Raw genomic sequence first — 72,089 nt, forward strand, 5'->3', positions numbered from 1 at the left:
CAGGTTTTTCCGGCGATCCAAAAATCAACGGCTATGAATGCATCATTTTTCCCTGACTCATAAAAACATGTTTTTCTTAGAAAAAACATGATCCAAGAGTCGATTCCTACTAAATTGAGCATGTTGAACACATCTATAAGGTTAGATTGTGTCAAAACAACTCGCATCATGAGATTTAAACTAGATTGTAGGTACAATCGATTGCACCAAATATAAATCCATATATATATATATATATATATATATATATATATATATATATATATATATATATGAGAGGTTCAAAATTTAAATTGGCCAAAGCCCCTCTTCTCAAGAATCTCAACCTATCAACACCTCATACACGACACTTTGATTTTTCCCATGCACTATTCTTCTTTCCATCTCACAACAACGATAGTACCAGAGTTTTTTAGATAAACCGAGATGTTTCAAATCCAACTTTATCATCGCATAAAGAATGGTGACCTTTGAAGATGGGTGCCATCCAGCCATCACATTCCACACACGCACACACTAGTACAGAACCCGTGCAAATGTATGTGGATGAAGGAGAGTATAAGATGGTGATTTTAGATTTTTTTTTTTCAATTCAAATAAGAATTTTCACATGTAAATAGCTTGAGGGGAGTGATGTTTTTAGGCATGAAAACATTTTGAAACTGACCTTATTACTGTAAACCAAAACAAATAAAAAGAAAGAGAAAAGTTACATGGAATGATAAACATATCAACTTGCTACTTGAAAACATGCTTAAGGCAAAAGTGACAAAAAAAGAAAAACCTGCTTGAGAGAGGCAGATGTTACCATGTATCACACTAAGAGCTACAAAAGGCCAATCCAGCAACAATGTGCAACCTTGCAGTTAAGTGAGACACTCACGCACCTCAATGGCTACTGGAGCTACTGCTCCTACTTTCGCATGGCTACAATTTTTGACAATTATGCATGCAAAGCCATGCCCTGCCCATTAATCAACAAGAATTTTCTAGAATGTAAGAATACCTAAGAAACTAAAAGTCTCTAGATTTTTTAAGCCATGAAACCTAAAAAAATCCATTTTATATAAGTTTCATGTAGTGAGAGTCAGAGGATGACGCTTGGAGAAACTAAAAAGAGTGGGAAGACCTTAAATAACATTTATGGTGGTTCCTGTGAAAAGGTAAGTAGAGATCTATGCAATGTTTAATGTGGTATATGAAAAGTTGTTTAGAAAGAGGGGAGAGATGGAAAAAAGGAGTACTTAAATGGTATTTATGGTAGTTGATCTAAAAAAAAGAAATAAATTTAAAAAGAGACAATGGAGGGAGGTGTATGCACGGTTTCAATGGTAACATAAAAGAACTAAGATAGAAAGAGAGAGAAGGGGGGTAAGGAGAGAAAGAGTATGCACAATTTGTATTGTGTAAGATGCATGAGAGAGAGAGAGAGTTGGGAATTGTGTATGGTGAGTGGATGAGAGAGAAGACATTGGGAAGAGGAAATGGTGAGAGAAAGGGTCATGTATGTGTATAGAGAAAACGAAGAAAACAATGAAAGAGAGAAAAAGAGAGGTTAAGGAGAGAGGGGGAAGCCATTGCTTGTGTGGAATAAAATAAATAAGAGAGAGAATAGTAGTGCATGGGAAAAATCAAAGTGTTGCATGTGAGGTGTTGATAGGTTGAGATGAGGGGCTTTAGTCACCTTAAATTTTGAGCCTGGATTATAACAAGACATACAAAAGTTGACACTCTTGAGTGCTCGTTAGGTCTGCCACAATAATAACAAGCATGGTCTGCTCTTTTTTTAAAAAGGCGTACTTGAGAGAAGCTGGTAAAGTCTTCAACTCAAGCTTAGGCGAATTCTCAATCGAAGGTTTGTCAGGTTGCTCTGCCAAATCCGGGAGAGGCTCGAAGTGCTTGGTCTAATTCAGCTCACCTGAACACGAGCTATCTTCTTTGAGTGATTCATCATCATCATCCTGAGGTGGATCACTCAACGTCTAAAGAGGCTCTGCTTCTACCAGGTTTTGAACCAAATCGACCTGGAAACAAGCATCATCGCCAATAGGGCCCATGGTAGCATTGAAAATGTTCAGCCTCATCTTCATGTTGTCAAAGGACACGTCCATGGCTCCAGTGCGGCAATTAATGCACACATTGGTTGTAGCTAAGAAGAACCGGCCTAAGATGATGGGTGTCTGCCTAACATGGTCAACTCCCTTTATGTCTTGAATAATAAAGTCGACAAGGAAATAAAAATCCTCCACTTTGACCAACACATCTTCAAGAATCCCTCGTGGGCTATGTCACATGGGTGCGGGGGTGCGGCACTTTCAAAAAACTTGGGTGCGGGGGTGTGGCAATATATATATATATATATATATATATATATATATATATATATATATATATATATATATATATATATATATATATATATATATATATATTGCAGGGGAGGGGTCGAGCCCCCTCCCTGCACCCTCTTTGTGCAGAAAGGGGGGTCCAGGGGCTCCCCTCGGCGCGGGTCCTGCTGCGTGGTCAGCGGGGTCTCTTGGGGGTAGCGCCCCCCAAAAGAATTTTTTTTAATAAAAAAATTGGTCACAAATGACTCTGGGTGCAGTCAACGCACCCAGGGTCGGGTTGACCACAACGGGTGCCGCACGTGCACCCGTACCCGCACGCACACCCGTGTCATGTCGACGCGGGTGCGACACTCGGTTTGCTGAGTCCCTGTAACATAGCTCGCAGGACTTGATTGATCTCTGCTAACTGCAGGGTCATAGGTGTATGTTTCATATCCTTTAACCCGAATGCATCATAAAAGAAACCCATCAAGATGTTCACGCTTGCCTCAAGGTTGAGTAAAGCGCATTCAACAGTAATGTCTTCGACGATGCATGAGATAATAGGAGCCCCTCGGTCCTTGAGCTTGGGTGGAGTTTGGTATTGCAACACCACACTTACTTGCTCAATGTACATTGGACATCAACTTCTTATTCATTGTATAAAGTTCTTTCAAGAACTTTGCGTATGCAGGGACTTGCTGAATAACATTTAACAAGGGGAGGTTTATTTAGACATGCTTGAATATCTTAAGCATCTCTTGCATTGTCACCCCTTGCTTGCCAAAAGATTTTGGCTTCTCTAGTGCTTTAAGAAAGGGGGCTTTGGGTATATACGATCTGGAAGGCTTATGTTGTGAAGCCCTCCCACTTTCCTGTGGTAAATTTAAGGAGACCGACTGGTCACTCTTTTGTCTCTAAGACCCTTCAGTTGTCTCCTTGGTTTCATGAAATTTCTTCCCACTCTTAAGGGTAGTGATAGCCTTAGCTTTCTCTTGGTGTGAGTCAGTCATATATAGGCCATGGATAGGTTCTTTTCTCCTAGGATTGACCATAGGTTGACTAGGTAGCATCTCCTCGCTATGTCTGCTTAATGCCTCGACAAACTGTCCCATTTGAGTCTCTAGTTTTGCTATCGACTCTGTATGAGAGTTCAGATTTGCCTTTATATCTGCAAAGACCTGAAGCATTTTCTCTTCAAAGGTTTGGCTTCATGTAGGCTCTTGAGAAGAAGGCCGGCTAATCAATAACATGGTGTGCTGGGCTACTACATAGTCCGCACACCTGCATAGCTGGGGTGGGATTTGACAACAACTAATTCAATTTTTGGGTCAGAAGGTCGACCTTGTTTTGCAACTCAAGGTTTGTCCTCACTTCGTACATACCAGCTTTCTTAGCTCCCCTAGCGGCAGGTGCTGCCCTTTTCGCTCTTGAGGCCAAAGCATGATGTATATAATTCTCACTCAGTCTCTCGAACAAGGCTCATGTTTCGTTCTCACTCTTGAGCATAAATGTGCATCCACAAGTTACATCAACCATTTGCCTATTTTTCTTGGTCAGCCCGTCATAGAAGTATTCCACCAGTTGTCATTTGGCTCCTTGGTGGTGGAGACACTTATGGAGAAAGATCTTTTATCCTCTCCCACATCTCATGGAATTGTTCTCCCTTTATCTACGTGAAACTAGTGATAGCCTTGCAGAATTGGTTCGTCTTATCAATTGAGAAATATTTTTTTAAGAATTCTTTTTGCGTCCTATCCCAAGTAATAATTTGAACCGTATCAAATGACTTCATCCAGTGCTTGGCTTTGTCTTTGAGGGAGAACGAGCGCAAGGTTAACTTAAGTGCATCATCTTTAAAATTGTTGGTCGTAACAGTAGAACAGATCTCTAGAAACTCATCGAGATGACGGTAAGGGTCCTCGTTACTAAGGCTATAAAAGGGTGGTAACATTTGGATGGCACTAACCTTAATTTCATATTTGGGGTGCTCATACATTTGGTCTCACTATTCAGGAAACGGGATCCTACTCCGTAAGAACGAAGTACTTCCTCAAAGGACGGACTTGGCCGGATCTTCCACCATGGGTCTGGTTCTACGAGATCTCCTGAGGATTAATTCAAGATTCTTGATAGGATCTACAAGTTTAGGGCATGAAGAATGTCGCCCTTGCATACACCATTAAGTCGAGACCCCGGTGTACCCCTTCTCATAGGGGCTTTATACTTAAACTAGCGTGCAATCGTAATCAAGCCACACCACGAAGCAAGCAAAAGAAAAGTATATAAATAAACAACCACTCAAATGCAAATATAGAGCTTGAAAACAAACTAGATGCTCGGTCACCTAAGATGGTATCTTAGTAGGTAGGCCATGCAAAAAAATTAAGCTGGCTCTATGGCATGCACTCAACGTGATTCTAACAATCCTAATTAATAAACCAAAGTAAACTAAACAATCCTAGATATCAACAGAAAATAAATTAGACAATCCTAAAAAAAATGCGAAAGAAAAGTATCAATTTTAAATATACGTGAAACAAGGGCAATAAAGTGAGTACTTAGTCTTTAATCGCCGTTCTCCGACAACGAAGCCAAAAATTTGATGCAACTTTTATTCAAAATATTTTTCAAAAAGGGATTTTCAATAAAAATAATCTGTGTAAACCGTGCATCAAATTCTAAATAACTGATTCACACTAGTGGTGAAATCCGGGTCGAACTCAGGGAACAGGTTTAACACTTCATACTCCAAACAAAACAATCTTTATTGCCTTAAAAAGTAAACAAAGCGCACTAATCCTATTACAAAGGGTCTCCGAGCATAAATAAAATTATTACAACCCAAATTAAATAAATGGCAGAAGGCCCTAAAAATAAAAAAATAAAGAAAATTAAAAATTACAGGGCTTCGTTTGCTCGCGATCTAGCTCCTGTTGTTCGCGCGTGTACGACCCTAGTATGCTCGTTGCTGTCGTGTTCTAATAAAAATCAAAAAGTTCGTGCCCACCTGCAAAACTCAAAACCAAGACAAGAACGAAAACAAGTAGACTATCTAATCTAGTTAAGGTTAGTTGCAATAAAATAACGATTAAAGTAAATTTAAAACTAAAATATGTATGTATCTAAATCTAAGGAAAAGAAAAATCTAAACTAAAGAATTTGTTTAGCTCACGGTTTGCCAAAGCATGATTCCCAAGAACAAATTCTTTTATTTATAACTCAATATATAGCAAACCATAAGACTACTATCTAATACCAAAAAAATGAATTCAATGAACTAATACCTATCACTAAACTAATGAAAATGAATAATAACAAAAACTGAAGCACACAATCCAACTCGGTCGTTGCCCTGCTAAAACATTGATCTGAAGATCATGATAGGCTCAATCGGCTGACTGATCTGGGTCAGCAGACCAGGGTCGGCCTGATTTGATTAATCATGTCTGGTCGGTTGGACTGGTCTGGTTGATCAGGATGCAGATTGGGTCTGCAGATGCTGGCAGTTTTGATCAGCAGGTCTGCTGATCGTGCGTGAATCAGAGCTTAACAAAAACAAGTAAAAATATGAATCACGCACTCAGGATCAGCCCTCACCCTTGCTAAAAGCTGGTCTGATTAAATCTGATCGGCTGGACTGGCAGGTCTGATCGGTTACTAGAGCTGGTAGGCCTGATCTGGTGATCAAATCTGACCACAAGTTGCAGATCAGCCAACTGATCTGGGTCGGCAAACCAAGGTCTACCTGAGTTGGTTAGATAGGACGCTTGGCTGGCAGCAGGCTGATCACAGACTGATCAGATCTAGGCTGGCCGACGACTGGCCTGGTCTGATCCAGATCTGGTCTGCGCTGGCAAGTTGTCCTGATTGGCTGTGCTGGGCTGGCTGGATCGCAGATCTGCTCGGTCTGCAGATGATGGCAGATCAGGTCTACGATCTGGGCTGGTCGGATCTGCCCAATAGATCAGATCGACAGGTCGGCCTCTTATTTTTTTCCTTTTTAACAAAATAAAAAAACTACACTACAATGCTGAAATGACTAATAAAAAGAAATTAATGTATATGCACCAAGGTTGCCAAACTAGAAAGCGGAAGCGGGAAACGATACGGGAAGCAGAAGCGAGAAGCAAAGCATTATAAAATTTATAGGAAGCGGGAAGCGAAGTTCCAATTTAAAAGCAAAACATTAAAAAAGTGAAACAATATGGTAATTGAATAGGAATCGAACAAGAAACAAATAAAAACTAAAATAAAATTGATCATTCTTATATTTCATGATTTTTCAGTAAAAGAATTTTTTGTTAAAATCTAACAATGATGGTTACTAATTTAAAGAAAGTACATGGAAAGTGAGTGAAAGCGTAAGAGAAAATACATGAAAAACATGAAACGAAACGTGAGAAAAGCATATAGAAAGCATAGACCATGTGTGTGGGAAGCGTAGGGGAATCGAGATTCCCATAAAGTTTCGGAAGCGAGAAGTATCGCGCTTCCGAAGCGAGTTTCCAGGAAGCGAGCTTCCCACCTACCTAAGAAGCTTCCGGTAACTCTGATATGCACAACTACGAAAATAAAAACTAAACTAATGCATGCAGAAATTAATGCAAACTTATTTATATGCAACAAACTACGATAAATAAAAATATAAAGAAAAAGGGGGAGAAGAGACTCACCTTGGGTTCGCCTCCGACGGACTGGGGAGAGTAAAAGCAATCTTCCCTCTTCTCTAAACGTGTCATGCCACTCCGATCCAAGAGAGGAGAAAGAAGAAAAAAAAGGAGAAGAAGAAAGGAAGAAGGGAAGAGGAAAAAAGAGGAAGAGAACAAGAGAGAGAGAGAGAGCGAGGCAAGAGAGATCAAGGGGGGTGGGGGGGCATGAATTCCAATGAGGGAAGACACCCTCCTCTCTCTAAAAAATACTATTTATAATAAAGGGTTAGGGTTGAGAGGGCGGTTTTAGAAATTTTCTAAAAAAATATTTTAGTTTCAAAGAATTTCAAAAAGCCTCCCTTAAAAAAATTAATTTCTAAAAGCATGTTAAAAAACTAAAATATTCTAAAATACAAGTGGGTTCAAATTGCTTATTTTTCACTCTAATTGCGATGAAACGCGACACACATCTTTCCTGCAAGACAATGCATCAGAATCGACTAAACACAGTCTTTTAACACTGAATATGCGTCATATCATGCATAAAAATATATAAAAATTATGAATAAAATATGCATGATGAGTATCCCTTTCTCTCTCTCTCTTCTTCCTCCTCCTCCTCCTCCCCTCCTGCATCTTTCTCCCCCCTTTCGCATCTGGGTTTCAAGGAACCCAGGTGGCCTGGGATGGGGCTCTGTCGAATTCATCCATGCTGGGTGGGTCTCTCTCTCTCTCTCATTTTGTTGCTAAAGCTTGGCCCTGCAGGGCCAGGTGTCTCTTTGGTTTGACTTAACACAAACACCTGGCTGTGCAGGTAAAGGTGTCAATTTAGTTTGACATGAATCAGATCTGGTCTGATTCATGTCTCTGGCTGAAAGAAAGACCTGGGTTTGAACCCAGGTCTCATTCAATGATCTGGGTTTGGGTTCAGTCTGAATCAATTAAATCAGATCTGAATCTGGGTACAGATCTAATTTCTATTCCAAGTCCTAAACTGTTAATATATATACCCTTCCGCACCCCCGCACCCAAGTTTTTTTAAAGTACCGCATCGTTGTACCTGCACCTGCATCCGCACCCACACCTATGTGACATAGCATGCAAGCCTCATGGCATTAGTGGAAAAAAATGATTATGATAAATAGGTATTTTATCCAAAACAGATCATATTTGTTGCATTGTCATTAGACTCTATGGCCAAGTCAAGGTAGGGAGGGGCGGGGGGTTAGGGTACAAAACCATCTCCCTGACCCCTCTCCTCTTCTTCTTCCGATGGATTCTCCTCCTCTTCCGATGGTGGCGGCCCTCCTCAACCCCTCCTCTCCTCCTCTTTCGACAGCGGCGACAACCACAAGCCACAAAGGTCTCTCTCTCTCTCTCTCTCTCTCTCTCTCTCTCCCCCCTTCCACATCTTCTTTCTCCCCCCTTCCGCATCTGGGTTTCAAGGAACCCCGGTGGCCTGGGCTGGGGCTCTGTCGAACTCACCCAGACTGGGTGGGTCTCTCTCTCTCTCTCATTTTGTTACTAAAGCCTGGCCCTGCATGGCCAGGTGTCTCTTTGGTTTGACTTAACACAAACACCTGGCTTTGCAGGGATAGGTGTCAATTTTGTTTGACATGAATTAGATCTGGTCTGATTCATGTCTCTAGCTGAATGAAACGAGACCTGGGTTTGAACCCAGGTCTCATTCAATGATCTGGGTTTGGGTTCAATTCGATTAAATCAGATATGAATTTGGGTCCAGATCTAATTTCAACTAATTCAGATCTAGATCTGGGCTCAGATCTTATTCTAAGTCCTAAACTGTTATATATATAATATACCCTTCCGCACCCCTACACCCAATTTTTTTTAAAGTACCGCATTGCTGTACTTGCACCCGCATCCGCACCCACACCTATATAACATAGCATGCAAGCCTCATGGCATTAGTGGAAAAAGAATTGATTATGATAAATAGGTATTTTATCCAAAATAGATCATATTTGTTGCATTGTCATTTGACTCTATGTCCAAGTGGGGGTTGTTGGCCTACTAGTGGGTCATGTGTCAGTTGAAGATTAGGTCAACTCTGACCGAGTCAATTTTGGACCTAAAAAAGAATTAAGAAAGGGAGGGGGGGTAGGGCACAAAACCATCTCCCTCCTCCCCCTCCCTGACCCCTCTCCTCTTCTTCTTGCAATGGCTTCTCCTCCTCTTCCAACGGCGGCAGCCCTCCTCAACCCCTCCTCTTCCGACGATGGCTACGGCTACAACCCATAAAGGTCTCTCTCTCTCTCTCTCTCTCTCTCTCTCTCTCTCTCTCTCTCTCTCTCTCTCTCTCTCTCTCTCTCTCTCTCTTCTTCTTCCTCCTGCCCTCCTGCTTCTTCTTTCTCTCCCCTTCTGCATCTGGGTTTCAAGGAACCCAGGTGGCCTGGGTTGGGGCTCTGTCGAACTCACCCAGGCTGGGTGGGTCTCTCTCTCTCTCTCATTTTGTTACTAAATCCTGGCCCTGCAGGGCCAGGTGTCTCTTTGGTTTGACTTAACAGAAACACCTGGCTCTGCAGGGACAGGTGTCAATTTCGCTTGACATGAATCAGATCTGGTCTGATTCATGTCTCTGGCTGAATGAAATGAGACCTGGGTTTGAGTTCAGTCTGATTCGATTAAATCAGATCTGAATCTGGGTCCAGATCTAATTTCAACTAATTCAGATCTAGAACTGGGCTCAGAACTGATTCCAAGTCCTAAACTGTTATATATATACCCTTCCGCACCCCTGCACTCAAGTTTTTTTAAAATACCACATCGTTGTACCCACATCCGCACCCACACCTATGTGACATAGCATGCAAGCCTCATGGCATTAGTGGAAAAAGAATTGATTATGATAAATAGGTATTTTATCCAAAATAGATCATATTTGTTGCATTGTCATTGGACTCTATGGCCAAGTGGAGGATGTTGGCCTACTAGTGGGTCATGTGTCAGTTGAAGATTAGGTAAACAAATTTGATTATGATAAGGCACTAAGGATAGAAATTTGTGGAATACATTTCAATGAGAGTTTTGACCTGGTCAGTTCAACCGTTGAACCAAGCTTACAAAAGAATGTACATGGGGCATGGCCTGTCTCGATGTCTATGCCACGTTTTTGATATACAAGGCTTATACCTCTTAAATATCTCCAAAAGTTCCCCTCTTTCTTTTCCTAACAATAATCAACATCTCTAATGTTGAAACAATCTGTCTTGCGGCTTAAACCTTATGGGAGGGTGAATGAAATAAAAACGTGTTCTTTTTAATCTTGCAAAAGTTTTTGGGGCAAAATTATTCGGGAGATAAGGCTTCAGGTAATTTTCATCTGGAGGTTGTTTTCCATTCACTTCAAAGAACAATAAATCAAAACGAAACTATAACATCTTGTTTTAGTTCATCCTCTGAGGGTATACAATTCCTTTATTTTTTGTTTTTCCTTTACTGATTTTGATAGTTCTGACAATCTTTTTTAGTTTAATTTTATTTGCAAGTTATGATTGCATTTTATTGTAATTATTAGAGTGAACTGCTTTTATTCCTCTCTTTTTTATTGTGTTTTTGTTGTATATGTATATGGATGCATTGCATGTATGTTTATGACATCTTTGTCTTCCTCTTATTTGGTATTTCCACCATCAAAGAGGCCAAGGTCCATGCGCCATTATCTATCATGGGAGGTACCACCTAGTGCTAGTGTAGCCTTCCCATAAAATAGAATAGTGGAGAAGGGGGAGGTCATGTTCTTGACATCATCCCTCTTTCCTATAGTGTCGAGGTTGTAAACTAGCACGTATAGCACCTTTGATGCTTGCACACCACCCATTTTACGTCTCTTTTATATTATTTTGTAGATTCAACAGGTAGAGATCTAATCTTTATGTAGTGGATGTCATTGGAATGTAGGAGGAGGAACTGATTGTCAATATCACAGAGCATGATCTTGTCCCAAAGCATGAAGTGCTGACTAATGAAGAAAAGAAGAAATTACTTGATCATTATAAAATCAAAGACACACAGGTATCTGCTTGTCTTTTTGGCTATCATTCACTTTCTATATCTATAAGAAATAATTGTTATGTTCTTTGTCAAGATATGATTGTGTATTAAAAGACTTTGGTTGGTTAATTTATGGGCAACTTAGAATTAGTAAAGATGGTGAACTTGTATTGATATTTTACCATTTGTGATCACTGTGTGACTATATCTTGTAGGCTCATATTTGTCCATCTTCTGCCATTTCTTATTGTATAGGCTTGCTATTTTGTTTGAAGGTTGGAAAGCCAAAATGTATGCTTGTAAAGAGCTTTCCTCTCTTTTCTGTGTAATGTCAATTGTTGATTCTCATGTTTGTCCTGCTTAACCCCCTTGAGCTTGATTCATGTCCTGACAATTGCTTTTCATCAGAATGGTGTTTCAACATGAGTGTTGTGCTTTGGAGATAATGTATAGGCGATTTGTTCAGGTGTGAGGTCTGAATCACATGAACTATGAAAGCACTAATGACACAGAAAGTGAAAGAATTGGAATTAGGATCGAAAATGGCAATCACTAGGAATTTTTTTTGCTGTATTCATTGTTTAGTGTGCATTTGCATCAAACGGAAAGAGGCTATGAACAGAATGCCGCAGAGCCTCCTTTTCTGAAAACAAAGATTGGCTCTTGCTTGGATTTTGTTCTCGTGGTTTTTTGTGAGGGTCCCATTTAATCATGGGGCACTTTGCTCGTGGAAAATGTCTCCCATGTTTCAATGGGAGTATTGGGGGACACACTATGCAAATGGGTCCTAAGGAAAGAAAACCCAAGGTTCTGTGTCTAAAAGAGTTCAATCAAACCAATCAGGCACCATGACATCACTGCAGTTTGTACTTAAATAAACCTTATGCTGCAGTGAGTTTTAGTATTTGGACTTGCTAAAAGGAGGAGACCACTGGTAAGGATGGCTTGCTAGTAACATTTTAGTTGTGTTGTGTGGTAAATAGTGGCTGTTTCTTTTACTGGGGTACTTTTATAAGATGAAATAACTTACCTTGTCGTATGAGAGTCTGTTAGGCAGTAATGAAACCAAAAGAAGGTAAATTGCAGTCACTCAGAAGTTTATGCTAAGTTAGATTCTGGAAATAGTGGGAAATACCTAGTGGTGTACTGTCATAAATGATTGCTTTTTTATAGTACATGTGATTTGCGTTGCAGTGTGGTGGAATGCTGATTGAGAAATGAGCACGTGAGGGAAGTTTAAGGGTTGCTTCAAGACATTCAAGGAACTTGTTTGGGATCAGATTCAGCATGTCTTATATAGATGAAAGGGGATGTTGTGAAAATTCTCTGGTACAAGCGAGAGTTTGCAATGTTCTCTATCATATATTACTCGTATTAATAAAAGACATAGTATATGACCCTTTTTTTCCGTATCCTCCCCCTTTTGTAAGAACCTCAATCTCTTGGATAATTTCCTGTGAAACTCCTCAATTGAAAAGTTAAAAGGACAAACTGAATAATGCCTTTCATTAAAAAATTTGGATAAGCTCTAGGTTTTATTTTTGGATATGCCTGGTTAAGATTATTATTGATTGTTGCAGCAAATTTGCTTTTGATCCTGTAATTCTCAAGATTCCATCAAATTCTAATGCCAAATCCAATTTGTACGTTCAATGGTGTGCAGCTTCCTCGAATGTTACTCACGGATCCCGTTGCTCGATATTTTGGCATGAAACGTGGACAAGTGGCAAGGATAATCCGCAAGAGTGAAACTGCAGGAACGTATGTCTCCTATCGCTGTGTTGTTTGAGTACAAAATTGAGCAACTCTCCCCAGCAAAGTACGCCTTCATCTACACTGACATGATACTATTTACTTGTAAAGTTCTAAATGCGTTGTCATTTAAGATTTTTTGCGGCAGTTGATTCCTAGGTAATTGTGACATTGCCATTTACGGACATGCATTTTGATCGTGTTTCAAACTTGAGTTGCATTTATAAATTTTTTGTATGAAAAACTTGATGAACAGAACTTATTTATAACCATGGCCACCAGTCTTCCTATTGCCATGATATCAGCAAAATATTTCTTATCCTATAGTTTTTGTGAACGTACTATTACCAACTAAAAAAAAGATTAATTTTTTTTACTGTGGGACACACACAAACAAACGAGATGTTGCCTGGATCGGATGACATTGCCATTGTCTCCCCAATTTTGTTCAAAGGTGACACAGTGGATCGGTAATGGAGAGACAAACCAAAGTTGCTATGTGCCTCCCGCGCTTGGGCACATGTGCAAGGAGGTGCCAGTGTGAGCTGAGTGTTGTGCTTGAACGAATACTACACAAGCAAGAAGTAAAAACATAATATGGTATAGAGGGGATTTTGTCTAGTCCAGGACTAGGGCTTCATCGGGTGCGTCGGATACACACCTCTTTTGAAGCTCCAAATGTGCATGCAAAGTTACAAAATTAACAATCATAAGAATGGACTCAAATGCACATGTGGATTGTAAGATCGCACGGAGCCAAGGGTTCAAGTGTCACCCTGCTCCACACAGTGAGCTGCGTGCAGGTACAGGTGCAAGGCTGCAGTGTGTGGTGTTGTAGCGTGCGTGGCTATGCGTGTGCGCCAAGGATCAAGGGAGGTTCTTTGGGGGAAGGAGGCTGCAATGTAGGGTGTGGCCTCCAGAGGCTCTGGTGCCGCGGGTGGCCTGCGTGTGCTGCCATCGGGCAAGTGGTGCGCGCACCTCCCATGCACCCAAGAAAAAGGACTTGGTGCCTGTGCACTGGACATGTGTAGTGGAATGGAGTGTGTGCACGACCAAACCACAATGTGAATGCCACACTTGTGACAATTGCATGTCACACACGTGGATGTGGTGGGACCTTAGATTTAGGATCCATTTATGAAGGTAAAAGACTTTGAGCTTGTTCTCAAAAATCTTTTAGTGCAGAAGTTTGGTCTTGTAGAGCTTGCTTCTTTAACTCTTCTCTCTTTTTCGTTCTAGTTTGAGGCGCCACTTGTGTAGTGTGTGCTTGTGATCTTTCACTATTTTTTACTACACTATTACAAGGCTTAAGAAGAGTTTCATCTAGCCTTAGTTTAGGTTACAAGCTTAGCTTAGGAATTATAAGAGCCGCCCTTAATCAAGCTCACAAATTCAGGCCACAATCGGCCTTGGCTACAAACAGTCATAAAGAGTCAACTGCTGTCACGTAGGGATAGCTTACGTAGTGACGCACACTCTAGCTGAGGGAGGTTCTCCGCCCGTATGGCAAAGGTACAACTTGACAAGAGCCGAGCGCGCAGGCTATCACGCTGCAGGGATGCACTGCACAAGGCAGTGATGTTGCTTTGTTGGTGCGTTAGCAGATGAGAAAGGAGGTTGCACGTGCTGCGATGAGCGAATGTTGTGGCATGTGCAACACACTAAGCACTGCGCGTGCACTGCTGCTGAAGGTGATACTCTGGCATTGCACAGAATGTGTAGCGCGTGAAGCGTATGGTGAACGAGTGTTGCTCAACGTTGGAGTGGATGATGATGCTGAGGAAGCATTGCGGAGGTGCAATGTTGCGGCTAGACTGCACGATTAGATGTGTAGCTAAGTGCGCAGCACAGTGATCTGACGCAAAGGCAGTCCGCATCAAATGCAAAGGATCAACACAATCCTGGGCCTGTGGAAAACCTCCACAGCTGCAGCACAAGTTGCTGGAGGCGATCAACCATCACAGCTCCTGGCGGTAGAAGATCTTTGACCGAGAACTCTACGCCTGGGAATGGATTGAGAAAGGCCTCCTGCTGCGACAAAAGTGCTCCTCGAGTGCGATAGCCGAAGTTGATAGTCTGGTAAGGTGCAACATAAGGAAAAATGCAAGTAGTGAACGTTTGTGCTGAATCAAACTGAAATTAAGCTATGAGAAGTCAAGCACTTACCGATTGTTCTAAATGAGAGCTACGCTACATCTTCACTTCAACGTGTTGTAGATGATAATCCGTAAATCGCCATATGTGTGATGAATTAGATCTAGGCTCGAAGCACTTGATTCAATTCTAATCCAACTCAATTAGGATGAAACTAATCGAAATTGGCCCAAGGAAATACGCTCAGCATAAGTCCTGAAATATCCTCGATTAGGAGATTCAAATGCCTTGCGGTACCAAAGAGAGAAACTCCCTTCCCAAAGACCGAAGTCCCAAATTCAATTCAATATTTCAAAAGTTACAAATGGAATGACAATGGCGCATATTTATAGGCCATACAAAACCATAATCCAGCTTAAGCAAAATCACCAGCTGTTTCATCCCAACTGCCTCAAGTGGTCTTATGCGCATAAGGCTCCCATGCATTGAATCTGGCCTGTTGAATTGGTGCATAGGTGCCCATGCACTAAACCTGGCCGGCTGATGTGGCGCAATTGACTTGCACACTTGGACTGGCCGTTAGACCCTGCTGTCAGCCTGCTGAAGTGGCAATGCGCTGGCCGCATGCCCTGTACAAGAAATCCCACGTTGGCAAGTGAAGCCTTCAGCTGTGTAAGCTGCACTCTGCGTGACTGCGCTGACAGATACAACCACATACTCATCTGTTGCTGCAGCAACCCAATGTATTTACTGTGGGTCGCATCAGATGTCTGTAGGGGTCGACCAAGAGGTGCATGTTGAAGGCACAAGCAAAAGAGTAACTACCTTGAACCCCGTAAATGCATGGATCTCGTACAAGTGTAACCCTGCATGCTTTCTAACATGGTAATTAACTAAACATGCTTAAGAGATTAAACAGACAAGGGTTGGGGGGGGGGGGGGGGGGGGGCGGGGGAGGGGGAGGGGGAGATCCAACCATTAGAATATGCTCACCGAGGGTTGATAAGCTTCAACACGAACACTTCAAGGGATGATCAGCCTGATGTCGGAAATCTGCCCGAAGGTGAAGAGGGGTTGAAAGAGAGCCTCTAGATCGTTGGGAAGCTCCTGAGCTTGTTGGGCGCACGCCTACTCCATAAATGCTGTCAATCAAGCATTGTTGGTGGCCCGAATAGACCCAAGTGTTTCAGAAAGCATGTAGGTGAATCGAATGGGGATTGGGAAGGATCCCAGTCGAGTGTACACTCCCACTCAAAATTTCATCCTTGTGAAGGTCGACCTCCCCCTAAGAGAGATGGTTTTCCAGTTAACATGAGCTATTGTGGTTTCCAGTGAAAACCACAGTCTAATGCATAATTACAAATTAAAACTAACAAGTTTAATTCGTTGGCTACTGTAGTTTAGGACAAAACCACATTAGCCTGCCAATTTAAGCCATGATGTGAGGGCTTGTTGTCTAGACAAACTCTTAGTCCACATCAGAAGCTGATGTGGCCTGGTGGGCCCCTCAAAGTGTTGAGGTGGCTAATGAGATGACCAGCTTTGTGGGCCCCAATGGGCGCTGATGTGGCCATCTTCCAAAAATTGGTGGAGCTTCTCTCTCTTGTGCAAAACCGCTGGGGTTAAGTGGGCTGGGCACATGTGCTCCTAGGTCATGCTGCCAGCTGCAGTGGCTCCTGGGTTTGGTGTGCGCACATCGTGTCCTTCGTGCGCTGATGGCATCCCCAGGGGTGACTGTCAAGGGTGGACACATCAATCCACCACACTTTTGCTAACCCTTTGCCCTCAAGGGTGTCTTTTGGTATCTTCTCTTTTACTTCTTCCCTCATTCGTGAGAGAACATCGACTACTCTGTTGCTCGTGCCTTTCTTGTAATCCATTTCGAAGTTGTAAGCTTGTAGCTTCAATACCAACCTCGGCTGACTTGGGGTCATGAGCCTTTGCTCGAGCATATACTTGAGGGATTAATGATCGGTTCTTATAAGGAAGTGTCTCGCAAGTATGTAGGGTAGTCATTTCTTGATGGCCAATACAATTGCCAATATTTCCTGATTGCAAGTGCTTAAGGTGTGCACTCGACGCGGGATGACCTTACTTATGAAGGCGATAGGGTGCTCCTGCATCAATGCGGCCCCAATGCCATAATCACTTGCGTCAGTCTGAATCACGAAAAGCTTAGAGAAGTCGGTCAAGGTCAATACTGATGCACTTGTCATGGCTGCCTTAAGCCTTTCAAAGGCTTCTTGTGTTGTAGTGGTCTATACAAAGGAGTCTTTTTTCAGAAGGGCAGTAAGGGGGGAGGCTATGGGGTAATACCCCTGATGAATCGTCGGTAGTAGCCAGTCAACCCAAGAAGCCTCTTAATGCCTTAGGTGTTTTGGGCCTAGGCCGTTCGGTCATGTGCTGGACCTTTTCTGGATATGGTTCCATGCCTCGGTGCGATACAATGTGCCCTAAATACATTACATGGCTGGTCCTGAAAGTGCACTAGGTCTTCTTGGAGAGGGTGTGGTCTTTCAATGCAGCTAGCACCTTCCCTATATGGTCAAGGTGATCCTCTCAGCTCTGGCTATGTACCAGGATATCATCGAAGAAGACCAACACAAACTTCTTCAACATGAGCCTATTAATATATAATGAACGACAAGTTGGGAAACATAGGGATAAAAAAATGATTAGAGAGAAAATATGACTCTAAGATCAAAGAGAGTTGGATGAGAATTTCAACTTTAGATAATTTTTTTTGCCACGCTTACTATGTGATGGTTTTTTTTCAGTAGGAAAGCTGGGGATAACCTCAATGGGATTCAAACCTGAGACCCTGCGGTTATGATAATGTAATCTAACCATTCAACTATCTCATTTGACCCTTACCTGATATGCCACCTTAGCGCTTGCTTGCAAAAAGGAATGTATGTGTGCATGACATGATATATATATATATATATATATATATATATATATATATATATATATATATAACGAGAGAGTGAGAGTGTAATACCTGTGATTTTTTAATAATTATTATTTCATTATTTATATATTATATTGATAAAATTAGAAATTTATCTAATTTTCAACTTGAGATTAAAATTACAAATTGAATTGAGTCAGTAGTTGAAATGAAATTTAATATTGAATTTAATTAGGCATGAAATAAGAATTTAATAATATGTCAGAATTTGAATTCATTTGATAGAAATTATAGATAGATTTGGACCCTCATTAAGATGTGGGTTTTACTAATTTAAAAATGGATATAGATCTGATATGGTTTACTCTTATTGGATCAGATCTTAATTGGATTTAAAATCCAGCAAGGAAATCCAATAAATATCCAATTAAGGATATATCATGAATTTTAATAAAAAAATAAATTTGATATAATTATGGATTTAGAGTCCCATGAGTTGGACGTATAATGTGGACCCCACATAGGGTCACACCACTTGGAAGGAGGATAAATACAAATATATATATATATATATAATAAAAAATAAAATAAAGAGATAAAGAAAGAAAAAAGTAGGAAATTAGTTTTTAGTTAATAGAAGATCAAGAAGGTAGAAATCCAAATCATTTGGATTTTTGAGAGACCTATCCACCTAGGGACTCTAGAGGGGGTGTCACCCCCTTCTAGACCTAATTAAATAAATTAAAACAAAACAAAATGTGTGAAGAAAAAAACCACCTTGGTTAAGGTCTAATACAGCCTAAAATGAGGTGTGAGTAGAGGAAAAAGCGACGATGTCATTGCAGAAAGCGCGTTTTAGGTAGAGAATCTCTACTTTTATGATGTTCGATTTTGGGATGCATTAGCATACCCTCTTTTTTATCTAAGGTTTAGATCTACATGTGATCTGGGCATAGAACATCTATGGCTAATAGATCTATATGAAAAATATTTTTGAAAACTCAAAACGGTGTTTTGGAAGATCGATTTTGAGAAAATGATTTGGAAAATACTAGATTCAAAATCCTAAAAAGCAAAAATCATGTGAATAGATAGATCTGTATTTTATTTGATTGTTCAACATGTATAATGAATGTAAAAGCATGTTTTTGAGTATTTTTGCATAGATCTTGATGCTATAAATATATCTCTTGCATAGTTCTTGGTTAAAAATACACGAAAATCTTTTTGAAGAAGGCTTTTGCAAAAAATGTTTTAGGGTTTTGATGTTTTATGATAAAGAAAGTTATTCTGATTATATATAGTAGATTAGAACATGCATGACATGATTAAACATGTTATTACATAAATAATCCATGATTCTATGTTGTTTTTATGTTTCTTGTAATTTTTTATAGATGAAATTGTATTTGAGATATTTCATGAAGGTTTTATGATTCTTTGATTATGGATGTTAATGTTTTAAGAAGATTAGCATAAATATGATCAAAGATGCATTGTATGATATTGTAAATATGTTTAGAGCATCCAAAAATCATGATTGTATGAGTTCCACCATGATTCTTGTTCTTGCTTAATAATAGATCTTGCATGAGTTTGAATCATGGTATTTCGTTCTCGTTTTTTGTTTCGACAAGTTTAAAAAAAAATTGACATCTCTATGAAAATGAAGTCAATAAGTAAAAATAAAAATGAAAATAAAAATACTGAAGTGTTCTATACATTTTGGGCTTGAGTTTAGAATCTTGTTTTGTTCTGTTTGGTTCAGTTTTGAGGCTAAAACATCCATTACAACAGAGTATAAATTTTATGCCCTGTTAGCAGGACTATTCTAACTAAATATTTTGAAAGCTCTAAAACCCTAATCAAAATAAATTATAAAAAATCTGGGTGAAAGGTAACATGTATAACAAGCTTCTGTAAAAAAGATTTTGTCAAAAGCGTTTTTTGTAAATCTTAAGAAATTCATCAAACCAGATTAAATTTTTTTAGTTAATATTATCTGTCTGATATTATTTTTAAACAGGATTCAGTCCCAATTTTTTTTTATTACAATGACTTTCGCAATTTTGTTTCTTGGACTGTGTTCCTAAGATGATGAGGCAATCTCAGTAAAAGTTTGAGAGTTAAATTCGGTTCGTGTGAGTTTTGGTGGGTTTTCCAAAATCGAGTTAATAGGGATCCAAATTGCACAGTATATCATGTGTTGATGCCGGGTTGTATTTTACTTTGTGCATCATATTTTTTGATACTTAAATATAATATTGGATTGCTATGCATGTTAAACGAATGTATTTCATTGTTGATTGAATTGGGCATGCATAAATATCAATGATTAGCCTACCTTGACTGTGTATAATGATTGCATTATTGTATTGATTTTATGGTAGAGACTAATCAAAAGCATGCATAGAGTGCCATGAATATTGCGGCATATGAACCCTGAATATGGTTGTATGTTTGCATTGGCATGAATAACAAGAGTGTTAATTAATAAATCAAAATAAAATTAATTCTCTTGGGGCTTATTGAGAGACTAAATATGGTACTAATGGTTATGTGAGATATTTGACTTAGCACAGAAAGTTGTTTTATCTCCCATCCATATGACCAATAATTAGAGGAACTACAATGATTTGTCCACGGTGTGATAGGTAAGACTCATGAGAAAAAATTGATATATCGAGATTGCAGGAGTTATGAACTCTCTATAAAATCTATATTCCTTCTCAGGAGTATGCACTGTTGGGTCATCACGCAGGTTAATAAGACATAATTGTTTGAAAATATAAACCTGAATTGTACCTCTATCTGAGAGAGTCTGTGTTGTATCCATAGATAGATATTGACAAGTAAAATAATATTGTGAATTTCATATAGATAGAACATGACATGCGACATTTAAGTAAGAAAATAGTAAGTGAAGATAAGAAGCTATTTATGCATGAATGATTCACAACACTGAAATGATAAGTTCATGCATATTGTATATGTTCGTGTATTTTGTAAATGTTCATGCATATGCATAATTTATTGTGGTAATGCAAAACTTAGCATGAATTGATATGCATATAACTGATCTATTGTTTTAATTGTTACCTTGATTTTTATGTTATAGATTGCTAAGATGTGTGATTACATGACTGATATATGAGGTTGTGTTTGAATGTATCATGATATCGTACATTATGCAAGTATGTTATTGTCACTACAAGAAAAATGTGGATTAGTGACGGACGCTATCCACCGTTAATCCATCGCTAAATTGTTTAGCGATAGATTTGCGATGAATTAGCGATGGATAGCGTTCATCATAATATTTGGTCGCTAATTAGCGACATAACTGATATGCCGCTACTTCCATCACTAATTTGCGATAGATTAACGAATGCCATGATCCATCACGAGTTCGTCGCTAAATTTAGTTTTGCGACAGATAAATATCCATCCATAATCTGTCGCTAAATTAGCGATGGATTTTATCCGTCTCTAATCTTTTGCAAAATTAAAAAAATTCCCTTGCTCTTTGCTTTCTCCGTTTTAGTAAAATCTCGAATCTAATCGGGCATCTTTGTCTTCTTCTTGTTCACCGCAAGAACTAAAGGCAGATCGACGATATGAATCGCATCCTCCAAATCCCAATTGTAGAGTCCCTCCTGTGTACTCCCTTAGCGAACAGTAATAGAAGCCATCTATCTAGATACCATATTTACATTTAAACGGATCACAGAAAAATCTGCCATTGCTATACACCAAAACTCTCTCTGATCAAAACAATAATTACAAACTTGAGAAGGAAAAGGAAAAAAAAAAATTGATTGCTATAAAGCATGCATCTAACGGGGGTTTGAAAGAGGGGACACACTATCGGAGAAACACCGGGCTAGAATCTTCTCGTTTCAAGCGTCAACACTAAATTTCGATGAGTAGGCGCTGGGGGATTGGAGTTGGCCGGAGAGTTGGGGGTGGAGCTTTCGGCGGCAACCCAGATGTCCTTAGATGCTTCCACAAAGTTGGGGTGGAGCTTCTTTTCTGCAACACACACACACACACACACACACACACACACACACACACACACACACAGAGAGAGAGCAGAACTCCTCAGCCAGAACTCGTCGCCCGCCCTTTGCCCATGCCTCCTCCACCTCGAGCTTCAACGCCATAAGCCCACCGCCCTCCGCCTCCTCCATCTCCTCCTCAGCCAGAACTCGTCGCCCGCCCTTCGCCCATGCCTCCTCCACCTCGAACTTCAACGCCATAAGCCCACCGCCCTCCGCCTCCTCCATCTCCTCCTCAGCCAGAACTCGCCGCCGCTTCTCCGCCTCGCCCTTACCTTCATCCGAAGATGGCGATGTACTTATAACGCTGCCGCACACAGATTGCCAATGTGGCAACCAATATGAATTTTTTACTACAAATTAGCAATGAAATTTGTATGTCGCTAATCTATCGCTAATTAGCGACGGATTTTGAGATGAACAAATTTCTTCACTAATTAGCGACGAATGTTGAGACAAAATTTGTTGTCACTTATTCTGCAACTAATTTTAATTTTAGCGATGACTAGTTTTCCCTAGCTAATCCATCGTAAATTTGTGACAGAAATAATCCATCATAAATTTCCGTCGCTTATTAACATTTTTCTTGTAATGTGTCTACTCAGACTCAGGTTGTATGATCTTTTTACTTGAATAATTTTTATGTTCTGAGGAGGTTGAGTGATCCTAAACTATTTAGCTATTTATGGACTTTGCACACTGTCTATCGATGTGGTGGTTTTGGTTGGCTTGGACATTAGATTTTAGGAATGATTCCATAACTGGACAAATAGATAATATGAACTTTATTTTAATTTAATTCAATTGATAATGTTGTACTATGATTTATGCAATTTAGTTAAGTGTATGATTTGATATTGTAAATGTGACAATCTCGATTCGTATATTTCACGGTTTGAAAAAAAAATTATGAGAAAAATTGACTTATAAATTGGTGTCGTTACATAGAGAGAGAGAGAGTAGACATTTAATGATACATGCTTAATGTTTTTTTTGCTCTTTCAGTGTTTTTTTTCATAGTTTTGACTCCATAAATGTGTTGGGCATGGTCGATTTACGAGGAATCCACTCCTAGATCATGTGTTTTCAATAAAAAAATGATATTTGGAGCCTACAAAATTTATAAAGAATTTGGACCATTAATTTTTTGAACCTTATAAAAACCCACCCATGTGTTGGAATCAAATACTTCAAGAGTTGATCCCTATAAAATCCAGTACATAGATCACATTTATAAGGTTAAAATTTAAAAATAAAACAAAAAACCTGAAAAACTCATTAAGCACCTACTCTCTCTCTCTCTCTCTCTCTATATATATATATATATATATATATATATATATATATATATACACACACACACGTGATATAGTTAATAACAATAACTAGAAATTCATTACATTACCTAAATGAGATAAAACAAAAATAATTTTTCTATCAATTGATCAAATTCAAGCAAAGCGTCCCCGAATTCAAATATGACTTTTGTTCAATGATCCATTACTTGAACTTGATTAAGGCAATTTTAGTGACCTCGCTTTGGGAGGTTACAAGTATCATAGATTTTTTCACAAGTTTTGGTTGAAGCCAATCAATCAATTTTAAATGAAACTTAAATTAGTTAATGATTTCGGATAAAATAATTAGATCTTGTTGGATGTCGTTATATATATATATATATATATATATATATATATAGAGAGAGAGAGAGAGAGAGAGAGAGAGAGAGAGAGAGAGAGAGAGAGCTCGTGCAGCTTTTCGGTTCCCCAGTTGCCCCGCTTTGTGTTATTCCCTATTACTAGAGTGAAATACTCTTATTCTATTGATTGTAGGCATGGGTTAGAAAGAGTGCCACAATAGTCACAGCGAGCGCAGGGACGGAGCTAGATTCGGGTCCGCACAGATGCACAGTGAAAAGGAAAAGGTGTTTGTTCAAAAGTGGCTGCAGGCAGCCTACCACGCCAGCTCATTAGCAAGCACCACCCCAACCTTACCACCACTCCATCGGTATAAACGGGTTCCTGTCTGATGTGTTAGCCATTGATTACTAGCTAGTTCTTCTCATTGGGAGCAGAAAGCGTCTTTGCTTTCTATTGATTACTCTCTCTTGTTGCTTTCTCTCTTCCCTCTTTCTTTTACTGACCCGAGGGTTGGAATTTACAATGCTGCTCACCACGAGAACAGTTCATTATAGGCATAGTCCAAAAACATTTCAGTGCCAATCGATCGATAGGTTGGACGCTAGAGTGGTCCTAAGAGGTCAGGGTAGACATTGCCTACCCTGTCCTGAACCCTCTGTTTGGGATTTTGGGATCAGGGTGAGCACATGTCCACCCTGGCCCCTACCTTGGATCCATCCCTGGGTGAGGAGCGACAAGCCAGGAACCGAGTCAAGCAAACTCATATGATATTAGTTTGCTAGAGAGGAGTCCATTTTCAGGCTTGATCAGGAGCTGTGTGAAATCTTTGTGGGGGTGATGATGCAGTTTAAATAGGCCTTTTGACCTTATAATAACTGCAACTCTGTGACTTTGATTGTTGCAGCTAGCATACTCCCATAATGGCTTTTTACACTGTTGCTTGACTAGATGAAGTCAGGTTGAAAAAAGTTGCAGCGAACTTTATATGGTCACAAGTAAACTCGTAATATGCTTTTCCAGATGTCACCTGTTTCTACGAAAGAGTTGCTAAACCTGTCCCTCAGGGTTTTAGACATAACTGGACCCCAATGCTGCCTTGATGGTTACACATTCATTGGAATCAGCATATGACTTGGTTTACTAGACTAAAATTTTGTTGCTTTTTAAAACATACCATGGCCCTATGCACCCTAGCTTACCTACTAACAAACTTTTGATTTCTCCAAGCCATCCCTTTACACCTTTCTCAATATTTAAATGAAATTTTTTTGGGAATCAGGCTAAATTTAAGATCACGTTTATAAGTGGCAATATATATATATATATATATATATATATATATATATATATATATATATATATATATATATATATATATATATATATATAGAGAGAGAGAGAGAGAGAGAGAGAGAGAGTAATGCTATGGTTCTCCGAAGTACCTTCTCTCACACACTAGAATTCATGGTGGTTGTAGGTTGTATCTTTTCAATTAAAGCTTATGGATAAAATAGGATTTTTAAAGTCAAAAAATTTTAATACATTGTGAGCAGTTGATTTTTTAAAGGTCCTAAAAAACATACATGTATGCTATAATCACGTGATCCAAAACTTGTTTTCTATTAAATAATACTTATAGGACATGATCAACAAAAAAAGTTTAAGAAATTTTAAAATCTAAAGCTTCTATTAGGTGGGAGCAAGTTCTTCGGGAGCACCTTATCAATCATTACCTATATATATATATATATGGCCACTAGAATATGTTAATTGAAAATATGTGAATTGGAGTATGAACTGAGATTTTCATGGTTTCTTTTTTCTTAAATTTCACTATAAGGATGCGATCTTGATGTCTGGTCGTATAGAAAGAGACTCTTGGACCATCCAATTATGATGCATAAAATGTTTCTTTTAAGGTTTGAAAATCAATGGCTCAGAATTTTTGTAAATATTGAAGCATAAAAAATTCACAAATTTTCATCAGAAATACATGATCCAATAGTTGATTCCTAGCAAATGGATCACGCCGAATGCATCTGCAAGGGTGCATTTGCAAAAAAGTATTTTACATATTTTCAGTTAACATATTCTAGTGACCTTATATATATATATATATATATATATATATATATATATAGAGAGAGAGAGAGAGAGAGAGAGAGAGTCTTAAACCATCCTAAATGGCATCAAAGACACAAAGTTTCAAGTGTTTGCTTATTCTGAATTAAAACATGTATTCTTTATTCTTTACTCAGTAAAAAACATATATTAGAATGCATGTTCTAAAGTGATAAAAAATTGACCGTTCATATTACACTAAAACTTTTTCATTGATCCGATTTGATTGAAAGCATAGTTTTAGGTGAATAAGCAATGGTGAACGCATCTACACATTACAATTATGGAAAATGACCGTAATGTATCGTAAAAATGATGTGTTTTCCTAAAACCCCATAATTTACTAAAATTTGCCCGATGACCAAAACCACAAATAGCCAACTTCGTTAGGACCTTTTTACTCTTCGCATGTGCAAAACTCACAAAATTCGAGCGATATATTGCTCCTCTCATCAGATATTGCAAAGTCTCACTTAAAAGTTGCTCCACATGTTTTTTTTGCATAAATCACAAAGTTCACATAATAATATTTGTGAGCATCCTTTTGAACACAAACCTCAAAACTTTGTAAATACCTAACTGGCCATATATATCCTCCTAATATGCAAAGTTCCTCCAAATATGTGAAGTTGCTTCAAATATGCAGGGTTCTGCCCAAATATGAGAAGTTCCTCCCAAATATGTGAATTTTCTCTCAAGAGATCCATAAATACATATCGATCTGCACAAATTTTTGGCACAAGAACTGCATAACTTCTCCAGTTTTATTGAATCATATATAAAGTCGGTTGTATTCATTTTGTTTCTCTTTTTTGTTTGATTCTGAAAAGAACTGAAACCCTTTTTCCTCTATAACCTTAAGCATTTTCTCTCTCTCTCTCTTTGTGGTGAGTCTCGTGAAATTTTTTTGTTGCATTTCGATGAGGTTGCGACATCATCCTTCTCATTTATTTCCTCAGTTAGGTCGAAAGCTAGGTTCCATACAAACAATCTATATATGCAAATTGTTATATTTCATTCTGAACTTTTTCCTTTTTTTTATAGATATAAGTATTTAATAATCTCATGAGTATTTGTGTTTGATTGTTACTGTCCATAGTAGTGATCCTTGTAGTGAGATATTTTCAATAGTATTTTTTGTTGTTGATAAGAAGTCAAAAGTTTCATGGACGTGATTTTTAAAACATTTAAAAGAACTCATACACTTTGACGAATATAATGAGGGAATACAACTTATAGTTATCTCAGATAGGCATGTATATGGTGAGGTTGGCTACAACAGGGTGAAACATAAATAACAATATGCTAGAGTACATATGCTTTGAAAAATGAATAAAATGAATATAATGTATTAGCAAATTCAATTTTGATTAAATGAATGAATGTAAGAGCTGTTGAGAAACTATATTTTGATGACACACAATATGATACACTGTCATATTTGATTTAATATGATATGATAATATGTCTTCTTGAAAAATGTTATATTATGACTGGATATGCTTTGCCATGTATCTAACGAGTATTTGATGCAAGGATATCTCACCAAAAAAGGATGGAGACCTTCTGTTCAAGTACAACCGTGGTGCAATCATACTCCTTGAAGAAAAAGCTTGATGAGCCATGCATTCCTAAAGATCATCTAAAGAGATCGGCTACCTCAAGATGAAGATTTTCTTCTTCTTTAGAGTCATATGTAACAAAACCTTCAGAAGCATGCATATTACATACTTCATCATAAAAGTCACTCATTCCCAAAAGCTATATTTCATAAAAGTATACGATAGTTTCAAAAAGCACCTTTTTTGAAAACCAATAATTGTACCTTCTTACAAACCTTTATGGAAAAGGTATTTTGACATGATATATTAGCTCATGATTTCAAAAAGCAATAATTGTACATTCTATCATGTATAAGACAACTTGAAAAGAAATAAAAAGAAATGATTTCAACTATGTAAGAAAAAGACAAAACATAGAAATCGGTTAGACAAAGAAAAACAAATATAATATGTTTTGAAAAGACTTTAGTTACCTTTTTACAACTCAAGAATGTCGACTTACTTGAAGTCATCATTCTCTTTGTAAAACATTAAATACCTCTTCTACAACTCTTTCTAGAAATAACTATTTTAATCTCACTCAAGAATGTCGACTTGCTTAAAGTCTTCATTCTCTCTGTAGACATTGAAAAATGCATCATAAAGCAATTCTTGATATGACTATTTACAAATAAAGATCTCAAAGCATTTATTGTACTTATACTCATTTAAGTAAAGAAGTGACAATTTCTAAATAAAATATTTAAGTACTACAAATCATTAATTATAATAAAGAAAAAACTACATGATGGCTTACACATCCAACGTTCAATGTACTATTATAAGAAAAAAACTTTTTACATAAAATATATCATACCTAAAATATTACAACGACTAGTGTACCCCAAATACTACTTTTATGGAAAGAAGACTTTTTCGAAAATCCATAAAGATGTTTTTTTTTAAATGACTTGACATCTCACATCCCAAAAAGACTATCATTTAAAAAAGGCAACGACTATTTTTCTAAGGCTATATAAACACAATCAAATTACTTATTCACATAAGGGACATGTGAGCTTACAACAAGAAAAATTCCTATTCGATATTTGAAAGAGAGCCTTGAAAAAGAAAAAGAAAAGAAAGAGAAAAAGTCAAGAATAGCTCTTTGAAAAAGAGTATCTTCTGAGTGAAAAGAACAGAACATTCTGAGAATCCTTCATTCGTGCATTCATATCATTCTGAAGGTTCTATAGAAAGTATTGTAACTTTCTGTTAATCACTATATTCCTTCTTTGCTGAAAGAAGTAGACCTCTGTGAAAGAGGGTGTGTTCCTTCTTTGTTGAAAGAAGTAGACCTCTGTGAAAGAGGGTGTGCCCCTTCTCTGTTGAGAGAAGAAGACCTCTATGAAAGAGGGTGTGCCCCTTCTCTGTTGAGAGAAGAAGACCTCTGAGGAAGAGGGTGTTGTACTATTTATCCGGTAACTCGGATGTTATAGTGGAAAGCTCAAGTGGTTTGCTTGGGGACTGGATGTAGATCTGGAAATTGATCGAACCAGTATAAATTCTGTGTTTTATGTGTTGTGCCTTATTGCATTTTATTTTTATTTTATCGATCTTTACAGTATTTCACTATTCACCCCCCCCCCCCTCTAGTGGAATTTCATTTGGTATCAGAGCAGGTTTGCTGGTTTCGACATAACAAGTCCTCCAGCACAAATGGCATCTACCTCTTATGCTCGTGATATTGAAGGTCAACACGCATCTCGTCCTCCTTTCTTCAACGGTTCCAACTATGGATACTGGAAATGCAGAATGGCTATATTTCTCAAATCCATAGATTTTGCTGTATGGAAAATTGTTGAGCATCCATACACATCTCCATCCGCAGACTATAGCTTATGGTCTGATGAAGAGAAGAAAAATGACAAATCTAAATGCAAAGGCTATGAATGCCTTATATTGTGCCATTGATCAAAATGAATTCAATAGAATATCTATTTGTGAATCTGCATATGATATTTGGCATTCTCTGAAGGTTATTCATGAAGAAACCAACAAAGTGAAAGAAGCCAAAATCTCATCTCTTGTCCAAAAATATGAGTTGTTCAAAATGAACAAAGATGAACCCATCACAGAGATGTTTACAAGATTCACCAACATCACCAACGACCTGAAATCTCTGGGAGAAACCTATTCCCAGATAGATAAGGTGAAGAAAATCTTGAGATCTCTCACAACTGATTGGGAGAAAAAGACTACAGCAATTGAAGAAGCTCAAGATTTATCCAAGCTTACCCTGGATGAATTAATAGGCAATCTTATGACCTATGAAGTTCATATGAAGGAAAGAAGGGAAGAGGAACAACCTACAAAGAAAACTCTAGCCTTTTCAGCTCTTTCTGAGAATAAGGACTCAGAAAAAAAATCTGAAATTGCGCTACTCACTAGAAAATTCCAGCGCTTCATGAGAAAAAACCGGCTTCAAAATAAGCATAAGGAAAGAAAAGAATCTAAGGAAGATTCCATGTGCTATCAATGTAACAAGCCAGGTCACATGAGACGTGACTGTCATCTCCTAAAAAGAAAATCCAAAACCGAGGAACCAAAGAAAATGTTCTTCAAGAAAAAGGCTCTGCATGCTCAATGGGATGATTCAGAACCATCCACAAGTGAAGAGTCAAGTGATGATAAAGCTGAAACCGTCAACATGTGCTTCATGGCAGAAAGCTCTTTAAGTGAATCCCTTGATTTTTCTTTTGAAGAACTTCAAAATGCCTTTCAGGAACTTTTTGAAGAATCAAGAAAAACGATTCTAAAAAATAAACATTTGAAATCTGAAAATCTAGAGCTTATGTTGAAAAATGAAAAACTCAGTATTGAAAATTTTGAGTTACAAAAGAAAATTTTTTTGATTACTTCTGAAATCTCTTCTACTAGCTCCAAGACTAAAAATCTTCAAGTAGAAATTTCAGAATTAAAAAGTAAAACTGAAAACCTTATGAAAATGGTTCTTAAGTTTACTAAAGGAAAAGAGAACCAGGATAAACTCCTATCCTCTCAAAAAGTCGCTTTCTACAAGAGTGGTATTGGGTACTCTCATTTTAACAAACCTTCTTGTATGAATCAAAAGACCATTTTTGTCAAAGGTTCTTCTTATAAATCCTTGTACTCCTCTAAAGTTATAGACAAACCCAAATCAAAATGGATATGGGTTCCTAAGTCTAACAAAAAGGGACCTGATTGGGTACCACAAAGGATTTTTACTTGATATTTTGCAGGCTCCAAAGAAGAAGAACAGATGGATACTAGACAGTGGATGTTCAAAACACATGACAGGACATCCAGATCTTTTTGCTGTTCTTCATCATAAAGAAGGAGGAACTGTCACCTTTGTAGATAACAACAAAGGTTTGATAATTGGTATTGGTAATTTTGGCAATATTGATGAACCTCTTATCAAAGATGTTCTCCTTGTTAAAGGCTTAAAACATAACCTTCTAAGTATAAGTCAAATGTGTGACACAGGTTATAATGTTAGCTTTAAACATGATGCTTGTCTTATAGCAGACACCAACGAAAACATCATTTTAAAAATTATAAGAAGAAATAATATTTATGAATTATATCTAGAAAACATTATTGAACATTGCCTTATAGCTAATAACGACACTCAACATTTATGGCACATGAGAATGGGTCATGTCAACTCCAAGTACATGTCTAAATTAGCTAAACACAAGTTAGTACGTGGGTTACCTAAAATATCTTTTAAAAAGAATTTTTTTTTGTGATGCATGTCAATTAGGAAAATTGTCAAAATCATCTTTCAAATAAAAAAATATTGTTTCAAGTAAAAGACCTTTAGAGCTTCTCCACCTGGATCTTTTTGGTCCTTCTAGAGTAGCTAGTTTTAATCATAACAAATATGCTTTTGTCATTGTAGATGATTACTCAAGATTTACTTGGGTTATATTTTTGAAAAACAAAAGTGATGCGTTTTGTAAATTCGAAATTTTATGTAAAAAGCTACAAAATGAAAAAACTTGTTCTATTATAAAAATCCGTAGTGACCATGGAGGAGAATTTGATAATGAACTTTTTGTAATTTTTTGTAACTTACATGGTATTGCTCATAACTTTGCCTTTCCTAGAGTTGCACCTCAAAATGGTGTAGTAGAAAGAAAGAATAGAACCCTTCAGGAATCAGCTAGAACTATGCTCCAACATAATAATCTTGCTAAATATTTTTGAGCAGAAGCTGTTAATACTGCATGCTATATAACAAATAGAGTTCTTATTAGGCCCTTATTAAATAAAACTCCTTATGAATTATTCTATGACAGAACTCCAAGAATAGACTACTTTAAAGTCTTTGGGTGTAAATGTTTTATCCTTAACACAAAAGATAGCCTTGATAAATTTGATCCTAAATCTGTTGAAGGCATATTCTTAGGATATTCAAGTCATACTAAAGCATACAGAGTTTTCAATAAGAGTTCAAATACTATTGAAGAATCTATGCATGTCAGTTTTTGTGAATCTATTGATCAATCTATTCATAAGACTAACGATGATGATGTTGAAAGTACAGATTTGTTCCTAGATAACACAGCTAAATCTAATGAAGATGATCATCAAAGAACATTTGTTTAAATCAGATATCATCCTCAAAAGCAGATTTTAGGAGACCTGACCAAGGGAGTTCAAACCTGAGCTCAGCTGGAACAGATTGCAAACATGGCATTCATTTCTCAACTTGAACCAAAGAAGATTGATGAAGCCATCATCGATGAGTTTTGGATGCTAGCCATGACTGAAGAACTGAATCAATTCCAAAGAAATGATGTTTGGGATCTTGTACCAAGACCAAAGGATCATCAGATCATTGGGACAAGATGGATCTTCAGAAACAAGCTAGATGAAACAGGTAATGTTATAAGAAACAAGGCAAGACTAGTAGCTCAAGGATACAACCAGAAGGAAGGTATTGACTTTGATGAAACTTTTGCTCCTATTGCTAGACTTGAATCTATTAGAATGTTTTTAGCATATGCAAGCTATATGGATTTCAAACTATATCAAATGGATGTTAAAAGTGCGTTTCTAAATGGTTTTATAAATGAAGAAGTCTATGTAAAACAACATTCAGGCTTTGAAAATGAACAATATCCAGATCATGTTTTCAAACTAAAATGTGCCTTATATGGATTAAAACAAGCACCTCGTGCTTGGTATGACAGACTAAAAACCTTTTTATTAAAAACTGGTTTTTCTGTAGGCAAAGCAGACTCTACTCTATTTGTGAAAATAGTGAATGGTCATACCCTAATTGTTCAAATTTATGTGGACGATATCATCTTTGGATCTACTAACATCACTCTCTGTGAAGATTTTTCTAAGTCCATGCAGAAAGAATTTGAAATGAGTATGATGGGAGAACTCACCTACTTTCTTGGACTGCATATTAAGCAAACCAAGGATGGAGTCTTCATTAATCAATCTAAGTATGCTCATGAACTTCTAAAGAGGTTCAACATGAACTCAACTGCTTCAAAGAATACTCCTATGAGCACAACTACTGTTTTGGACAAAGATGAAGATGGTAAGTCTGTAGACACAAAGGTATACCGAGGTATGATAGGATCACTACTCTATTTAACTACTAGCCGTCCAGATATTATGTTCAGTGTTTGCTTGTGTGCTAGATTTCAGTCAAATCCAAAAGAATCACATCTTAAAGCTGTAAAAAGAATAATGAGATATTTAAAAGACACAGTTGATTTTGGATTATTTTATTCAAAATATTCTACATTTGATTTAATCTCATACAGCGATGTTGACTTTGTTGGAAGTAAATCTGACAGAAAAAGCACAAGTGAAGCATGTCATATGCTAGGGAACTCACTAGTTTCATGGTTCAGTAAGAAACAAAACTGTGTATCTTTATCTACTACTGAAGCTGAATACATAGCTGCTAGCCTAGCATGCACTCAAGTCATCTGGATGAAACAAACTTTAAATGACTTTGATCTAATTTTTGAAAATACAACTATTTTTTGTGATAATACTAGTGCTATAAATTTATCTAAGAATCCTATTTTACACTCACAAACTAAGCATATTCAAGTAAGACATCACTTCTTAAGAGAACAAGTCTTGAACAACATAATTAAACTCGAATTTATATCCACCAATCAACAGTTAGCAAACATCTTCACTAAACCTTTAAAACACGAAGACTTTACACGAATTAGAAGAGAATTAGGAATATGCAAATCAAGTGACTTATAATTAATCACACTTATTAAAACATCTTATGAGTTCTGATAAAGTATTTATTTTAAACTGATTCCCTCTTATCAATCTTTTTATTTTTTTTTATATCATATACATTTTCTTTTTAGTCAAACTATGTCTCCATATTCACGTATACTCTAACCACACTCATCATGATACATTCTTTATGTCTTTCAACTTGTCATCTTTCAAGTACACATCAATAATAACTTCTTGTCTTATTTCCTTTAAGTAAAGCTATCATGACTTTGTTCACATCACTCATCTCATAACACCTTTTATCAATTTTGTCTTTTAGTGAAAAACCTCTCTTACGATAAGCTAGCCCCTCTTCAACATGATATTGTAATCCTCACTTATTTTATTAGACCTTTTTTCTTAGCTTCTTACAGTCAAATGATATATCCCTTATCATGACTTCCTTTCCTCAACACACTTCACTAAAACTTTACTTAAGTAGAGAATAGCATGATAAAACCACTTTATGAGAAATATTGTCTTTCAAACTTGAGTCACAATCCTTCTTATTTTTTATTACTCACCGCCTTTTTTTTACGTATAAGATTTACTATATCATCTTTTATATCATACCTTAAGTACAATCTATTTTTGTTCTTTCCTCCTTCACATCTTTTATGAAAAATTATAAAAACTCATTCTCAACTTGTCCTTCATTTGTTATTATTTTCATGAGTACTATTGTGCCACTCTTTTTCTCTCTCTCTTCATACGAAGTAAACCTCTGTCCATAACCATTGACCCCTTTACAATTTTTTAATGTTTCATCCTTTTCAAAAACCATGAACTCCCTCCAAACGAGATTCATTAAAACCATGTCCTATAAAGCAAAACATCAATTCATGTCAATCATAACCTTACTTTATGTCATACATCTCATATCTAACCTCAAGAGATATTGTCCTTTATGACTATTCTCACTCCTTCCATGCATATCCATAAAAATATTTCTTAAATAAGAAATTATTGCATCTCTCACTCAAATATCATTTTTGTCTTATTCCAAACTCCTTCACGAATTTAGAATGCTTTCACATAAAGTAAAAACATCATATAAAAAATTGTTTGTTTTATTAGGCCATTATTTCTTTCACTCTATAACAATCTTTATATCTCATCACTTCGTTTCACGAAAATCTTTGAAATCCAAAAACCTTGTCCAATAGGACACTTCTTACTCAATTCATGACACACATCACAATCCGAAAAACTCTCCCATAGTAAATTTTTCTCTATATAGAAAAATTATTTAAAAACTATGTCATTCTTGATCTACATACTAATATAATACACTATACTCCAAAAACTGTTTTGATTTATCATTCACATGCTATACTCACGAATTTCCTTATTCAACTAAAATCTAAAAATCATACACTTCAAATGTCATTCATTTCTTATCACAATTATTTTCTTCCTTCTATTTAATAGATTGAGACATCTCTCACCAATTCCACACGAATTTCTCTATCTTCATACAAGCTATCACTCTTTCCAAACTCTTCTTTCTTAATCTCTTTTCAAGTACTTACAATGGCATCCTCCTCCTCATCCGACATTAACATCCTTGAAGCTTTGGAGTTGAGATTTCCAGATCTCATTCACACATATCACTCCATAAACTCCCTGACCATCCAACCAGGTAAATTAGTCCATCTAGAAGCCTTTCCATCATTCGATTTACAATCCTCTCTTTCCGACTTTATTCATGTCCTAGCCTCTCCACAATTAATGCTCATCTATCCTCATCTTATCAAAGTGTTCTACACAAACCTTTCTGTCGACCATGATCACTCTATCATCACTTCCATGGTACATGGAAAAATCTTCTCCTTCGACATCTCTAAGCTAGGCTACATTCTGAACATATCTTTCTACGGGATTGAACTTCCCAACATTGTTTTTCTCGACCAATCCGTGTTTAAGAAAGTCCTCCTCTCCACTCGCTTCACCCACTTTCCGTGGCATGAAAGGAACTTAAAGCCTCATGCACTGTTACTGTCTAAAATTATTTCCTTCAATGTAGTCCCTAAGTCGCCCTCTAGGGGATTTATTGCAAATGAAGTCTCCCTTCTTCTTTATGCAATCTTTTGTGCCTTTCCCATCAACTGGTCCAGTGTCATCTTCCACAACATGATTAACTTTCGTTCCTTTTAGTCTCTTCCATTTGGGTACTTCATTACTCTCATTCTTGAATTCTTCCAAATACCTCTTGCAACCGATGTCGTCTATCACTCCAACCGCACGTTTGATGACTCCTCTCTCCATGAGATAGAGTCCTCTCACCTAAACACTGACGACGACGGCCCTCAAGAAGCAGATCAAGCAGCAACTTCTGACCTTGACATCTTCTCAGCACTTGTCAATGTCCAGAACACCCAGGATCTCCTTCTCAAGAGTCAAGCATCACTACAAATCGGCCAAGATGAATTACTAAGGAAGTTTCACCCCTCATCCGGCTACAAATGAACTCTTCATTCATGTCGTCTGTAATAACTTTAACTATTTTTTTTGGTCTGTAATAACTCTACTTACTCTGATCCCCTCCTTTTTGTCCATGACAAAGGGGGAGAAAACTTGTCTCCAATAGGAGAAAAATACTCTTTGACATTTTTTTTATGATATTATCATTACTATGCATATTGTCTTTTTGACAGGAGGAGCATATTTTGTCATCATCAAAAAGGGGGAGAATGTTGAGAAACTATATTTTGATGACACATAATATGATACACTGTCATATTTGATTTAATATGATATGATAATATGTCTTCTTGAAAAATGTTATATTATGACTGAATATGTTTTGCCATGTATCTAACGAGTATTTGATGCAAGGATATCTCACCCAAAAAGGATGAAGACCTTCTGTTCAAGTACAACCGTGGTGCAATCATACTCCTTGAAGAAAAAGCTTGATGAGCCATGCATTCCTAAAGATCATCTAAAGAGATCGGCTACATCAAGATGAAGATTTTTTTCTTCTTTAGAGTCATATGTAACAGAACCTTCAGAAGCATGCATATTACATACTTCATCATAAAAGTCACTCATTCCCAAAAGCTATATTTCATAAAAGTATACGATAGTTTCAAAAAGCACCTTTTTTAAAAACCAATAATTGTACCTTCTTACAAACCTTTATGGAAAAGGTATTTTGACATGATATATTAGCTCATGATTTCAAAAAGCAATAATTGTACCTTCTATCATGTATAAGACAACTTGAAAAGAAATAAAAAGAAATGATTTCAACTATGTAAGAAAAAGACAAAACATAGAAATCGGTTAGACAAAGAAAAACAAATATAATATGTTTTGAAAAGACTTTAGTTACCTTTTTACAACTCAAGAATGTCGACTTACTTGAAGTCATCATTCTCTTTGTAAAACATTAAATACCTCCTCTACAACTCTTTCTAGAAATAACTATTTTAATCCCACTCAAGAATGTCAACTTGCTTAAAGTCTTCATTCTCTCTGTAGACATTGAAAAATGCATCATAAAGCAATTCTTGATATGACTATTTATAAATAAAGATCTCAAAGCATTTATTGTACTTACACTCATTTAAGTAAAGAAGTGACAATTTCTAAATAAAATATTTAAGTACTACAAATCATTAATTATAATAAAGACAAAACTACATGATGGCTTACACATCCAACGTTCAATGTACTATTGTAAGAAAAAAACTTTTTACATAAAATATATCATACTTAAAATATTACAACGACTAGTGTACCCCAAATACTACTTTTATGGAAAGAAGACTTTTTCGAAAATCCATAAAGATGTTTTTTTTTAAATGACTTGACATCTCACATCCCAAAAAGACTATCATTTCAAAAAGACAACGACTATTTTTCTAAGGCTATATAAACACAATCAAATTACTTATTCACATAAGGGACATGTGAGCTTACAACAAGAAAAATTCCTATTCGATATTTGAAAGAGAGCCTTGAAAAAGAAAAAGAAAAGAAATAGAAAAAGTCAAGAATAGCTCTTTGAAAAAGAGTATCTTCTGAGTGAAAAGAACAGAACATTCTGAGAATCCTTCATTCGTGCATTCATATCATTCTGAAGGTTCTATAGAAAGTATTGTAACTTTTTGTTAATCACTATATTCCTTCTTTGCTGAAAGAAGTAGACCTCTGTGAAAGAGGGTGTGTTCCTTCTTTGTTGAAAAAAGTAGACCTCTGTGAAAGAGGATGTGCCCCTTATCTGTTGAGAGAAGAAGACCTCTGTGAAAGAGGGTGTGCCCCTTCTCTGTTGAGAGAAGAAGACCTCTGAGGAAGAGGGTGTTGTACTATTTATCCGGTAACTCGGATGTTATAGTGGAAAGCTCAAGTGGTTTGCTTGGGGACTGGATGTAGATCTGGAAATTGATCGAACCAGTATAAATTCTGTATTTTATGTGTTGTGCCTTATTGCATTTTATTTTTATTTTATCGATCTTTACAGTATTTCACTATTCACCCCCCCTCTAGTGGAATTTCAAGAGCAAGTTTATTTTTTTGAATGAATGCAATGTACGAGCAGGTTTATTTATTTGAATAAATATAATTAATGCAATGTATGGGCATATTCATTTATTTGAATGAATGAAATGAATGCAATGTATGAGCATGTTTATTTTTTTAAATGAATGTAATGTATAAGTAAGTTAATTTTTTTTAATGAATGAAATGAATTCAATGTGTGAGCAAATTTATTTTTTTGAATAAATAAAATGAATGCAATGTATCAACTTATAATTTTTTTTTAATGAATGCAATATATGAGTAGGTTTATTTTTTTTGAATGAATAAAATGAATTCAATGTATGAGCATGTTCATTTTTTAAATGAATGCAATGTATGAGCAAGTTTATTTTTTTGAATGAATACATTTTTTTAAGGAGTATGAGCATGTTCATTTTTTGAATGAATGCAATGCATGAGCAAGTTCATTTTTTTGAATGAATAAAATGAATGCAATGTATGAGCAAATTCATTTTTTTGAATGAATATAATGTATGAGCAAATTTATTTTTTTGAATGAATGAAATAAATGCAATGTATGAGCATATTCATTTTTTTGAATAAATGCAATATATGAACATATTCAGTTTTGAATGAATGAAATAAATGCAATGTATGAGCAAATTCAGTTTTAAAGAGTTTAGTTTGAATAATAAATATAAATTTGTATGAATTGTCAAACTTTAAGGATGTAAATTATGAGTTTAAATTTTTGAATATTTTTTAAATATTCTATGATCTGTAAATTATGTTTTAAAAGTGAAGGATGTTCCTTAAATAGTTAAACTTTCAACTTATAAGGGTGAGAAAGTCCGTATAAAATATAGGTAGACAATGACAAATATTTGCGATAATGAGGAAACATGTATAAAATATAGGCAAGTAATGATCAATATTTACAAGGATAACGAACTCTCCATAAAATATAGGCAAATAATAACTAATATTTGTGAGGATGAGAAAGTTTACATAAAATATAGGCGAATAATGACCAATATTTGCAGGATGAAGAAGTCTATGAGGTATATGCGAACTCAATCCATTATTTTTAAATTCTCACTGTAAAAATGTGATCTATGTACTTGATTTTATAGTGATCAACTCTTAAAGAGTTCGATTCCAATATATAGCTGGGTTTTTATAAAGTTTGAAAAATCAACGGTCCAAAATCTTTGTAAATTTTTTAGGCTCCAAACATCATTTTTTCCATCTAAAACACATGATGCAGGTGTGGATTCTTAGTAAATCGACCATGCCCAATACATTTATAAGGCCAAAACTGCATAAAAAGCACCAGAAAAGATGAAAAACCCATTTAGCACACAGTTTAGCACCAAATGGGTTTAGCACGGACCCATTAGTCTCTCTCTCTCTCTCTCTCTCTCTCTCTCTATATATATATATATATATATATATATATATATATATAAAGCAAGGGCACACAGCTGGAGTGATTATATGCAAAAATATATCATAGAAAAATTTCTCTGTCTTGCCATGGAAATTTCTTCCATTATAAGAACGGAAAAAAACATACAAAGTTGTGAAATTTTTTTCGTTCACTTTTGAAATATCATGTGAAGATTTTGTTTTTCACGTTTGACACGGATTCTTTTTTGTCTTTATACTTTCAAATTTGCCCTAAGTGGACGTGGAAGGAGCACATATTTCTCTTTTTGGTAGTAGAGTTAGGGGCTGCCTCCAATGGAGATTGAACATAAGATCTTTCAGTCAAACTAGTATGAGTTCAACCAGTCCATCCTTCTTATTTGACCCCTCTTGGACTGGTTTTTGTGATCAAAGCTAATCATGGTTAGCTTTCTCTGTTTCCTTCCTTCACTGGAATGACACTTTTTCCTATTTGGACTTTTGAATCATACTATTAATGGTTGTATATTATTGTTTAATCAATGACAATAGCATCCAATCCCTTGTAGTGAACTTGTGTTGACAAAAGCCTTATTGAATTAATTGTTCTTTTAACTAGAAAAAGAGGTTTAAGGTCTTAACATGGACAAGCCACATTTCCAAAATTATGTCACAAAATAAAATTAAATAAAATCCCACCCAGTTGCTCTCTCTCTTTGCGGTAGATCATTTGTGTTTTCAGTCCCATAAATTACATAAGAAAACTTCATTTATGACCAAGTTTTTGCTCCTAGTTTCAAAAATAAAAAAATGATTGTATTGTACAACAAAAATGACATATTTTTTCAAAATACCCAACTTTTTAAGACCTTTTTACCCTTCACATGAGCGAACCACCTGAGATTTGCGTGATATATAGGTACGATGTCCTGATCTCACAAACTCTCACTAAAAAGTATATTCACATGATGATTTTGCGGACCTCATAAAGTTCACATAACTAAATTTGGGAACCTCATTTAACCGGAATTTGCATACCTTCACAAATATCACACAAAATTAACATATATAGGCAACATTCACGAGCTATCGTGTAAATCTTCTTAAAGTAACTGATCCTCAAGGAGGTCTAAAAATGTGTGACAACATTCACATATTAATGTTTGCAAATGTCCTCGACCTTCACACTATAGTCGATCTCCGTAAATAAGGTATTTTCTTCATATATATAGTATGATATTCATGATCTACCATGCAAATCTTCTTCAAGTAAATGATTCTCAAGGAGGTCCACAAATGTGTGGCGACATTTACATATATTTTTTGTGAATGTCTCTGACCTTCGCATTTTGTAATTGCGAATTTACTCGGTATATGTGAAAGTTCTGAGTCATTTGGAGAGTTTCGAACATTCACAAATCTTAGGAATGACTTGCCTTCGAATTTCTCTAGTTTTTGTGAATGTTTGTATGAGCATTAATTATGATGATCATCAATATAAAAGCAATGGTTCACATTTTAAGATTATTTTTGCATAAAATAGGATTTTTTGTTGTTCTCAACTAGTGGTCCCCTAACATTCTTCCCACTATGAAGTAGATAGTGGGCTTGATAAATGGCTAGTGAGGGACCCTGCTCCATGGCCAAAATCCTGAGTGTTAGACATTTTTTTATAAAAAATGCATTCTCAATAGGCTGAAACTCAAAAATCTACGCTCAAACAAGCAACAACTAAAACCTTTAATGTAACCTAAACCTAGGGTTGAAGCAAAAAAAAAAAGTTCAAAAGTTTGTAGCCATATTTATGTCTCTCATCTCATAAGCATCTAAAGAGGGAGAGGGGAACTCATGTTTGTAGTCAGTGGTGAGAAGTTTACACCATTGATTCAATTTGAGGTCGTTGCTAACCACAATGCCCGACTAGAAAAAGCTAGAAACACAACCACCTACAATGACAATAGCAAGATGGAGATGTAAAATATGGAGAATAGAGATGAAGAAACCTATAAAAGGGCGGAGGAGGTACCTCGGTAAGGGGAGGATGCGGAGCCTGTGGTTGAAGTGATGGTGGAAAATAGATAAGTTAGAGATGGTGAGGTGGAGAATGATGTCAAGAGTCCTCAGAAAATGGAGAAGAGAATCTTTTGGTTGGATCGGATGTTCAACCAAAGGTTGAGGTTTGGCTCAAGAGTGCATATGAGGATCCTGAGAAGGATTATTTGGAGGGATTGAAGAAGGATTCTAAGGAGTCCGAGGTGAAGGTCTCAGATAATAAGGTGGTAGATCAACCTTTGAAGGAGCAAGTGTGTGCTTCGAAGAAGAAGTCACACCAGCAAAGAAGGTCCGGTGTTGGTGGACAAGCACTTTCTTTTTTGTTATTTTGTATATACAGGTTTATAAGATGTTTGCAATCATTGTCAATTTTACATTCAATTATTGATTAAATTATATATATATATATATATATATATATATATGTTTGAAACATATTTTTATGTATATCATATTATCAAAAATTCATGCATTTAGATGTGTTTTTATAGATTAAGTACATGTGTTTATGTTGTTTTAGGTATGAAGGAGATTCGGTTCGAATTTCATCAGAATCCTAGTTAAAATGAGAAAATTAGAGCATTTTTTAAAAAATCAGATCTGTACCGATGCAAATTAGATCTAGACATGATCCAAAACCGTACAAACAGAGTTCAGATCTGATCCATATTCAATCTAAACTAATTTCCATAGATCCATAAATTAAAATATCCAAAACGACCTCTTTGGAATTGGCATAGGGTGTCTTTTAGGAATTTTAAAATATTTTAGGTACTATTTTGGAAATAGTTTTAATAAGGCCTTGTTTCATAATTTTTATAAAATATCTTTATAAATAGGGGACATCCAACCTTGTTTCAGTTGTCTTTGCCTAGGGTTCCCTCACCAACCCCTTTCTTCCCTCTTCTTTCTATATTTCTTCTTCTTTCCCTTTTCTTCTTTCTCGCCTGCAATTTCTAGATTTCTTCTTTTTCATTGTACTTTTATGTTTCTTTTTTTTGTTTAGATTCGTATTTGCTGCAGGTACCCATGGTTGGAAGCTTCAACTTCAAATTTGGTGTGAACCACCATCTATCATCATGTTCGGTGTTTGAAAAATCTCTCCCTGCAATCGACCGATCTCTCCCTTCGACAACTCAGTTTCTAGACGTTTTGCAGTAAAAAAGTAAATCTCAACAACAAAAAGATGTTCATGGCATGAGATATGAGGTATAAGTTTGCTCTTTTCTATCCCCAAACTCGTAGGGCAGTCACGTAAAATATGATAAATATATCACAATCAAACATATACCAAGTCAAGAATATGTACATATATGAATTGAGTTAACAAATATATGCAAAGTAATTATCAATTTTATTGTTTAGGAACAACATCCACAGGGCATGCCATCCAATCAATATAAGCATCGTATCCAAATCACTTTGCAAAAAAAATGACATGCAACCCAATATTAGACCTACTTAATTACATGAGAAAAATAAGGATATTATTGAATAAGTAATGTAAGTAATGGTATCATACTTGATGTTTAAAGTTCTGTATCATGTAGTTGTACAACCTAAAGTCACTTGCATTCATATATATTCTCAAAGAACCCAGTGTTGGTTGCCTCAATTTAGAGAAATTAAGACTTGTAACATAAATCAAGTTGAAGACATAAGCACATTGAATTTTTGATGTATTGTAAACGTAAATGTAAATATGCAAAGTTGTCTAATGGATACCTAGTAATTCATTGAAAGGATACAAGAATTTGTGGCTCTCTAAGAATTAACGAACCCCATCTCCTATCGCTCTTGCTTTGATCATTTGCTATGAATAGTTAATTATAAACAATTAGTTTATATTAGTTGGTAGGAAAACATGAAGACTCACTTTATATACTCATTGATAAATAAGGGATAAGGTAAATGGTATTTGACAGTTTTGTTCCATCAACCATGTATTTGTGGTATTATTGAAATCTTTTTATGAATCTATGTAGTTGGTACATAAATTCATAGTATATGATATATTCATGTTAGATTCATATGAGTCTAAATACAAGCAAACATGCAAAACTAATACTTATGTCACTGCTTAACATAGTTTTCATGTACAAATCATGCTTGTTTGAGTCTTCTTTTTATGCAAAACTAATACTTATGTCACTGCTTAACATAGTTTTCATGTACAAATCATGCTTGTTTGAGTCTTCTTTTTATTGTTCATCTTCTTGGTTCTCATTAACCTGCTTTCATGATCAATTGAAAATTAATATAAACATGTACATTTCAACACCACTAGTTGTAGAAATACATAACTTGTTTCATTATATATCTTACTTTAATTTGATCATTGTTTGGGGTGAGGGTATGGCTTTGGTTCTCTTTCTACTGTCACATTTTTCTTTACGTGTATACATCACAAACTATATAAGATATACATAAAATACATTAGACATTAGTGCAGTTCATTAAAAAACTCTAAATAAATACATAGAAGCAATTCATTCAAATAAATATATATTTTGCAACAAGAGATATTCAAACATATTGTTATTCATACTTTCACATATTGTGGTCAACTTTACCACATACACTGCACTTGTATGACATAATATCATTGTGTTTTGTTCTCCGTTTCTTCACCTTAGGTCACCCTGATTTACGAGCTACTTTTGATGGATAGATAAAAATAAGAGTCGATGAACCATTATGCAGGATATTATCCACTATCAGAAAGAATGAAAATGTATTATATGCAGCTCGATACAATTTAACTCTGAAAAACTTGTAGAAATAATCCTCCGGTAGCTAACCCTCATACAAAATGCATGTGATCACATGTTCGCATGAAATTTCACTAACCTATCACTCTTCACAAAATCATAACTGCTTCTCAAGATCAACACTATAACCATGAGATTGATCACGGGTTTCGTACTGATATCAGTGACAATGCACTACTTACACACATAGTTGGTGTGTCTTTCACTTAAATTTCTCTATATTTTCTTTTATCTCAGGCACCACAATGCCTAACATTTTCTATCTGATATTCTTTCTTTTTTTTCTCAAAAAGTTTCATTAGTATGAGATGAAGTCTCTCAATAAGAGGCACTAAGGGGTTGTCACATATAAGAAGAATCTACAAATTGAAGTTTTTGCTATATTAGATGTTAAGCACCTATATCTTCATACTGTAAAATGAGTGTTAGCTTAATGTTTCATATCCATAACGATGAAAATATAATGATATGCAACTTTATCTTGCTCTTAGACTTTTGAAAGAAAATAATTGTATTATCTCGTGGTTGCTCAAGCATACAAATGTACGAAAATTCACTTGCTAAAAAATTGTGCATGTCAATACATATTTGCAAATCTCATTGAAGAGAATTTCATCTAAGAAGATTCACAAACACTTTTCATGAATATTGTACATTATTTGTGAAAGTAGCATCATATTTGCAATCTTCATATAAGAGTGTGAAGGCCAAAGACATTCGCAAAAATTATATGTGAATGTTGTTACACGTTTGTGAATTTCCTTGATGATCATTTACTTAAAAGAGATTTACATGGTAGCTTGCGAATGTACTATATATGCGAATGTAGTACCTTATTTATAAAAATTGACCAGAGTGAGAAGGTCGAAGACATTCACAAACATTAATATGCAAATGTCACCAAACATTTATAGACCTCCTTGAAGATCAGTTAAATGATATTTCACGAATGACATCAATATATGCAAATTCCGTATGATATTTGCAAATATACACAAATTTCAATTATATAAGGTTCAAAAATTTGTTTATGAAAACTTCGTGAGGTCCGCAAAAATCATCGTGCAAATGTACATTTTAGTGAGAAGTGAGATCGAGACAACATACCGATATGTCGCATGAACCTCGAGACGTTCGCTCATGCAAAAGGTAAAAGGCTTATAAAAAGTTGGGCATTTGTGAAGTTGAACATGTGGCAAATTTTAAAAAATTAGAGCTTTTCAAAATGCATGTCATTTTTGTCAATACAGTTATTTTTCATTAAAAAAATAAGCCACTTTGATAAACTTCCTGATAGAGGCCACATGTTTCTTGAAAACTATTAAACAGAAACCACAGGTTAACCTTCAACATCTTGCAAAATATGATTCCTTTGAGAATGTTTGGAAGCAAAAAAAATTCTCACAGGAAAAGAAAATTTGCCTATGAGAAGTTTTAATATAACTTTTTTAATGAATTTTGTTTCACTTGTTTGTGTAATAAGAAAAACAAAATGAAAAATGTGAAAAAATGAGAGAGAAAGAAAGGGAGTTGATCAGCCCTCTCTCAGAGAGAGAGAGACCTGAAAATGGTGGTGGGTGGAAAGGAAGATGAAGCTCTTGTTGCTGCAGCCTATGGGATGCGATGTGTTGTATGTGAATGGTTGCCCTAATACAAAAGAAAATTTTTCTATAAAAAATTTACACTTTTTAGAAAAGCTTACTTTTCAAAAAAAATCTCTCCTTTGGAATGGTTGAAAAAATTGTCATTTTTTCTTTTTTATTTGCATTTTTCCTACCATTTGCCTGCTTCCAACCGTACCCTTTGAGTTTTCCATTGCCCTTTGGAGTGAAATATACTTATTTACCCTCCTAAAAGGAAAAGGGCATGCATTTAGTTATTTGAGTGTATTGCTGTTACTTGGCTCAATTTAACTGAGGTTTAACCTGAGTTAATGGTCACTTGTAAGTGTAGGTCTCTGACAGTTTCCAGAAAAGCAGAGACCCATGTCAGCAAATTCAGAAATGTGAGGTCTCGTAATAAATTGGTCACCAAGGTTTGACTGCAGTTTTTAGCAAAACAATATTGAGACCGTAAGAAGCTGATAAGCTCTCGCCATGACCGATCAGCAAACACCTTGAAAACACATGTACATCAAAGGGTCAACTTTCAAGGTTGTACAAGTATGTAGCAAGAGATGACTGACATTAATTATGTGTGTGTGTGCGGGCGTGCACGCAATACGGATGGTCAAGATGTAAAGAGCACTCTTGAGGTCCGGTTAACCAACTCAAACTCTTCCAATTCAAACTCAAGTAACAATACAGACAAAGATAGGTTGGAACCAGTAGAATTTTGACTCTTGATTTCACACTTATCTATTTGATAAATTAAATACCAAAGCAAACATGAAAACATAACTAGGCCCTTTCTTTTTGGAAGAGGTACTTTCTCGGGTGTACTTTTCATCCTCCTTTCCAGACTTTTTTTGAAACGGTAACGATGATACTCAGATCTAATGTCCTTGAGATGCTGCAATTCTAAGCACTTGACCACACAAATAATAAACGTTTGGCTACCAAGATTCAGGCCTACTCCCAAACCTTAACCTTGACTAACATTAGATAAGTAGATGACACAAACCATAAATGCAATCTCTCTCTCATGTGAAATCCATGGAGATGAAGAAAACCAACCATCAAGTATATTTCATTAATCAAGGAAATTCAAGGAACATGAAAAAGCAACAAAAAAGGCAACAGGATCAAAGTTAATTTGCGCGAGGCAGAAAGTAAACAGCTTTGGACAAAAAGAAACACAAGCAACTGCATTCCTCACTGATCGATTCTTAGACATGATGGCAAGAAACTAAACAGTTGCATGCGTTCCTCATAAAAACTACAACTATAATCCATCAATAAAATGACAAAAAGGAAGGGAATAAAAAAGAAAAGTTCCTCAGCATACAATGCACAACAAGATAATTATGGAAAAAATACATGATCAGAAGAAATCAATCTCCAAATAATTACCAGAAGGTTTAACATCCACTCCTGTTACATTCTTCGCGCTTGCTGGAGCTGATGGTGCCTCTACTCTTGGCGGGAAATCGATTTCAAATGGTCTTGGCACATCTGGTGGACTGGCACACCTAATGAGAGCCCAATTCACACTCTGAAAAAATGGATGCTGCTTCACTTCTGTTGCACCCCGCCTATATGCAAGCCGATGCTGTGGCTCTTTCACGAGCAAACCTCGGATCAAGTCCCTTGCAGCAAAGCTCACTGTTGGTGATTCTGGGAACCTTAGAGGCTGACCAACAACATTAAAAAGGGTAGCTCGATTCCCTGATCCCTTGAAAGGAGTCTTTCCAAACAAAAGCTCGTACAAAAAGATCCCAAATGTCCACCAATCCACAGCACTCCCATGGCCTTCACCTTTGATAATCTCTGGGGCCAAGTATTCATGAGTTCCTACAAAGGACATTGACCTAGCATTTGTGGGCTCTGCAATGAGCTCTGGAAGCGGGCTGACCTGATTACCAACATCATTTTTGGGCTTAGGTTTGGTCTTCTTTTCTTTTTTCAACCGACCTAATAGGAAACGTGGTGTAAAGCAAGTGGGTTGCACACATGAAGGATGGATAACACATGAAGGTTCTATACAGGCAGGTTGGACACAATATGCAGGGTGTTTCTTGGATGGGTCTGCATCTGCATTTGCAGACTTGACAAGTGTTGGAGAAACAGCACACCTCAGGGACAGATCAAAGTCTGAAAGCATGATATGTCCATCATCCCTTACCAGAACATTTTCTGGTTTCAGGTCTCTGTAGATGATCCCAAGCATGTGTAGGTATTCCAGAGACAGTAAAACCTCAGCCACATAAAACCTAGATGACAACCGAATCTAAGAATTAGGAGCAGCAGCGGTAGAGGATTATCATCTTAAACAAGATGCTGAACTAATGAAGAAACTCAAAATCTTGGGGAACACTGTCCCACATGCAACGAATCTTAAAAACATGTACACACAATTCATATGGCTGAAATCAATGTCAATAAAATCAAGTTGCCTTTCAAATTTGATTTAAATGCAACCATTTCTGCAACAGATGTATGTTACAATGATGAAATCAACCAATCAAATTGCAAAAACACCACAAACATTACGGCAACAACATGGAGCAGCAAACACCAATATGCAAATAAAAGAGAACTTCAGAACCATGAATGAAGATGCATAAACTGGCACATCATTCTGAATATGTGTTTAGGTCAGAGTTACCGGAAATGCCTAGGTAAGTGGGGAAGCGTCATTTTTTTGGAAAGCGCGCTTCCCTTTTAAGGGAAGCACCCTTCCCATCGCGCTTCCCCCTCACTTCCCCCATTTTTTTCAATTTTTTTGTATTTTTTGTATTTTTATTTTTTTTTCTCTTTTTTCGCTTCCCCCTCACTTCCTAGGTTGCTTCTGAGACGATTCCTGATTCGCTCAAGTCGTCCCACGCTTCCCGCTTCCTAAAATTTTGAAAGTGCCTCGCTTCCCGCTTCCTCAAATGGCAACCATGGTTTAGGTCTGGTACATTTTGGCAGTAGAAGCCTCAAATGTCTCTTGGAAACCGCACCTATAAGTTTTTTAACACATTCTTGGAATAGCCATCAGTAGTATATCAATAAAAAGGCTGGAAGTTACCATCCAATAGCATCGATTAATATGATGTGTTGGAACTGAGAAACAATCAAATATTGGGATTCAATATGGATGACTAAGCAGGTCAAATATTATAGCTGGATAGGTAGCTGGACTAACTGAATTCACCATTTTGGAATTTCACTGAGTTTTCCCCAGAGTGCTATTAAAAGATGAAAAAAATGTAATGCTTTCACAGCTGAATTTTCTACATCCTACAATTCCCTAAGCCATCATTTTTTCTTTTTTTGGTTGCAAGAGTCCCATTCTGTAGAAGCAGAAGAAAAAATGAATATTTCAATTTGTACTTATGAACTACATCCTATAGATTATAGAAGACATTGACAAGTCAGTTCATTCTAAATTCAAAAGATTTCTTGATCTGAGGCATTTCTTAATCAGGAAGAGTTGGAAATTTTTTAATTTTTTTAACTTTTAATAACTATCCCTTCTTCTTTCTTAGACCTAGTTTGTGACCTTGCTGTTTGATAACAATGATGAAATGACCATAACAATTACGAGTCTATATGAGTTTCTCGAGGATGCATCTTGTCATAATTTAAATCAAACTAGCGGTCTTTTATTGAACACATCTACATATTCAGATTAAGTAAAAAAACTGCAACTATGATATTTTCAATGTACCTAATAGGACCTAATGAAAATGGGTCCTAAGGAACACAATTCATGGGGTCTGTTTCATTCCTACACCAGCTCCAGTTCACTGCAAATACCAACATGAGTGGAAAATGTGGGCCACTAGAATAATTGCCTGCTATCCTGTACCTTCGAGAAACTGCCTTCTGAGGCTGAGATAGGAAATCAACAAAAGGCTGCTCAAACCAACCATCTGTCCAAAATCTCCACAATTTGATTTCAGAGTGCAACATGATCAGTTACATTATATAAGTTAGCAAAGTCACTGTTGTAAGTATATCTAATCTATCTATGGGGTGTTCCGATACGATACACACCCGTATCTCGATAAAGGTGTGTATCTTACGATACACTCCGATACAGGGACATATCTTAAGATATGCTATAATCCAGTTTAAGTGCACTCATTTCAATTATTTTTTTTTTTAAAACATATAAGGCCCCTTGAGGCTAGTTCATATTCATCCCTAAAGAGATTAAGAGGGATTTAGGGAGATTTTTTTGCAAAAAAAGGAAAAAGAAGATGATGAAGATGTCTTATGCATGCCATACATAGCACATAATTGTTTTGATATATGATATTATAGTTTTATCTTATGCAATTCATATGTTTCTTGTGTTATGGATTTTTTAATTTCCTATTGTTTCGGATTTTTTAATTTTGATATAAAACATACAATTTTTTATGATATGATACGATACATATCTTATTTTGGGTCTCACCGATATGGGTTACAATAAGTTTCTTACAACCTTGAACAAAATACCTACACCAGCTCCAGTTCACTGCAAATACCAACATGAGTGGAAAATGTGGGCCACTAGAATAATTGCCTGCTATCCTGTACCTTCGAGAAACTGCCTTCTGAGGCTGAGATAGGAAATCAACAAAAGGCTGCTCAAACCAACCATCTGTCCAAAATCTCCACAATTTGATTTCAGAGTGCAACATGATCAGTTACATTATATAAGTTAGCAAAGTCACTGTTGTAAGTATATCTAATCTATCTATGGGGTGTTCCGATACGATACACACCCGTATCTCGATAAAGGTGTGTATCTTACGATACACTCCGATACAGGGACATATCTTAAGATATGCTATAATCCAGTTTAAGTGCACTCATTTCAATTATTTTTTTTTTTAAAACATATAAGGCCCCTTGAGGCTAGTTCATATTCATCCCTAAAGAGATTAAGAGGGATTTAGGGAGATTTTTTTGCAAAAAAAGGAAAAAGAAGATGATGATGATGTCTTATGCATGCCATACATAGCACATAATTGTTTTGATATATGATATTATAGTTTTATCTTATGCAATTCATATGTTTCTTGTGTTATGGATTTTTTAATTTCCTATTGTTTCGGTTTTTTTAATTTTGATATAAAACATACAATTTTTTATGATATGATACGATACATATGTTATTTTGGGTCTCACCGATATGGGTTACAATAAGTTTCTTACAACCTTGAACAAAATTTATTCTCAAACGTTATGTGTCCCTCTTAGCAGATTCTTATTTGATCTTGGGCATAGAAACTTTGCCACCTTCTTGTTTGTAGATACAACAACAACAACTACACCTTCATCCCAAAACAATTGAGGTCGGCGATATGAACCAAAAAAGAAAATCATTCTGGGTCTTCCACATGAATCCTTCTCCTCCAATCATTTCTATCCAATGCCATGTCTTCGGTGAGGTTCAAAGCATTCATATCCTTTCCTATCATCTTCATCCAAGTCTTCTTAGGCCTACCCGTTTCTCCTCCAATCCTTCTCTTTTAACTAATATATTTTCCCATTTCTCCATCTTTCTAACTAGAGCATCATTAGGCCTTCACCGAATATGTCCAAACCACCGTAAACGATTCTCTCTCATCTTATTTTCAATGGATGCAACGCCTACCTTCTTACGTATCTCCTCGTTTCAAATCTTATCTTTTATTGTATTTCCACACATCCATCTAAGCATACGCATATAAGCTACACTTATTTTTTGAATATGATGTCTCTTGGCAACCCAACATTCCGTACCATACAGTAAAGCGGGCCTAATTGTCGTCCTATAAAACTAATGGCATTCTACGATCGCACAATACTCCAGTTGCACTTTTCTATTTCATCCACCCAACCTTTATCCTATGATTTACATCTCCATCAATTTCTCCATACTTTTGAATGATAGATCCCAAATATTTGAAACAGTCATCCACCGGTATTTCTTGCTCACCAAGCTTCACTACACTCCCATCACTACTTTGTTGCTTACTAAACTGACATTCCATATATTCTATCTTACTCTTACTCAACTTAAAACCTCTTGCTTCCAATGTCTGTCTCCATAATTATAACTTAGCATTAACCCTAGCTCTAGACTCATCAATCAAAACAATATCATCAGCAAACAACATACACCACGGCACATTTTCTTGAATTGATCTCGTAAGCTCATCCATCACTATAGCAAATAGGAAAGGGCTTAATGCAAATTCTTGTTTGTAGATATTTGCTAAAAATCTAGCAGTCTTCGGCATTGATTTCTGCATTGTTGTTTTATCATGCAAATGGATATAAACTCAAAAAACAATCTTGTGACCTTTTCTCATCTACAAAACTTTATCATCTCCACTTTCCAAATTTGCTTCCCACAACTTCTTGTAATGGTGGTTCATTTTCTTTGTGTCATGAAAACCAATTCCTAAATAACCCGGCTTGTTCTTTTGCATCACTGTAATTAGTTATTGATAAACATCCATGAAACTCAATCTCTCTCTCTCTCTGAGTCAGGTAGGTCCAAGGCTGACTATTTTTCTGCCCATATCCTGCTTAGTCAGGCACAAGTTGAGTCCTCATCCAGCAAGCTGTTGAACCATAGTCAAAACCTCAATTAAATCCTTGTCTAATTAGAATAAGCTAGAGTAGGGCCCAAGTTTAGCTCCGGGTCTCCAAGATAACAAGACCTTGGCAACCCTATCCAAGAGACCTTCAATTGGTAGGAATTTACCTTAAATCATCTAGCTACCAATATTTAAGTCACAATTGAATTGAATTAGGTAACTTGGTTATTCAGCAGCTGTTTTATCTAGAAATAAGCAGTGCTTTAAATAAGCACTGCGTTAATCAGCCAAATTATCAATAAGAGCTTAAGTCTCTTTATATTCCTTGATAGGTTGAACAAAAGCATGGCCATCTGATGAGGAACAGTAATTGTATCTCTTTGTTCCTCAAGAAGTTCGGGTCAAAATCATTTGAACATCCATTTGAGAACATGATCTCAGCACATGCTAAATGAATAACCTCTCTGGTGAACTCCATTATTCATTGATGGTTCTTCTCTTGAAGTTATAAAAAACATAAAGTATTAAACCCTCATCCTGCTCTCTCTTCTTCTTTTTCAATTTCTATTTCTACATCTCTTTCTAGTTTTCTTTTTTTTCTTCCCTATTTATGCCGTATGTGTGTTTCCCCCCTCAAAAGTTGAGAACTGTATTTGCATTGCTGTGATGATCCTTCTCTCGATCTTGCTATCCTCAAGGATACTCCATTCTCTTACCATTTAACTTCCCCATCCTTAAACATAAAATATTAAACCCTCATCCTGCTCTCTCTTCTTTTTCAATTTCTATTTCTACATCTCTTTCTAGTTTTCTTTTTTTTTTCTTCCCTATTTATGCCGTCTGTGTGTTTTCCCCCTGAAAAGTTGAGAACTGTATTTGCATTGCTGTGATGATCCTTCTCTCGATCTTGCTATCCTCAAGGATACTCCATTCTCTTACCACTTAACTTCCCCATCCTTCTCTTCTCAAAAAAAAAAATAAAAGAAAAAGAAGAATAAGGAAAAGCTTCTCCATCCTCTTATCTTGACCCTCCTACGTCTCGTTCCTTTGGATGTCACACCCCAAAAAATGATGGTTCCACCAGCACATAAGCGCAGACATGGGTAAGCAACATGGCCACACTCACACACAAAAGTAACAATTTGCATAAAGTCATTTGCTCAACTAGAAAATAAATGAAACATATCAAATTGTTTGATCAACATTAGAACAAGAGAACATGCAACAGTTACATTAGCAAATGCAGCACATCTTGGATTGAAGATATATCGTGGAGGATTTAGAGTACCAAACTAAGTCACATGGGTGCGGGTGCGGGTGCGGGTGCGGGTGCGGGTACGGGTGCTGGGATTCGGCACTTCCAAAAAACCCGGGTGCGGGGGTGCGGCAAAAAAAAAATTAAAAAAAAAAAATTATATATATATATATATATATATATATATATATAAGGGGTCCGGGTTCCCCCGACGCGGGTCCTGGGCAAGGCCGTTCTATATCTTATTACCCACAATAGGGATTGTACCGCCTCCAGCCATCTTTTCTACTTTTACATTTTTAGATTTCTTTATGACATATAATAAGATATGTCAGTTCTTTATGACATATAATAAATGTCAGTGCATCACGTGAAGTGGAGGGGATTTTGTGTTTTGCGCTTTTTCCTTCTGGAAGTGGAGGGGAGACTAGTTGGGGGCAATTAGTTAGTGCATCACGTGAAGGAACTTTGGTTAGAGTCCCCAACCCTGGTTGGGTGCAACACTCGAGACATGTAAAGGGTTAATGTGATGTGATTTGAAGTAATAAGGGGCAGCAACGTTAGCTTTACTAATTTGTCCCAAAGGCCGAATGTTGGAAGCATGGGGGGAGATTGGTTGCGCATCAGAGACGGGCAGTAGTAGCGCAGGCACAGCAGGGAGCTTTGCAGGCGCAGCAGCAACAGCCTTGGCCGTGAATGATTCCCTTTAGGTTGGTGGCTTCAAAGGAGAGCTGAAGAGAGGGAAGGTATTAGTCCGGCGCCTCAAAAGCTGTCTCGCACCGACGCGTTCCCCTTTAGGATGCCTCCCTTCTCCCGTTGTGACAACAGCCCCACCTTTTATAACAGTGAGGGCAGGTTGAGCGATTTATACGATGTCCCCGGTGGTGCAGTTGCAGCAGGAGCTACTGCAACAATGACTCTGCAACCTTTTCCTATTGCCTTCAAATCCCCAGGTATCAACTCTAAAACAACACCCCTTCCAAAACACCCTTTGCATTTTTCCGGCACCTCTGATTTGTCCAAAGAATCACCCTTGTACCATTTCATAGGGCAAACTAAAAAAAAAAAAATCAAAAAAATGTATCAAAATGACCCTGGGTGCGTTGACCGCACCCAGGGTCGTGTTGACCGCACCCGGTGCCGCACCCGCACGCGCACCCGCGTCGAGTCGCGTCGACGCGGGTGCGGCACCTGCTTTGCCGAGTCCCTGTGACATAGGTACCAAACCAGCTAAAATGCTAGCCAATGAATAAACTCCAGAAGAGGAACAGATACACTTAAAGATTTACACCCAACTCTAGCTGATGTGAAGAAATCCAATCAACAGTGCACATTCATGTAGCAGGCAGGCTATAAATTAAGAGGAATATGCACATATAGGAAGAATTTTTGGACAATTGGATAACAAACATGGAAAATTAGTAAGAGCGTTTCTGGCATCACAAGCAGCCATTGCACAATCTATTAACCAAGAACATTTATCAAATAATTCATATTCCATGCACGACACGCACATGATAAAAGCCGCAGATGGTTAAAATGCCATGCTACGAATCAACATGTCACAATGCAATAAAACAGGAGCAAGAAACAAACCTAGCTGCATGTTCAGGAAAATACTTTCCCGGTTGCCTTTGCCTAAGTGTGTGCAAATCTCCGCCAGGACAAAACTCCATGACTAAACATGAAAACGTGTCAGTCTCAAAATGCGTGTATAAAGTGGGTAGAAATGGATGATCCAGAGACTGCAATATCTCTCTTTCAGTCTGAGCCCTTAGCAGTTTTTTTCTACCGGCAAGAGCTGCTTTGTCCATGACCTTCATTGCGAAGTAACATTTGGTTCCACACAGTTCTGACAAATAAACGCTGCCTATGTCCCCACATCCCAACCTCTTCAACAGCCTAAAATGGCCGAGTCCCAAAACTCCTTCACGTGCCCGAACTGCTTGAATCGCTTCCCATCTAGAGTCATTCGCTTTGTGAGGCTTGTTAATGCTGCTGCTAAAGCTGCTGCAGCTGCTCTCATCGCTAATGTCGCTGCTGTTACTGCCTCTGCACATACTGCTCTTCCCACTCTCAACAAAAACCGCGTGAGAGTCACTCAATTTAGCGCTTACGCTGACCTTCCCAGCGCTGCCCACCCCATCACTCACCTTTGCAGTTGGAGAGCCCTCCTTGATGGTCTTAGCTTCTACGAGCTGATCACTACCATGTATACTGTCTGAAGCTGTTCCATAATTGCTGGTACTGAATGGAGAATCCGTTCCAGAATCAATTTGATCATCAGCTTCTTTACTGCGTTCAGCCTCGCATACTGAAGGTCCCGATGCCTTTTCCACTTGTTGTGATAACTTGGCACACGAATCAGGTATCGAAGAAAACTTATTGTTGGCAGCAGCCTGTTTTAGGGATGCCCCATTACCAACCACCAAAGGGCCAAGGGTACTGCTCTCTGCAATCTTGCTAGGTTTGGAGCTGCAATTTCCAGCTAGCTCGTTGGAGGACGATTGGCCGCACGAGTTGGTTTCCTTCCCACCTTCTGCAATAAGCTTCTTCATAGTGGGAGCATTCTCTGTTCTGATTGGATTTCCAGATGCACCGGGCGATGTCTCACTTGGCTTCGAGGGCGATTCATGGGACAGCTTCTTGTTGGTAGGTGATCGTAAATGACTACTTTCTGAAGAGTGGGGCGCAGAAGCACCTTTATGGGTGGGCTTGCGGGGACTCCGCTGCTGCCACCCTCGACTACCAACAGCCTTACTCGAATGCTCGGCAGATGTATTCACAGCCGGAGAGCCCACACTGTGTTTTTGCGGCGATTTAAGCGAACCAGGATCAACAGGACAGTGACCGCCCAAAGAGGAAGGAGAGGGTTGATGGTGGTGGTGGTGGTAACAGGTTGTCAGATCGCAAGAAGGCTTGGCACCGCCGGAAACGGCGGAGGGCACTCCAACCAGCGACTCCCTGGCGCAATTTGGTGATGGGGAAGACGACGCCTGATACCCCACCTGCACACAGAGATCTTTCCTAGCGTTTGCCGATAATCCGGAAGCGGCCATCGATCGAGCCGTCGTTGCCGAGATCACAAAGGAACCACACCATGCAGATCGAACGCACCCATCAATCACCCTTCTCCACTTCTCGATCAACAGGCCCTAGAAGAACAAAAAGAAACATCATGATCAATCTCCCCCGAGGAAAAAAAAAAACCTAATTCAATCAACTCAAACCCTCAAAGATCATAAGAAAAAAGAAAAAACCAGCTCTCTTTAATGCGAGAAAATTCCCAGAATGATCAAAGAGCTCCCAAACAAGAACTTGCATGAAAAAATCCAAGGAAAATGATGAACATGATCAAACAGCCGATTTACCGCAAAAGAAATCTGATATTTCAATGTCAAAAAGAACTTGGAAAAAAAAGACACAAGAAGAAGAAAAGGAAGAAAGTCGTAACCAGTTGATTGTTCTTTTCTCAAACACACCTGAATAAAATCGAGGATAAAAGACTCAGAAAGAAACGAGAAGAAAAAAGAAGGGATTTTTTCTTAGATCCAAAGACGAGGAGGAAAGATTCACCTCTCAAGATCTGAAACAAACAGGAGAAAAGTGGGTGAAGACGGAAAAAATCGATCGAGAGAAGGGCTTCTTCCCTTCCCTTCACAAATGGAAGTCAAACCCTAGTCCTCTCTCTCTCTCTCTCTCTCTCTCTCTCTGAGTGATATAATCGGGAGATAATTTTACTATTTCACAGAGAAGGAGAGAAGAGAAGGAAGAAATAGCTGAAGTTTTTTTTTTTATGTTATCTTTCTTCTTTTTAACGTTAAATACTTAATTTAACAGGACACTTCGAAAGTGAAAGCTAGTTATTCACAGATCACTTTATCGATTGCTTATTATTATTATTATTGTTGTTGTTGTTATTATTATTATGCTTAAAATAAATTGGTTACTCAACTTGCGTGATTACCCTTTGGAACCCTTTAATTTTTCTCTTTTCCATTTCTACCCTCATTCATGGCCTTGAGTATCGGAAATATCCTTCACATACGACGACAAGAAGGTCGTTGAACTGTTGAATTTAACGTACCGGATATTTTTTTTTTCATAATTCTAATTCATATACTAAATCGTACAATTCAAAATGATGCCTAGTTTTCTTTTCCAATCACATGCCGCCATGTCACTGGAAGAAGCTTGGTGAGTAATATAAGTTAGCATTTTTTGTTTTTTCAGCGTATAAAATATATGGAATTGTATGTGTAAGTGAAAAAATATAAAATTGTTAAAATATTAAAATAAAAAACTTGATATTTTGGAAGTTCACATTTTTTCAAGAATGTAACGAGTATCGACTATTGACCTTCAAAAATAATACCACCCATGTTTGTTACATACACACTCTTATTTATCTTTAATTTAACCATGACTAGTTTATTAATTATTATAAATTTCCAATTTACCCCTCTCTCTGTCTCTCTGTGATTGGATATCATGTCGTTCTATTGGAAAAGCTCGACGGCCTACTGCTTTAAGTGGACTTGGATCTTACCCATCTGAACCTTATCATACCAAGTATTACTTGTGGACCATTGTCTGGCCCTATTGGGTTTAGCTAGGGATGTCAACGGATATGATGTAACTTGACATTCGACCCAAATCTGAATCCGATTAGTCAGATTCGGTAGCCAAATCCGGATTCGATTAAAAATTGGATTCGGGTTTGGTATTGAGTTTTTCATTGAAACCTGATCCGAATCTGACTAAAACCCGAACCAAATTAAGTGTAAATATTGGGTTTTAAGCTAGTCAGATCCAGATTGGGTTTTAGTTTTTCTCCTCCAACTCCTAATCCAAATCCAATTTGGTGGGATCCAATTCGGATATCCCTAGTTTTAGCAGTCTCTGGATGGATCTGTTTAAAAACGAACCCAAAATGGTTAATGAAGTTATCCAGGTCAAGTTTTAGGGACAAGAAATAGTGTGGGCAACTATCCAATGAGGCCGAGGGCCGTGAGAAATGGATCTGCTCTTCAGGATCTGGGTTAACACCATAACAACGAACAACGATCAGGTTTAATGTACTTGCAAGAAAAAAAAAAGTGCCACCCCATCTCATTGCACATAAGTTCCACAAAAGCATATAAAAAAAAAAAAACAGTCAACTTTTGTTGGGCCTACAGTATGAATTGGGCACATGTTGAGCAGCCCTTTATCCTTCTTTTTGTACAATTACATACAATGCACCTGATCTGAGCTCGTTAATGCCACGTGTGAATGATGGCCTCTCGTGGGATAGGGTGTTGTGAACCTAGATTTGCATGGATCCCACAAAGCCTGACTTATGTCCATTTCTCATTGCATTTTGAGAGAGAGAGAGCTTTTGAAACATACTTCTCGAGCAGGGAACGGCAAAGTGAAAAACCTTTGCATGAACTTGGTTGTCTGGACGGGTTTCATTCAAAGATTTGGATTTAGATCTAGATTTGGATCTAGTTTGAGGATGCTTCTAAGTCTGGAAAACAAGTCTAGCTGATTGTGGCTGGGCACAAGTTTGACTCATAAAGAACTCATTCGAACTAATAAAATAGGATCGATAAGCTGAATATCAACAATAGGTACTGGACTCGACCCATATAAATTCGTTAGGCAGTAAAAACTATATTTCAAATATATATTTTTTAAATTATAATTCTTCCCGTTCTAAAACAGTGTATTTTTTTATAAACAAGTCAGCTCAAATTTGGCTTGTTTAACTTGAACTTATCATGAGTTTGAACTCGGCTTGACTCACCACAAGAATGAGCCAAGATTGGACACTTTAAGCTCATTTAGTTCAGCTCGTTTACCAGCTCTAGATGCTTCCATAGTGACAAATCTTGTGAGATTTATAAAAAATTTCGCAAAAAATTACACCAACGTTGAAAACAGTAATTTCTCATGAGTTTTTCATCAAAAACATAAATATCATATTTTAAATACAATATTTATGTTTTTATCGACTATTTATCATAAAAATGTATGATTTTTTATTTTTGAGTGCTTTTTATTTATATTTTTTTGTAAAAAAATGTTTTTTATATTTTAAATTTATTTTTAATTTGTTTTTTATCACTGATATTTTTCCAAAAAACACAAGATTTAAAAAAAATCAATTTCTCGCAAGTTTTTGGTTACTGAAAATTTGCTGCTTTTAACTTTTGTCACTATGGATGCTTCCACCTAGGACAGGCATGCCCATTTACTAACGGGCTGGGTTTTGGCCCGATTCTTAACCGGCTAGCTTGGATTTGAAGAGCAGCCCATTGGCTCAACGGGCCGGGTCCAGCCCGGCCCAACCCAACCCAAATCCATTTATAGTAATAATTAACAAATTCATAACTTTCCATGCACCAAATTAATTATCTTTTTAGTTTTCATAAAATTAATATAAGTAAATAGGTAAATAGTAATAGTTACCAAGTTACTATGCAATAGTTATTTTTTATGTTATTAAAAATTAATAAATAACTCAGGCTCATCGGGCTGGCCCTGAGCCGGCCCACATATATAATGGGTCGGATTTCAGCCCGGTACCTAATGGGTCCAGGTGTAAAACCTTAGCCCAAATCCGGCCCATCGGGCTGCCTTGGCCCGTTGCCCACCTCTACTTCCACCGTAATCCATACATAGACATTTGATCAAATGTATCAGGTCCTACCAAACATGTTCCAGTAATGGTGGATCCTACTTTGATTTTCACGTGTGACAAGGAGAAAAGGAAAAGAAAAGATGCTATTTTTAAGTAAACCTCATATATCCAGATCAGGCTCACATATTCTAGGCGCTGGTCCAGGTTGGCTGCCGGCCACCAGATGTTGGACCGAACCTACTTTCTTGTAATCAGTTCGAAGAGAGTACGGCCCATATGCTATGGGTCCCCGTGACAACCAAGGACTTGAAAGCTTCATTGAGTCTGGTAACCAACTCCAATTTGGACCCTTGATGTGACTGTAAAGATGTCAATCGATTGCATTTGGATAGGATCTCCAACTGAATCCAAATCCATTTAGTCGGATTCGGTAGACCAAACAAGTTCCGATTAAAATTATATTCAGTATTGGAAGACAGTTTCACATTCAAATCCGATTTGAATCTGACTAATTGGATACACTTCATATAACGGAATTGTATGTACTTGGATTCAAATCCAGTAGCTGTCAACCAATTTCCAGTACATATAAAGTCTATACAGTTAGCTAATCCAATCCCGATTCTATATCAGACTCTGAACTCAACTCCAAATCCGATAAGTGGGTTCAGTAATGTTTACATCTGAACTGGATCTGATGAGAGCGGATCATATGAAATGGTGGGTGACATTAGCAATGCTATCCAACAGCCAGAATCGTTAATCCAGCCCCCTTACTGTAGCTTAGTTCAAGCGGGACTTAAGCAGGACGAGATTAACGGTTTTGGCTGTTGAGTGACATTGCTAATGTCAATCACAGTTCAAGAGATCTGACCTAGAAAAGTTGAAAACAAATACAGAAGGAACATCAAAACCAAATATTTGCTTTTAAACTTTTTCAGGTTTGTGGATTTGCTCTGTCCGGCATATGTTTGGACAAAGCCATGCTGTTGCTGTTTTTCTAAAAGTGTCCCAAAGAAAGGACTTGAAGTTATCGAAAGCTGAAAGTAGGGATGCACAACTAGTCGAGCTAGTTCGGGGCTCGACACGTTTAAGCTCGGTTCAAACTCGTTTCAAAAAATAAATGAACAGAGCTTGAACAAGGATTCAGGTTCTGTACACGTAAACGAGCCCAGCTTGAACATGTAGTCAAGCTCGGTAAGCCTGATTAAGCTCAGCTCATATAGTTATATATAAAAAAAATAGATTATATATATATATATATTTTGTTTACATTTTAGTCCCAAAGAGAAGTCTTAGATAGTCGTTAAGTCATTGGTCATATGTGATAGTGGCATGGGTTCAACAAATCCTACTGTTTTCCTCTCTTTCAAAAAGCATTTTACAGGAATTTTAAAAATGATTTTTAACTTAAAGGTATTCAGCTCGAGTCGAGCCGAGATTTGCTCGGCTCAACTCAATCTTGGGCAAAGGCTGTTGAAGCTCGAGCCAGGCTTAAACAACCAGGTTTTCTACTCGAGCTGAGCTGAGCTGAGCCAGACCAAGCTTGGCCGGTGTGCATCCCTAGCTGAAATTCCCATTCCACTAGACTTTCGGTTCGAGTACTTTACAAAAAGCCGCCTATCTTATCAGTTATTCAGAAAAAGCTTCCCAACACTTGCATATTTCTTTCCGCGTCTTGCTATTTCTCAACGCATTTAAGAAAAACTTGCCTGAGTTAAAAAATGATAATTTTTATCCCTTGAAACAACTCATCTTATATTGTATTACGGCCTTTTCATAAACAAATCAAGTAATGAGGGCATTTTAGTTGCTTAATTTGAAGGTCAACTGAATGATTTTAGGCCATGTCACAAAGACACGGACACAAGGTGACATGACACATGTTTGACTCACTAGCAAGTTCAATTTTTTTTCTGAAAATATGACATAAAGGCATTAAATGTGTCACCAGAGATCGACTCTGAAAATGGGGTGTTCCGGTGACATAGATTTTAGGACTAAGCGTGTCTTTGAAACATAGATTATAAAAGAAGGTGTCTAAATGTAATAACTGAAATGTTAAGTGCTATTTTTATAAATAACTAATATATTAGGCAGCTTTCTGTTAACTACTCATATGACTAGGGGGTCGGTTTTGGTTCCGACGCAGGAATCAGACCTGTACCCGATTTTTGGGTATGGTATCAGGTCCAGACCAAAGTCTAATCGAGTCCACTATAAGAGAAACCATACCCTGATTCGATAAAAACTACATGAGTCAGACTCGGACGATACCTGGTAAAATAATATTTTTTTATTATTTTTACATTGAAAAATTATGGGTCTTAATTGGAACTCGGGTCAAATATAAAATTTCACAAACTATACCCAGATTCATGTATTAGTCGAACCTTACCTTCGGGTCTGGACCCAGGTCTTCTTATTTATCACTATACCCAAACCCTACAGGGTTTGGTCTGGCTCAGGTCCGAGTAAACCAGACCCATTGACACCCCCCTGCTTATGACAAAAGAAACAAGCATTCTGACCGCATGAACCAGGCCCCCGCCCCGCCCCGCTTTCAAAAGGGGCTGAACATATATAATGTGTTCGGCCCAATCACAGGATCAAGCATCCTGACCACAATGGTAGCTTTAAAAAGTGAAGCCACAATTTTAACGAGTGGTATTAGGCCAGAGTGACCTCTGACGACGTCGTTCATCCATTCGATGAACGGCACCCAAATACCATGGTTGAATTATATTTTCAGCAGTTCATGTTGCAAGCTCTATATGCCGTTCATCTATAGGCATCAAAGGTTGAGACCCATTTAAGAGATACACAGTTCAGTCTTGGTACTTTGGATGCAGTTCATCGCATGGATGAACGGAGCATCAGGTTGACCTCAAACAAGATTAGGTAGCTTTGATCCCGTCTGCCCTCCATTTTAATGCAGCCATTGAGTCAATTACTACATGATCTTGATTACTCAAAGCATATATATGGGCATGATTGAACTTTAAAAAGCTCAATGATCGATAAGGTTCTTTACTGTTATCCTATTAAAATTGTGTGGTGGACTTTTGATATGTTTGTTGGTATCCAAAACTGGCTTAAAAATTTGGCATTGGATAAATGAAGACGATGTCTTTTATGGCCTAAGAGTATATATTTTAATGACCTAGGTTAATCATGTGCATAGGTGTTGAGATTTGGGCCAAACGGTAAGGCATGTGCTTGGCCTTGGAAGCCACGTTGCAGTCACATGCACCACTTTGCTGCAAGAGCTTCTCGTGGGGAGAGAGGAACGGCGAAGCATCGCATGTGGGAAAATGCCCACATTTGCAAATTGCAATACATGTGGCAAGATCACGAACATCTACTCCCTACCCAATGTCACAAATCTCGGCCTGAAAGATCTGACAATATCCACGATTTTTTTTTTGTTAAAAAAAATTATAAAAAAATATAGACAAATCTATATATATATATAGTCACTAGAATATGAGAACCACCACAAGTATGGGCATTTCCAACACTTTTTTTTTGCAAATCCAACCATGTGGATGTGCTTGACATGGTGAATTTGTTAGGAATAAACCATTTGATCATGTATTTTGGATAAAAAAATATAATTTTTGAATGTTTGAATATTTATGAAGATTATGAGCCAATGATTTTAAAGCCTTAAAAAATCTTGTTTATGCATCAAAATTGAATGATTCAATAGCGGGTTCCAATAAAATCAAACATGTAAATCACATCCTAGAAAATAACAAAAAATTCATGAAAATACAGTTCACACATTAGTTCTCGTATTTTCAGTTCTCATATATATATATATATATATATATATATGAAAAATGAACATATTAGGCCATCTTTTCTTGTTCTGACCCGTTAGGCCCTATAGTTTGAAGTGTTTTATGATAGATCTGAACCGTTAGATGTATTTAGCATGCTCAATTTAGTGAAAATCGACTCTTAGGTGATGTTTTTTTGATAAAAAAAATATATTTTATAAACCAAGAAAAATTAATGCCTTCATAGCCATTGATTTTGCATCATGAGAAAAAATTGTATACAAGTCATATTTCAATGATCACATATAAGGTAAAATATCAAAAACTATGATTTTTTAATGAGCTTAACGGGGCAAAACAAGTGCATTACTATATATATATATATATATATAAATGATAGCCTGCCTACCACGTTTCTAGCCTACCCCTAGCTTATTGGGCTTTTGAAAGATGTTTTTATGTTTTTCTTAAATCTGATCGTGCACATGTGATCTACATGCTTGATCTTATTGAAATCGCCTCTTAACAAGCATGTAGGTTTTTATAAGATTTCAAAATCCACAATCTAAATTTTTTATAAATATTCAAGGCTTAAAAAATCATGTTTTTATTGAAAAAACATGATCCAAGTGTCATTTCATAGCAAATTGACCATGTAGAATGTATCTGTAAGGTCATATTTGCAAAAAACAACCCGAAAATGCCTCTTCACTCAGAGTAGGCTGATGTTAGGCAGCTCTCTCTCTCTCTCTTTATATATATATATATATATATATATATATATATATATATATATATATATATATATATATATATATATATATATATACAACATTCGTGCCAAAAATATGTCACGATGTTACATGGGTTATTTTATTGGTTTTCTAGTGTTTTTTTTTTAATTCTGATAGTACACGTGATTTATATGCTTTTTTTTTAGGAATCAGTTCTTGGCGCATTTGATTCCCATGTAGCGATAAGTTTTTATAAGGTTTCAAAAACCAACAGCCTACAATTTTCATAAATTTTAAGGCTCTAAATACCATTTTTTCATCCAAAATGCATTATCCAAGTGTCAATTTCAAGTAAATCAATCATGCTGAACACATTTCTATGGTCAAATTTGGAAAAAACACCAAAAATCTAATTAAATGTCCCATTTATCACCATGTCATATTTAGCACTAATGTGGTATCCTAATATATACATATGAAAGTATGAGCAAAAAATAAAATAATATAAAATACAACAGAATTGTTTTTATTGTGTCAGCATCTTGATGAAAATGTAATATTTTTGCCTACGAGCAACTCATAAATGTCACCATTTTGAAGAAACATCCTGAGTTTCAAACCCATCGGTGCACATCTTTTTCTGCAAGGCTTAAGGTAGGTATACTCTCTAGTAGGAGGTGTTAATGGGTCAGGTTTGACCTGTACACGGCCATACCAAACCCTGTAGGGTTAGGGTTTGGTGATAAACAAGGAGGTCTGATTAGAACATGGGTCAGACCCAAAGGATCCTATTAATATATAGAGCTGGGTATAGTTTGTGAAATTTTATAAGAGACCCGGGCTCGACCCGAGTTCTGACAAAGACCCACAAATTTTCAATGTAAAAAAGATAAAAAATATTATTTTACTGGGTATGGTCTTGGTCTGGTTCATATAATCCTTATAGGATTCTGGTATGATTTCTTTTATGGTAGGTTCGAATGGACCCCATGCCAGCATCTCAAATCAAATATGAGTTTAGTCTCACCAAGGTTTGAATCAAACCCGACCCATTGACACCTTCTCTATGGCGCAAGGGGGAGGGTTGTGAGTAAATGAGAGCACATGTATGGAGATCTGAACTGAGTCCGACTGGCATTATTGAGTGTGGGTGATAGATCTAGAGTTGAATAGGTCTTTTATTGACCAGGAATTTAGATTCAGTTTTAGTTATTAGTTAAGATAAGTTTTCTGTTTGGAAGGAAAGGATAAGTTTTATATTAATTATTCTTTTCAAGAAAACCCCTCATAACCAACTGCACATTGACAGGCTTTTGACCGGCTTTTGGTTACCAAGTTTTGTGTTAATTCCTTTTATTTGAGTAACAAAATATTTAGAGCTAACTAGTGAAGCTAAAGAGAAAAAAGCCAGCTTATTTTTTTATGTTATTGTAGGCGTAAAATATGATTTTCTTCTCTGTTCTACTTCAGCCAAGTATTATATACCTCGTCTTCTTAATCTTTTGTCTTGCTATGTGCCCCCACTTTCTCGTTCTGCCCTATCAAAATCACATGTTTTTGGGTTTTTTTCTTACATCTAATATCATAGATGTGATTTATAGGTTTTGTTTTAGTAAGAACGGCAGAATCTGACTTGGATACAAGTTTTTAGGGTGATCCAAAATCAACGACTATGAAGGTATCATTTTTTTGACTCATAAAAATATAGTTTTTTGTCGAAAAAACATGATCCAAGAGTTCATTCTCACTAAATCGAGCATGATAAAAACATTTAACTGTTCAAATCTATCATAGAACACTTCAAAATTATGGGGCAAAACAAGAAATTGAACCTAATATGTTAGGTCTCTCTCTCTCTCTCTCTCTCTCTCTCTCTCTATATATATATATATATATATATATATATATATATATATATATATATATATATATATATATAGTCACTGAAATATACGAACTGTTCAGAATCGCTCTCAGACGTTCAATTCAGTCTAATCGAATGCCTGAGAGTGGTCACGTTTTCACTTTCTGCCTAACGCTTTTACAAAACAAAATCTCGTCCGTCTCTCTCTCTCTCTTTCTCTCTCTCTACGAAGCAAGTTATATGTTACCCCCCCGAACAGGGCATCTCATGCTCGGGGGTCCTAAAAAGCACCACGTATTTAAGCATGTATGTCTCGTATCTCCATGTTTGTCAGCATTAATTAGCGTTGGAGTTTGATGCGATTGCAAAGACTTAAGTACCCTCTCCTCCATTGGTGCCAAAAAAATGACGATTCTAGAAAAGGAGTGGTTGTAAAGACTTAAGTGCCCCGAAGATGATTATTTAAGACCCAGTCTCTGCACTGCAGGATTATCCGAGAAAGAAATCTCCCCTAGAGAAGGCCATGAACATCAACCCTCTCACTCTCTCTCTCTCCCTTCTCTTTCTGCTTCTGTGCACATCCAGCAGAAGATCCTACATTGCTCCATCAAGCACCGACTGACCTGCACATTGACTGTTGTGGAGCCTGATTTAGAGTTTTTACCCTTACAGGAGGAGGGTTTGGGGGCTCCTCCCAACGTGGGTAGCATCATTAAACTAAATGAGTTGTGGATCTTGATTCAGAGTTTTTACCCTTACAGGAGAGGGGTCTGGGGGCTCCTCCCAGTGTTGGTAGCATCATTCAACTTGATGAGTTGTGGAGCCTGATTCAGAGTTTTTACCCTTACAGAAGAGGGGTCTGAGAGCTCCTCCCAGCGTGAGTAGAATCATTCAACTTGATGAGTTGTGGAGCTTGATTCAGAGTTTTTGCCCTTACAGGAGGAGGGTTTGGGGGCTTCTCCCAGCGTGGATAGCATCATTCAACTTGATGAGTTGTGGAGCCTGATTCAGAGTTTTTGCCCTTACAGGAGGGGGGTTTGGGGGCTCCTCTCAGCATGGGTAGCATCGTTCAACTTGATGAGTTGTAGAGCCTGATTCATAGTTTTTTCCCTTACAGAAGGGGGTTTGGGGGCTCCTCTCAGCGTGGGTAGCATCATTTAACTTGATGAGTTGTGGAGCCTGATTTAGAGTTTTTGCCCTTACAGGATGGGGGTCCGGGGGCTCCCCCCAGCGCGGGTCCTGCTGCGCGGTCAGCGGGCGGGGGGCCGCGCCCCCTGGACCAAATTTTTTTGGGGCCTTGTATAATTTTTTTATTTTCTTCCCCTCTTTTAATTATCGAAAAAGAGTAATAAAGCGTTTTGTTTAATCGTGGGGCTCATGTTTCCTTCAGTTGTTTCTTGCTTGAGGTTTTCGTAACACTCTTTCCCATGATTTTTTAATTTTTTTTTGTTTCTTTCCCAAGATTTTTTCAATGACTCCCCTACAGCGATTTTTAGCGTTGCCGGGTCTTCAACGAGCCCCACAACGATTTATAGTGTTGTTCAGTCTTCCAACAACAATTTGTAGTATTGTCGGGCCTTCCTACGGCGGTTTGTAGTGTTTTCGGGTCTCCAACAAGCCCCACAGCGATTTATAGTGTTATTCGGTTTTCCAACAACGATTTGTAGTGTTATCAGGATAACACTACAAATCGTTGTTGGAAGACCGAATAACACTATAAATCGTTGTGGGGCTTGTTGGAGACCCGAAAACACTACAAATCGCTGTAGGAAGGCCCGACAATACTACAAATCGTTGTTGAAAGGCTGGATAACACCATAAATCATTATTGGGCTCGTTGGAGACCCAAAAACAGTACAAATCGCTGTAGAAAGGCCCGACAATACTACAAATCACTGTTGAAAGACCGGACAACACTATAAATCGTTGTGGGGCTCGTTGGAGACCCGATAATACTAAAAATCGCTGTAGGGGAGTCATTGAAAAAATTGTGGGAAAGAAACAGAAAAAATAAATAAATAAATCGGGGGAAGGAGTGTTACGAAAACCTCGAGCAAGAAACAATCGAAGGAAACATGAGCCCCACGACTAAACAAAATGCTTTATTGCTCTTTTTCGATAGTTAAAAGAGGGGAAGAAAATAAAAAAATTATACAAGGCCCCAAAAAAAATTGGTCCGGGGGGCGCTGCCCCCCGAGCCCCCCGCTTGGGCCGGTCCCCTCTGAACCCCCGCGCAGCAGGGCCCCCGAACCCCCCTCCTGTAAGGGCAAAAACTCTAAATCAGGTTTCACAACTCATCAAGTTGAATGATACTACCCACGCTGGGAGGAGCCCCCAAACCCCCTCCTGTAAGGAAAAAATCTATGAATCAGGCTCCACAACTCATCAAGTTGAACGATGCTACAGTCAGTGTGCAGGTCAGTATGAACACCCCAAATTTTTCAAAATGTTGTAAATATTTCTCTCTCTTTGCCCCTGGCCTCCATTTTCTGAATAATCGAGTCATTCTCGCTCAAAATTCCAGTTCATTTCTCAAATTTACTGGAATTAAATCAACTTTCTATATCTGACTCGATTTCGGATCCGGATCCAATATCAGAATCCAAATCTGAGCCCCGTTGTCTAATTTTCAAATTAAAATTACAAAAATACCAAAAATAATTTTTGAATGGCTCGGACGGTCCATCCGGCATCCGTTTGGATTTGCTTCTCGATTCGAAGTTCAAAACTCGAAAATTTCTCAAAATTTTGAATCCAAACCCATTTTCTGAAGAATTTTTCAAAAAATAGTCTTGAATCCTAAAAAAAATTCCTCTTTAAATAAAATATTTCTCACAAATACAAAAAAATAGTCTTGTCGCTCGCATTGCTTAGGTTTTAGAGTTTTATTTCCAAAATAACAAAAAAAAATCAGAAAATATCAAGAAAACAAACAAAAAAATTCAAAATACAAAAAAAATTGCAAAAATCTCTTTTAGAGAAACTTTTTAAACCTTGTTTTAGAAAATCGGGGAACCCTCCTTTCGAAAAATCACAAAAATTGCAACTATCTCGTTTTTCCCCTCTGTCTCATTTTTCTCTTTTTGTCTCACTTTTTCTCTCTCTGTCTCGTTTTCCCTTATAGTCTTGCCATCTCGGGTTTCCCTCTCACGATCTCACATTCTAGAGTCTTCCCCATCGCCAACGGCCTCACAGTCCTTCCCCCATTCTCCACCTTCCGATCAATGGTTTCAGACCTTCATCCGCCCTTGATCCTTAACCACTTCCCATCTAGAAACCTCCTCTCCCTCGATAAAAAGGGCACGCAGAAGGAAAGGAGGGGGGCATCCAGAATCATGATCTCCATCACTCCCCTACATCCAGTTTTTTTTACCTCTCGATTGCCTCTCCTTCTGAAGGATCAACACCCGACTCCCTCAACATCCATTTTTTTCCACGATCCGCCAGGGACCTCTCACCCCACCATTCGTTTCTCTTCTCACGCTTCGCAAACTGGAGAAAACCACCAGAGTAACATAAAGTGATCTGGGTTCCTTCCTGAGGACCCCTGCAGAAGTACTCTGTAGAGTGAAGCGAGCCAGTCTTTCTCTCTTCCTGGTTGACTGAAGGAGCCTCTCATCTGCAATGTCCAGAGAGATCATCCGATCAGCCGAAGTCATCAAGTCTCTCTGCATAATTCCTGCAATACAGGGCAATCCGGTAGGGACCCTCTGTCATTCCTCTCTGCTATTTCCCCTTCCTTTTCTCTTCTTTTCTTTTCCTTTTTTTTTCTCTTTCTGTGATTTCCCTGTTTCTCCCGTTCTTGCGCTATTTGAAGCATCCAGGTTAGAGTTGGTTTGCCTATAGCAAAGCAACTTACCTCAGTGCAACAATAATGGAATCTGCAGGTTCCAACATATTCTAGTCTTCGTAGGATTGGATTTTCTCTAATTTGCCTAGTATTTAGTGCTTCCCTTTCATTTGAATTGCCTTCTATGGATTCTGATTTCCCATTTATATTATAATCCATGTGCTCGGGTTGTTGTATTCTGAGTTTCGTGATATTGTGATTTCTGCCATTTGATTGTCTAGTTAATGTCGTTTATTGTTTCTTTTTTTTTTTAGCATTATCATTTGATTAAATGGCAGATCTGAAAGCTCTTCAGCTTCAGATCTGCGTTAAAATCATGTGCTATGGCGCTGATGACTTTGAATTCCCAATGTTTCTGATCTTCTTGCCTCCTATTTATTTGTTGGAATTTCTTCGGCGCACGAATGGTTTTAGACAGCCATCCCAACTTAACGTTTCTCCCAGTAGTCCAGCATCAGCCGATCCCCTATATCAAATATCACCAAGGACATCAGCTTGAGGCCGCCCATTTGATTTATTGATTTTTCTTACTTGCTATCATTTCTCATTCCATTGTTAGTTTTCAATTTATTTATTTCTTTTCTTTTTTTTTAGTTTATATCTGTTTCGATATCCCTATCTGCGTCATTTCTTCTGTAATGGTTGCAGGATGTCTGAAGCTCCACCAATGTTATTGTACCTATATTACGGTGGGCATGACTTTGCCTTCCCCTTTATGGCACAGGTTATGGATTATCCAAAATCCCTTTTATCTATCCGTCCCTCATCAGTGTTTCACATTTTAACACTACATATCAGGTTTGGGGAAATCCACCAGGCTGATTAAGATTGGAAGGTTTTGAGTTTAGATCCCTACATCTGATTATCCCCTACTCATCTATGTGTATTTATATCTCCAAGGTCATAACATATTCTGGCATTTTCTTATATATCCCATATGCAAATTCCACATCTCATTTATATATTACATCTCATCATGCATGTGCTTGCTATGCTTCTTTTGTGGTTTCATTGTACGTTGTAATTTTCCTTTCCTTTTATTCATGTCACATATCACCTGTAAAACACCCCAGCAGGGATGTTGTTTTTCTTCTTTTTTTCTCTCTGTTGTATGTTCTTCCTAAGGCATAGAGGTTTAATTTGAGGGTCTTGAAATGGGCCAAAGGAGTACTTTGGTCACTGTGTGAATCTTGGTTAAACACCATTTGTTTTAAGCCGATAAAGGATGGAAAGATATTTGAAATGATTTGTTCATCTTCTGTTAATAAAGAGACCACTGATGCTTTGTCATGGAGGTTTGCAAAGCATCCTCAAAAACATATTCCTCAGTTGGTTGAGTATTGTCCCCTTTTTTTATTTTTTTGTTGTTGTGTTACTGATAGGTTCTCTGGGACATGATCTCCAACAGAGAACTAATCTCAAAATTATTTGGAAATGGGACTGAGTAAAGAGAGATTCCTAATTTCCTAGATGAGGGACATTGGAAATTTTGTGGATAAAAGACAATGCAGAGGACCAGGCCTGAATTTCACCTTCTCTTTTGGGTCAATAGTGTTGATGATATATCACTCTTAAAAATCCAAAAATCTGGACAGATCTCTGTTTAAAAGAGGGAAAATCGATTTATTATTCCTAACCAGTGCTCACATGTCGT

At 37.2% G+C, this 72,089-nt stretch overlaps 2 protein-coding genes across 3 annotated transcripts in view; one reads left to right on the top strand and one right to left on the bottom strand.

The window, feature by feature from the left end:
* Positions 1-13,037, top strand: part of LOC149843070 (DNA-directed RNA polymerases II and IV subunit 5A-like) — a 14,081-nt gene extending 1,044 nt beyond the window's left edge. The window contains exons 3-4 of one of the 2 annotated variants that reach the window (XM_090001686.1): positions 10,901-11,014; positions 12,188-13,037. In XM_090001686.1, the coding sequence (XP_089857812.1) occupies positions 10,901-11,014; positions 12,188-12,214 (141 nt within the window). In that variant the 3' untranslated portion in view covers positions 12,215-13,037. The remainder of the gene's footprint in view (positions 1-10,900; positions 11,015-12,187) is intronic. The other variant, XM_090001685.1, reaches the window with a different exon arrangement.
* Positions 13,038-46,888: 33,851 nt separating this feature from the next.
* On the bottom strand, positions 46,889-57,324 carry LOC149843071 (serine/threonine-protein kinase D6PKL1-like). The gene is made up of 3 exons (XM_089999576.1): positions 57,151-57,324; positions 55,171-56,729; positions 46,889-48,023 (listed from the first exon to the last, which is right to left on the bottom strand). Exons 2-3 carry the CDS (start codon positions 56,631-56,633, stop codon positions 47,135-47,137), a joined length of 2,352 nt encoding a protein of 783 aa, XP_089855702.1. The 5' UTR covers positions 56,634-56,729; positions 57,151-57,324; the 3' UTR covers positions 46,889-47,134.
* Positions 57,325-72,089: the final 14,765 nt, after the last annotated feature.

This window comes from Nuphar pumila, chromosome 3 (assembly GCF_984573655.1).
Source record: "Nuphar pumila chromosome 3, dmNupPumi1.hap1.1, whole genome shotgun sequence".
NCBI classification, from domain to species: Eukaryota; Viridiplantae; Streptophyta; class Magnoliopsida; order Nymphaeales; family Nymphaeaceae; genus Nuphar; species Nuphar pumila.

Excerpts from the sequence above, each read along its gene's own strand:
- LOC149843071 (XM_089999576.1), bottom strand. The coding sequence starts at position 56,633 with ATGGCCGCTTCCGGATTATCGGCAAACGCTAGGAAAGATCTCTGTGTG. Across the intron at positions 48,024-55,170 it reads TTTCCTGAACATGCAGCTAG|GTTTTATGTGGCTGAGGTTT; the intron begins GTTTGTTTCTTG and ends GTTGTCATCTAG.